The 72,089-nt window shown below is 40.1% G+C and overlaps 1 protein-coding gene, 1 long non-coding RNA gene and 1 pseudogene across 4 annotated transcripts; 1 reads left to right on the top strand and 2 right to left on the bottom strand.

Moving 5' to 3' along the window:
- Nucleotides 1-16,840: 16,840 nt before the first annotated feature.
- LOC103696923 (ADP-ribosylation factor 2) lies at nucleotides 16,841-23,006 on the bottom strand. 3 transcript variants are annotated; one of them, XM_008778646.6, is made up of 8 exons: nucleotides 22,749-22,885; nucleotides 22,476-22,580; nucleotides 22,005-22,165; nucleotides 19,878-19,948; nucleotides 19,382-19,501; nucleotides 18,111-18,229; nucleotides 17,417-17,498; nucleotides 16,841-17,172 (listed from the first exon to the last, which is right to left on the bottom strand). In XM_008778646.6, exons 3-8 carry the CDS (start codon nucleotides 22,150-22,152, stop codon nucleotides 17,167-17,169), a joined length of 546 nt encoding a protein of 181 aa, XP_008776868.1. In that variant the 5' UTR covers nucleotides 22,153-22,165; nucleotides 22,476-22,580; nucleotides 22,749-22,885; the 3' UTR covers nucleotides 16,841-17,166. The 3 variants fall into 3 exon arrangements, with proteins under 3 accessions (XP_008776868.1, XP_008776867.1, XP_088569302.1); XM_008778645.5 differs by lacking the exon at nucleotides 22,476-22,580 and having other exon boundaries at nucleotides 22,749-23,006; XM_088713176.2 differs by lacking the exons at nucleotides 16,841-17,172; nucleotides 17,417-17,498; nucleotides 22,476-22,580 and having other exon boundaries at nucleotides 18,107-18,229; nucleotides 22,749-23,006.
- Nucleotides 23,007-27,212: 4,206 nt separating this feature from the next.
- On the bottom strand, nucleotides 27,213-30,557 carry LOC120108968 (transcription initiation factor TFIID subunit 1-like; annotated as a pseudogene).
- A 13,012-nt stretch (nucleotides 30,558-43,569) lies between these two features.
- On the top strand, nucleotides 43,570-48,775 carry LOC149751008 (uncharacterized). The gene is made up of 2 exons (XR_016398917.1): nucleotides 43,570-44,582; nucleotides 48,588-48,775. It is a non-coding gene; the product is annotated as an uncharacterized LOC149751008 (long non-coding RNA).
- Nucleotides 48,776-72,089: the final 23,314 nt, after the last annotated feature.

Raw genomic sequence — 72,089 nt, 5'->3', positions numbered from 1 at the left:
AAAGCCTCGATACTATGGCTATCTGCTTTTGAGAAGGTGTTTTGAACACTCGAGTGAGGTCTCTCATGTTGGGTTTAGCGGTAGTTTACTTTAGTAAGAAAGTAAACAATGCTAAATTCCATTATTCCACTTAGTTGAGTTATATATTGTGTCCAAACTCTAAACCGCTAGAGGCACTACCTCATTCGTAAGGCATTTGTTCTTCACTCTGATTAAGCTTCGCTTCAATATTTAACTCATAAAGGAAGCTAAAACCTAGACATGCCAAGTAGAGAATTTTTTGCAACAATGCACCTTTAACTTGAATTATAAGGCAGGAATAAAGAACAAGATCACCAATGCCCTTATTCGACGAGCTTGTATCATGGCTAAGGTCACAAGATTTGACCAACTCAAAGAATTATATGAAAGCAATCCTAACTTTAGCAAGATCTACAAAGATCTAAAGAATGAGAAATCTAAGAGGTAGTTTATGAGGTGCATGATTTGTAGTTGTAACTATTCCAAAGGAAAAAGAGACAAGAACTCAGAGCCATCCATAATGATGACATCTTACCAACCTAAAGTTGCTAGGCAACTTGAAAGATAGGCCTAAGTTTGACTAATCCTAAATAACAACTGAATCGCAGTTTCTGAATCTAGATATCTACAATGTGTTTAAGTGCATAGTTCATTGAAGTTGAACTCTTCCAAACTAAGGGAGTTGATGTATGTTGAAACTGCACCTCTCGTAGTCATAAGATCCTAGGACAACCTGCAAACCATCCCTATTCTAACCAAGAAAAGAACAAAAGATAACATTTGACTTACAAGTATTCGGAGAGCTTAACTATTTTGTTTGTTAGGTCAAGTTGTAGAGATAGATGCAATCTAATATATATAGTTTAAAGTATGACTTCATCTTGGTCACCATAGACTAAATTTGAAGCTTAGACTACTTCAATTACATTTATCATCGAGTAATATTTCTAAGACCACTTTGATTGCTTAAATTGGAGTTTAGATGAGGAATCATGATGAAAAAATCAAAGCAGTGTCAATGTAGTTCAGGACTAGAGATTTAATGGCAAGGTTTATGTTGTGAGATATTTGATGATAGCAATAATACCATCAAACCTATTTTGGATATCGGGAACCATGATATCAAATCCAAATTGAATCCCAATCTCCTCGAAGTCATCGCAGTTTGAGTACAAGTCAAAAAAGAAGGTATCTGATGACAATTGATGTTCTATCTAACCATGTGGATAGTGTGAAGTGTACACCAGACTAGTTTTTACATCCAAAATGTCCTTAGGTATGAGGATTTGTTTTAAATTACTTAATTCATAAGTTATTTGAGTCCTAGTAGAACTCTATGGGCACCCACTTGTCCCTATCAATTTAAGGGACCCTAGATCCTCTAAATATCCACTATGTACTCAATTTTTAAGATCAATGAAAGACCTTATTTCTCTTGAGTAAATGTTAACTCTTGGTTGCTCTTAAATTTCTTTACATGGTAGATTCTGCACAAGCTTTTGTTTGTTCAGAAGCAACCTTGGTGGATTTTAGTAGTTGCAATCTTCTTCAAAGGAGTTTTAGTTAATTATGGTCGAGGATGAGAGCTTTTAATAGCAACTCAAGCTACCACTTATCTTAGTCAATTTTAGTTTCGTTAAGTTATCTTTCTAGTATAGCTTGATTCCTGCTTAGAATAGTTTAATCTTCTGTTATGCTGCTTTGAAGCTTGCATTAGGCCACCAAGCCTATGCCATAATATAGTTGGCATTTATCTACTTTTTTTATCAGATGATTTTATTTTTTTATTTGGTTAACATTAATTTTATGGGAACCTTTTGTGATTTGAAGTGCTTAATGTTATTTCTATGATCTGATTTTGAGGCCAAGGTGGATGGAGAGAAAGTTTTATTTGGAAAGAGATAGAAGTAATTTGCAGATGGCTATGAACTCATTAAATGTTGAAGAAAAAGAGAGAGAGAGAGAGAGAGAGAGAGAGAGAGATAGGCAAAGGACTGGATGGCATGTCATTGCACTTTTGATTTGAGGAAGGGGGCATCGTTTTCATTTATAAGAAATTGGAAACCAATTTGGATCATATATATAATGAAAGTTTTTCCAAGTACATGATAGGAGGAAATATTTGATGGATGGCAATGATCCAATAGAAAGATAAAAGAATTAAAATGAAAAGAAGAAAAAATATGAAACTGTACTTATTTCAAGAAGGGAAAGCATTTGAGGGTGTAAAAGCTATAATATTGGCACAAATTTTATGTTGTTATCTTTGCTATGCTATGAGAGATTTGGAGATAAACATATCATGAGAGCCTTCACATTTTGAGTTATACAATAGAATATGTATATTGGTGCAAATCTAATTTTGCTTATGAAATGCAAGTCAAAAATCAAAATGATTATTCATCTATGACTAACTGCTTTTTGCGACTATATGGTGCATGGCATTCTAGCCAAGGTGTGGCTCATTGAGCCAACTTTAGTCTCCTACAAACTAACTCTTATGAAGTACGCTTATCTTGTAAAATGAGCAACTTTTATTTGTGATCGTTTCTATTTGTTAAAAAAATATGCTATATAATATAAAAGAACTATAATAAGTGAGTGATCACTATAATGATGAATCAAGGAAGTAACTCTTTTGAGGTTTATCAATAACAAAATATTTTAAACTTTCCAAACCTTTATATGTATTCATCTTAATTATTTGATGAGACATAAAAGGATATAAAAATTAAATATACTAGGTCTTTATCAATCTCCAGTATATCAATTTAACCAAAGTTTCCAATTTTATGATATTAATCTAATCATATTTCTTCCTCTCATTATATATTAAATGGAAGCAATTAGTGAATGAATCAAGAGAAGTTTGTAATGCACATTTGAAGATGGATCATAAATAATATTTGTATATACTCACTTGCATCAAGTGTAAGTTAAATTTGCCCCTCCGTAATTTTTCTATAAAAACAATAAATGATATAAGATGTCCACCAATTTATCACCCTTAAATTTGTAATGATACAAACTGATTTAATAAATATTTTGCCTATCTTATAATGATCATAATTTGGATAGTTAAATAGTTTAATACAATATCACCTGAAAAAGTTATAAGTCAAGACAAAATTCTTGTCGCATAGTATAAGAATAGTTTATATAAAACTCACCAACGAGTAAGTATATCAAATTCAAGTCCATAAATGAATCCCATCTCTTTCTTTCACACAAGGGAAAGTGGTATCGGAAGTTTACAAGAAGAGTGCCTCCCTAATACTTGAGCGATCGATGGCCGATGAAAATTCTAGTTCAGGCTCCAACTACATTTCAAGCGATGATGATAATATTGAAAGTGAAGGTAACTTTGAAGATGAAGAAGCAATTTCAATTGAGATTCGAGAGGTAGGTCAATTATCAAAATAAGTAAGTCGGAGTTTGGATTTTGAAAATTTCTTTTATGATATTTTTCTATTTCCATAAATCATGAATGTTCATAGCATTTTACTCATCCATAAGCATTATATTATTGCTTTTGTTTGTGATCTGGTTTCTTTCCATTATTTACATATCAATATAGTTATTTACTTTTTCATTATAATTATTCTATAGGAGGTGAAAAATCTTCTCTTTAAATTTGTGGTCAGGTGTTGGAAAGTTTACATTTCAAGGAGGTTAATAGGAATCATATAATGTTTCCACTTGAAACATATTTTGTCTATCATATTTGAATTGAAATTATTTATTATGTGCTAGGGTTTAATTTGGTAAAGTCATTGTGTGTCAGACACCTCTGATCTAGATTAACATCTTGCCCTCATCGTTATTTTGGTTGGATTTCTTCAATCCTATTTCTCAAGAAATTATTTTTTTAATTGCTAATGATGCTAATTATTAAATCATATATGATCCTACAAAGTTTGAGTGGATCATGCATCCTTAGATTGCAAAGGCATGTGCACCATCTCATTATGGAAAGGCAAAATTATAAGATGTTATATATATGGTCTCTCTTTCATTATAGATCTTAACAATTTTTACTTTACTCCCTAAGTAATATTGAACCGATATCATATATAGTAAATATGTTCACTATAGGCATATCATTATATAAATTCAATATAACTTACCTTGTTGTCATGATACTATGATGAAATTTTATGAATCTGTGTAATATTCTGAAGTCTTATTTTATCACCTTAGTCAATGTGCAACTTCCATTGTATGTTTCTATATATTCTTGATTTAAGATGCCTCATGTACAATCTAAGAGAAATCAAACTTATAGATTTTCTCATTTTTTTAATCATAACTAATGTATTAATTTGTCCTACCAACCCCTACGCAAACATTAATTTACAAGCATATGCAAAGGCACAGATAAATGAGATACAATTATAATATATAATGGGCTAGTAGTATTGGCACATACTAATGCCACAATTATTTCTTTGTTTCATTGTAATAGGTAAATTGAAGGGTTATTGATCATTTTTTTTAGTATGCAGAAATCTTTTTATAGACCCTTTATATGCATCTATAAGACAACCTGATCCTATTCTATCTAGTGACCTGTACTTATATGTTTATGAAATTGTTATAACTTAATTATAGTTTATTTTTCTCTTTTATAGATTCTTGAAGATCTAATATGGGAGATGAGTCTAGATTTCGGTGAAGATGTGAATGCTAATATGCTTGACCTTTTGCTGGAAGACATTAATATTGAGGAAGATGATGATGCAGAGTCTTTCACTGAAGACCTATTTATTTCAATGGATGATATCAATGTTAGCAATGAGTAAGTTGACTAATAATAGACAACATAATTTTATGTTTACTATTAATTTTTCTCTCAGTTCACAATGTAACTTAATGTTTTCTTTCTTTCATGTATATGTCAACTATTATTGGTTGTACATCAAGTCTCTTTATTTTGCCAGATTCCTTTTATGATTTAAAGTACATATTCATTCATTTAATTTTTTTTGCAAGAGAAGTCTTTACAATCCTCTAAGCCATTAAGAAAAGAAGAAGAAATGGAATATCTCTATGTTGAGTTCTTAAGGAAACTATTAATATCTTGAATATCAGATGCATTCAAGCAAAATTTTCTCTTTTCTTCTTTTAGATAAATTAGTTGGTGAAAATGCTTGAGTTTTATGCTATATACAAGTCATATGTTTCTTTAAATCAATTTACCCCGTAACATATTTTACTTCGAAAAAGTATAAGGGTTGTTTGAAAGTACACAAGACATGTTTGTGCTCTCTCCCTCTCAAAAACAAAGCATCCTTTTGATATCAAGTGATAGCTAGAGGGGAAATTTCTCTATTGATAAGTATGGAAAAGAAGGTTAAAGCATGCAAGGAGTTCAGAGCTAACCTAATCCACATTATTTAGGGTTCATAAAACTACTTTTTGAATGGCCTCACTTATCCTTGAAAAATCAGTATTAGGAGCCAATGGCTCGGCAATATTTAGACTTCTCTCTCACTCATCTTGAAGAAGCAACCCCACTTCTATTATCATGCCTCCAAACATACCCTTAAACAACTCCTTTTCTAAATAATGATTTTATTATATGCATGGATGAAAGTAGCATTAATGATGCATGTTGTTATTCTAAGTTAAAGCATAAATAATCAATCTACTGTCTCCTAAGTTTGGTGTCCTGGAAATATGAAAAGAGGTAAGATATTTTTCAATAAAGAGAAGAACACATGGTTCTAGTGGAACATCCTAAAGTATACAATATTCTAAAATGATCTAAGGATATTGTAGAATGAATACAGGTAACCTGAGAGTATTAAATGCTTTTTTATTTTTGTGAAGTAGAGTTTCAATTAGAGAATCCAAAAATAGAACACAGAATTGAGTAAAAAACAATCCAAGGAACAAAGTAAATATGAGAAAGAAAGCAATTATGATATGCTAAAATCATAAACATATACCTTGAGATCAGAACTTCCTGATGAGGTGAACTTGAGTGGTTTAATCTTGGGACCTATCATAATGTCAAAAATCCTTGAAGTTAGAATGCTACATTTCACAACAGCATTCCTAATTACTTCTTGAGTGAAAAAATGAGCTGATTGGAAGATACAATACTTAGTGCTTAAGCTTGAGGGCCCATGTGGTTGAACAAGTAAACCATGATAATACATGAGTTTACAAGATTTTCAAAATTACAACATGTTTAGCTGGGGAATGAGAAGTTCCAAAATTATAAGATTTAATATTTTGACTAGTGCTATGAAAAATTATTATTTTGATTGGAGTTATCCAAATTCATGTTGTTCTCTCTTTATGGTCCAACTGCTTTTTTCTATATTTAACCTTCACTTTTCAACAACCAAACCCTTTGCCTTTACTGGATAGTTCTTAAGTTACTAATCTAGTTTTGACAACATTGAAAGAAAATTTGACTGGTTCATGTGAGCTAAAGGTGACATTCATAACTAAGGAACAGGACCAAATATCTATGATTGTGTTGTTAGTTATATTACTGTTCAATAAGCTATGAATACTTTTCGAGAGAAGAAGAAACTAGTGTTACTAAACAAACAAATTTAAATATGTAATGAATAGAAATTTTTAAACGACACATGCAGCATCTACAATGCATGTAGTTGTTCTCTGGCTGAAAATAACTACATTGGACTTTAAATTATCTTCAAGCACATCAGAGTTAACTACAGGTCAGTAAAATCTTTGATATTATGAATCGTATGTAAATTTCCTCTAACTCCTGAAATCAAAGTATCTAAGCGTACTGTGGGTTGCTATCATTTTAAATATGGGCAAGGAAGCAAAATCTGCCATTATTTTTTTAAGAGAATTATGTAATCTTATAATCCCCAGAAATCAATCACACTTCTGGCTGGATCTTATCAGTTTTATACACCAGTTTTGTTTCAGAAAGAAGTTCGCCCAATGGAACTATGTAAAAAATCACACTTGGACTAGAAAAGATGTATCAACTTAAAATTCAAAAAAACACTTCAGACCTTATTCTCAGTGTTGTATAAGATCCTAATGGATCATTTCTACCTTTCAGATCTGGTTCTGATTCAAACTCAGATGAGGAAAGTCACAGGTCAAGCAAATAAAGCAAGGGTGAAGAGGACAAGGGGGCCAAGTCTTGAGATATACATGTGTTGATCATCATACATAGGCATGCTTGATTCTCTATTTTATAGTATTCAATAAATTGTGTCCATGTTGGACCTTTATGTGTGACCTGAACTGAACTAGTTGTGGTTTCATTATGTTTTATTTTCTGCTGTAATGTTTAGTAGAAGAGGAAGTATGCTGTTATCCTTGAAGATGTCTTATATTGCCACTGTTTTGCTTTGTTACTCAGTTGTTATGTGAAATGACTTTGGCCCCGCTAGAATTTTCAATGGTACATGTTTGCTTTGTTTTATCTAAACAGTGATAGAGACTTTCAATTATCTCCATGGCACTGGATTAATTTTCATTCAGCTACAAAATAAGTGAGACAAACTATATGTTGTCACAATGGTTTTGATTAGTTCTAATAGCTTTCCTTGTTCTGTTAAAGGAAGAAATCAGCACCTGTTATCGGCATTTCTACGAGTGTGTTGATCTATGTTATCGTCCTTTTTGAAACGACCTCACAAATTCAAATAGTGGCACGCTTATGCCATGAAACAATATCCAAACCAACAGAACATTTATCATGATCATTTCACCCAACTGGGTCTATGGGTAAAACTTTGAGAATATTTACTATGTTTTGAGAATAAATATGGGAAAAACTTTGAGACTCCTAATTTGGCTTAAAAAGGAGAAAACAACAACAACAACAGCCATGATGTGCTCCCCCTTTTAGCAGTTGTGATTCTCTTGCCTCTCCTTTAAAATAAAAAAGAATGCATGAATTAAATCAACTTGCCACTCCTTAAAAATAAAAAGAAAGCATGAATTTAATCAAAAAGATGACTTAAAATTGAGAGTAAGCAATAGCGAAAGATCTATTTTATCTTAAGATGTAATGATTTATATGGGGCGATTTCATGGTTGGGAGAGGATGAAAGATTATACCGAAAAAAAGAAAAATAAAATAAAATGAGTGCAATCCATGGTGGAGTTTCTCAAGGGCGGAGTAGCATTCTGGAGCATTCCTGATCTAAGAAGATTACCAAACTCGATGTAAACCACTTTGTCTACTATAAAGAGGGCTAGATAGGGTTCATGAGTGCCAGGTCCACTAAATCGAGAAACCAATTTTTAAGTCAAATTTTTGGAGATCATAATTTATCTATAAGACGTCTAATTGAGGTGCACTTTTTCTGAAATTGCGTATTTTTTGAGCTCTATGGCAAGGTGTACCCCTTAAAAGTGTGATGTGCCGAGTGATCAGGGCCAAATTTTATCTTTTGTGCTTCGAAATAGACCAATCCAAGTAATTTTTTTTTTGGAAAAGATTTTGACCATGCATATCTTCTAATCTAAGCAGAATTAGATGAGGCAATTGTAGGTAAAGCCGATGTATTAGTCGAATTCTACCTTTTACATGATTATTTTCACACATATTATATATATATATATATATATATATATATATGTATGTATGTATGTATGTATGTATATGTATAAGTCCACTATTGGTAGAATGTTAAGGAGGTCTTAAATATTCAAGTACACATATCTCATTTTAACTAATCATCTAAACCTAACATTAGGTTACTACTTCAACAATCTTATCTTCTTCATTATAGAAAGCAAAATGCATCTAATCCCAACTTTGGGTTACTACATCCAACAATCTTAGCTTCTTCATCACAGATACCAAAACCTCCCCCACCCAAACAATATGGTCTAAAAGGACCTTCAAAGTTGCAATAAATGACTGCTTACCGCAAACACTACTTATCTAATGCATTTTAGGCTTACAAGGAGGAACAACCCTTCTAAATCACAAGAGAAGGAGATTCGGGTGACTTGTGTATTGCCTACTACACCAGAGATCTCTTAAAACCTGTGCAGTCAATGTCACCACTTCCTAGCTGCTTTAACTGCAAAAGCCCATCCTGAAACAAATTAGCATCATAAAACTGGATAAATATGACCACTATCTTCATAACGATACTTTCATCAAGGGCACTCAGTGCTATAGAAAGCTTTTCGCCAATGCATTTTGTAGGCCATAGGATTTTTACAAACACAAAACCATCAAGGATCTTTAGCTCTATTCCTATTAACCACACCAATAATCATCCTATCTTTTGTGTGAAGCCACCAAGTTGAATCCTCACAATCTGATAGCCTTGGAAGATTAAAGTAATAAGCTCAATAAGATTTTAACCTGTAGGGCTAAACAAAAATAGGCTGGATAGTATTTCCCAGGAAAAAATCACCTAATCAACAAAATCACAAGCTTGGTTGTGTATAGCACTTGTTCTTCTTTTGATACTTACAAAGCAACATAAATCTATATTATTTTGCATAAGAATTGTCTGAAAGTCATGTATAATCTCTAATTCATAACATAAACCATGCATCTTGCTCGAATAGAATCACCCCTTACTACTTAGACAGGGGGTTTGACTTTGGTTGGTGTTGGTCCTCGAGGGGTGGGATGGCGTTGGCGGTTTGACTTTGGTTGGTGTTGGTCCTCGAGGGGTGGGATGAAGTTGGCGCCTTGTGAAAGTTTGTCCCACAACTCCGCGCTCTTTATATATAGCATAGCATGAGCTAGATCCCATTCTGAAATAAACATCCTTCAGTCTGTGTCTCCACAATCTATCTTGATCTTTAGCCTCGTTCATATGGCACCTATTCCAGGCCACCATCTAAATTGTTGAGATATGGTGCAAAAAGATGGATGTAGAACAGAAGGTGGGGGATTAGCCTCTCATAAACTAAAAAGAATTATTATATTTTTTAAAAGAAAAATAAATTTCATAAATTTGAGAAGGTTGTCAATGTATGATGTAGTAGTTTTCAGTTGGCGTGGGTTCACACTAGAGTACTTGGCGAATGGTGAGCCAAATCTAATCCTTGAAGCAAATCTTATTTTTTAGTCCAGGCATGATCAAGATAATTTTATCTTGAACTTGATAAGGTCACTTTTAGATCAATTCTGGCTTAGGAGCATACCACTCTGCTCTACTTGTAGTGCGTAGACAAATATAAAGCTTCTTTGCAGCAGACATAACCCAATTCTTTGAATCCAGGAGACTTCGTGCCCCGCCCCCAGCTCCCTAGGCAATATCTCTGGTGATATTTTCCTTTCTCATGGTGCCTCTCTGCTTGCCGATAGCAATCTCAAAGTTGATTAGCCTTGGATTACCTCGTGCCAAACTCCTCCTTCCAACTGGATCCAGGGGTTGATGGCAATGGTGAGGCCTGATGGCATTTTTTCCCTTTGATTGACCCGAGGTAAGCTCCGGCTACCATGATTCGTGTTCTAGGTTTTGTGGATATTGTTTTTTGGTTTTTTGGCTAGCTCACTATATCTAGTGAGGGATCCTTGGATCCATGGATTATACCTATGATGAATGTAGGGTTTCTCCCTAGGATCCATACTTGTGAAATCCAGCCCAATTAAGCCTATTTTGGACTGAAGTCGATGGGCCCAGTCGATTTCTGTCTGTAATTCGAAAAAAATGGGCAGAAGCAGTGGACATGATCGTGATCCTATGTTCCCCCTTTCGTTGAGTCGAAAAGGCCATGATAATTGTGGCTTGTGGAGACTCTAGGAGTCCGGCATAGAGCAGTTGCCCGGCCATTCGGGCCGCTCCAACAACACCAGATTCACGGTGCATCGTGCTTATCTTCCCATTAAGTCGAGTTTATCTTTCCAAAAGCCCACCTTTAAATTTCCTCTTTTTCAGTGATTGATCACTGTCGAGCCTCCCTCCCTTCTTCTCCCTAGTCTCCGACGGTCGCCATGCCACCGCGATCGACTGTCGCCGCTCAAGATCTCCTCTTTCTCTCTAGCTTCCCCGGCTGCCTGCTTTTCTTTCCTTGTTTCGAGAATCGCCGCCGCAAAGCTGTCGAAACCAACTATCTTCGGCCGAGCTCCAATAGTTGCCACCACCCTTGGTAAACCCCTTGCCTCCTCCATGTGGCTATCCGGCAGAAAAACCTGAAATTGAGCACAATTCCTCTATTTTTGGGCCAAACCGAGACTTTCTTCTTGGTCTTGCCACCTCCACCAGCCAATATAGCAGTCGTCGCTATCACCACTGCCGACTCCACCGTGACTGGCCGGCACCCACCGCCAGACCTTCTTCTCTCCTCTCTTCCTTCTTTTTCTGCTCATCCTTCTCATCTTCTTCTTCTTCTTAGTTCTCATTCTTCTTCTCATTTTTACTTTTCTTTATTTATTCACTAATTATTATATATATATATATATATATTGTTGTTCTTTTCTAGTTGTTAATTTCTCTTCCTGACCCAAAGGCCAGATGTAGTGATGATTTATACCACTACGACAAACCAAACCTAGACCCCTGATTGAACCTGGACTGAGCTTCTTTCTTCTTCCTCTATCTTTCTCTAAGCTAGACCTAGGAATCTTAGTTCAAAGTTCTGACTCTCTTTGCTCAAATTTAAGTTGACCTAGTGAGGAGGCCCTAAATTGCCCCAGTATCCGGATGATAGACTGGCCCATTACCTCAACTTTTATTGGATCTTTTTGAAATTCTGCATTGAGTTACCTAAATCATGTCTAAACTTGTCCAATTGAGTTCACCTTGCTCGGACTCACCCGAGCAGTCGAGCATTGTCTCCTGATAGACCTTGCTTCTTTTTCATTCGGATTTGGGTATTAGGTCGTATCCCCAATAGCATTTTAATTTTTTACTTTGCTTGGCTTTTAAGATATTGAAAAAAAATTATTATAATTTAATGATATTAAAATAGGTGAATCTGACTGGTCTAGTTGAAGTGATATTTTGAAGCAAGAAGAAGTAATCTAATACTTCAAAGTATGTTTTTCAAATTTTGGTAAAATAATAATTAGTTTATTAAATGTGATTATTATATCTATTTTATACTTGGTCGTACATGTCAGGCATATTATTGTTACAGTAGTATTTTTTTAAAATATGTTATGTTATATTATGAAATTTAAAAAATATGACTAAGTAAATTATGAATTTTTTTCATATGTATGTATTCTTAGCATAGCTATGATCTGGCCCCACCAATGGAGATTATTTATTGGTCCTGTCTATTTATAATCTGAGAAACTGTTTTTGACACCGAACCACCTGTGGTTAGAATAGTGATATTTGGACACCGAACCACTGGTGGTTAAGAATAATAGTATTTGACACTTTGTGCATTCTGTCTTATACCACTAGGTTACATGGCCATAGTCTAATGTTGGGATTCTAATACCAGTTATGAAAATAATAGTAAACTTCAAAAGAGATATATGTATTATTCAAAAATTAATTTATTTTTAGTCAATATCTTGCTCTTTAACTAATTATTTATATAGCATGCTTAGACCTCACATTGGGGTATTATGTTGCTTATTGGGCTAGTGTACCTCATTATCTTCTCTTTCTCTATTTTTTAGATCTAGATTCATTATTGTTCGGGACTTGGGATAGTTGTTAAATTTTCTAAAGATATTCTCAGTTTTTTTTTTAAGTTCTAGTTAGACTATTTAGACTAATTAGAATATATTATTTAATTTGAATAAATAATTAAGCATATATTGACTTAAGTTATTGTGGAACAATTGATTGTTAAAATTAGAGATCTTGATTAAATTAGTATTTAAAAATTATTGCTTTGATATGATTTGTAGCGTTGCAGGTTTGTGTGGTCCACCATGTAAGTATGAGGCGTCTGTTATGCTCCGGATTCGGCACATAATAATACTAGTGTTTGTACCCAAATGAGATTTTTTTTTTGGTCGGCTACCATTGAATCTGGGGTTCCTTCCTAAAATCAATGCTAGGATTCACCATCAGCAGATTATTTGCAGGTTTTCTCTATTATTCTCTTTGTTATGCTTGGCTATTACCAAATCTAGGTTCGCCACTAGAATCCATGCTAGGGTTCATCTGATGTTCGATTTTTATGGGGTTTTTGTTGTTTGATTCGCTCTTATGGTGGCAGGCTATCTCTGAATCTAGGGTTCATCCCTCATGTCCATGATGGATTTTGTTGGTTTCTTTATGTGATTCACTCCCATTTTCATGGCCGAAAAATCATCGAATCTAGGATTCATCCCTCGAATCCATGCTAGGGTTGAACCTCATCTGGACTTATGTGGATTTATCTCTCTTATTCTGTCCTATTATGATCGGCTTTCGGTAAGTATAGGTTTTGCCCCAGAATCCATGGTAGGATTCATCACAGATTGGATTTCTATTTGGATTGCCCTTGTATGAACCCTTTCTGGTTGGTTGTAACCTAGTCTAGGGTTTATCCATATTGTCCATGATAGGGTTCATCCCAGGGTGGATCTTTTCTTGAATCTGGGGTCTATGTGCATTATTTCCTGCTATAATCTTGCATGATATGTTTCTTTGACATATGTTTGTAATGCTCAATCAGTAATTATGTCATCTTCCAGTTAACCCTACTTTGCAATTGCTTTGTTCTCATTTTAGTGAGTGTCTTTATAATGAATCGTTGGTACTTGTGGATCCAAGGGTTCTCTATGCATTACTGTCTATTGTAGTTTTCCATGATATATTTCTAATGATCCATTATTACTTTTTCCTTGGAATGTATTGTTCCTTGTCTAATTTTTGAGTTGAACTTTGAGTTGCTTCTGATTTCTTTACAATGATTGATACCATGCATAGATTTTGCTCTCATTTTAGTGCACATTTGTCCAACAAGTCGTGTACTTATAATTGAGAGTTGAGATTTATTATGGGTTTATGAAAAATGTATCATTGTAGATTTATCCTACCATCCTAAGAAGATCCATAGGGTTGTCATCATCATCATTCTTGTGTCTGTGTAAGCCTACCTCTACTTGACCCATAGGAAAGGTAGAAACATACCTAGAGAGCCATCTAGGATTAGGGAACTGTATAGGAATACACACATGCTTAGAATACTGCACATCGATGTTCATGCATTCCTTAATTTAGCTAGTTCCTTTAGGGATATGGCCCATATGAATGCTGAGGAGCAATGGCCATGTTCTTGCATGTTATTGGTCATAATACAAAGAATGGTCTTATGGATTGAATGTGAGGTCTGGTGAGATGGTCAGCCGATATTCAACCAAGTACTATATGTGATTTGTTGTATTCATGACATGTATGATGGTAAGCTAGCCCCAGATTCATCCGCAAATATTCCAACCATCATTGGACCCCATACTTCAAGGTATAGTTACTGATCTATCGATTTCCTTTATTAATTCCTTTGTTAGATGATTGGTTATGATAACCTATTGCCCCATTTTTCTGACTACATCCTTGGTATTGGACTACCAGATGGGACACATGTGGAGGCTATAGTGATTACAAATATCATTGCTCAATTTCATGTAGGAAATTAAGGTCGCACCCAAGATGTCATTGGCAGTCATCAATCCCAACTTAAGATTGACCGATGTCAGTGCTGGATGGGGGGCTCTGCAAATGATTTCCATGTTCTAAAACATGCACTATGTCTCCCATACCCGAGGCTCTTTGTCCTTCTATGTAGCAAATACCTACAGGCTCCAATATTCTTGCACATTTGTGTGTACCCTAAAGCATCTTATTTATTGATTGCAAGGAAGATTTTCCTAGTGGATGCTGGGTAAACACACCAATGCCTGGCTTTATTTCCCTGTATTGTTTCCACCCACTACCACCTGAATGAGCATAAGTGACGTCCACCCAAGGATAGGAAGGAATTGTTCAACCTTTGGCATCACCACTTCTTAAAAAGGTAAATGGCCCTTCAAGATGCTAAGAAACCACTTCAAGATTTTGGCAAATCATCCATTCTTCCCCTATCACACTCAAGTATGTTCATGCTTGCGCGTTATATTCCATATAATTTCCTTCGTGTTGTGACACCCGATGACTGTTTCTTCAATCTATCTGATGATGTTGTATTGGTAGATGGAGGACTTAGCGAATGAGAGTAGTCCGTACATGCATCCCTAAGATGATGGGATGAATTGATTATTCTTAGTCAGATTTCTGTGATTGATGTACTAATCCTCACGATACTTATAATTTGCAATGACGCATGTATTATTTCAGGGCTATGACTTGGTGTTTGGAAGACTGTGTTTTCTATGTTCCTAAATGTTATTCATGGTATATTCCTTTTCTCCATGAATTGCATGCATGATGTTATAGGTTACCCAGGTCATGGATGGTTCGAATCCTATGGGTTGCCCGTTCCATTCTAATCAATAACGTTGAAAAATTTCCTGGCAAAGGTGTGGTTATTCATGGTATATTCTCTTCCTCCATGAATTGCATGCATGATGTTATAGCCTTATAGGTTACCCATGTCATGGATGGTTCGAATCGCAAGGGTTGTCCCATCCATTCCAACCAACAATGGTAAAAGGGTTCCTTGGCAAAGGCGTGGGGAAAGGGTCTTGAAGTAGGTGGCGGAGCGAAGCTTGCGCAGTTTTCCTTCGAGTAGCTCATTGTCATTTGAGGAAAAGCTCAATGGAAAGGCAACCCGGACACGATCATTAAAAACAAAACCTGAAAAATGTTGTCAATGTTGTGAATGAGCATTCTAAGACATCACATGGGCGGAGAACTATCTCAGATGGATGCCATGTTCTTATAGGGACATCAAGATTTCTAGGTCGCAGAGTGGGGCAAGGTGGGAAGATGAGAACAAAATTGTCATAATTGAACTAGAGATGGGTATGACTACCATATCTATTTACTACCATCTACAGGTTTATATATTCATATAGTATTTACCTGTTTGAATTCAGGTACACCGAAAGATGAAAGACCGCATCAAGCCAATCAAAAACTTTGATGTCTTTTGAACCATATGCAACAATGACCAAGTTGATGGGGAGTTTTCCATGCCGATCTTCAGCCAGTTTGTGGACCAACCAGGGAGTGTGTCAAAGTGCTGGCACAGGCCCCACGAGATACACCATTGAGAGATACCCACTGAACTGAAACTTCTACTGGGGAAGATCTCCGAGATTGAGGGTTACAATGACAACACGAAGGAGATGGTATTTGATGAGATGGCAATGCATGAGGCATCTAGAAGGACATGGATGAGCAAAGCTTTGACTTTGGCCACCAAATGGATGAAAAACTTTGCAGAGACCAGACAAGATCGCACGCTCTATTTGGGGTTGTACTTATATATGTCATCTTGATACTTCTTGTGCGGTTTTCTTGTTAAACACTGAGCTGAGGTTTAACCACATATTCGATGCCCCTTATGGAATGTTCTATTGCAATGATAAATATTCTCATGCAACAGGCTAGTATTGCAAAAAGAAAGCATGCAGCTCATCAGTCATTGGTTTACCTGAGCCAAATTTTGTCCAAGCTACCCAACAGTAATAACCAAAGGGATTGTAAAAATTCACCACAGGTTGGTCAAACTGGAAGTAGAAATTCATCCAGGTGGGGCTACAAACGACGCAAGCTACACATGAACAGTTCAGCCTTGCCATATTAACAGGCTGATGATCGGGCTCAGTTGAGACCATATAGCCTCATGTAAAGCCCTATAAATATAACTCTAGCTTGAAAATTCACTTGGATAAAGAATGGCAAAAAAAGAGGAACAATGCTTTGAGGCCCAGCCATGTAATCAAAAACATTGATCCAGCCAACAAAGTAGTAAATGCATGATCACCATAAAACCAGACTACTAAGCTCACAATAACCTTTATGGATGAATCATCTGCAGCCCAATTAAATACAGGCAAAACCAACATCAGGACATCAAATTGGAGGACAAATGGCAAAGGCTTAATGAGCGATAAAACAGAGTACAGAATCACAAATTTGACGGTGCAACATTCTATCAATAATTGAAACAGAGTTTTTCAAACGTGAAAACTGAGGAAAAAGAGTAAACCACGTGAATAACAAGCTGGAAGTTCCGAAGATCTAAAAATCCCAAAAGAATTCATATGTTATCTATGGAGGAATGTTCCAATAAAGATTCTCTAGTTCTGGCAAGCACCTTGAAATTTCAAGCCTGCAAATGATAAGAAAGACATCACGTTAATGCAAAAGCATCTTGCAGTGCATGCTTCAGATTGAAAGTACCAAGTAGTAGCAAAACATGAATAAGAAATGTCAATCAAATAAAATCAAATTAAAAGCTCTCAAAACTATATGGATGCACAGATGAACAAGTGCAAGTACTAATAGAATTGAATTCTCAAGCTTAATCTGAAAGATTCAAGAGGAAGGTGAAAAATAAGATAGGGAGATGGCACCTTGTTGGCGATGTTGTTGGACAGCCAGTCAAGCCCCTCATACAAACCTTCACCAGATGTAGCACAGGTGCTCTGAATGTACCTGAGATCAATAGTAGTTCTCGTCAATCTCATTATCTAGCACATCTCTAAGGTAGTAACTTATAAAATGCACACAAATGGACCAACATGCATGTTTTTTTTTTTGTGTGTGTGTGTGTGTGTGTGTGTGTGTGTGAGAGAGAGAGAGAGAGAGCAACAAGATGCAATAATTTGTGTTCAAAAAAGAAGTAAAAGAAATCCTTAAGTTTCTAGGTCAGAATGTAACTCATCTAATGGAGTGAAGTTTGGGCATGACAAGCGACAAATGGACACTAATGTAAAAAGGATGATAAAAGGAGGATGGTGGTTGGTTAAAGGTAGAGGGAGAGATTTCAACCCTGTGAATTGCACATCGAATTAAAATTTAAACATATAACACAAAGGCCTTCTTCCTTGATCTTTTTCAAAATTCAAAACATGCAAAGACACTAAAGTTAAGACTTGCATAAAGCTAGATTTCAATGTATATTAGATGATGTATCATTAACTATCATTAACATACTCCTTACTAGGACTTCAACCAAATGATCAAGCACATTCCTAATCTGAAGACCACTCACAAAAAAATCAATATCTATAAATTATTCCCTATACTGAAAAGTAAGTGCTTTACCAGTGTCGCTGACGCAGGGAATGCAGGCCAAGCTTATCTGTTATTTCAGCAGCATTCATTGCATTTGGCAGATCTTGTTTGTTTGCAAAGACAAGCAAGACAGCATCCCGTAATTCATCCTGCATATCAACATAAGTGAAGTCAATCACAGAAATTCAAATCAGTCTTGGACAAAAGGTGAACCAGTAACATCTTTAATTGTCAATAGGCAAAAAAGAAACGATACAGGCGGCTGACATACCTTTCATGTTTTGTAGATCTTTTAAAAAATCATCTGTACATTATATTGGTGCAACTTGCAAAACCATGCAAGTATACCTAGTAAAATTTTCGACATAAACTTCTGATTTTATGCATGTGACTTTACCTATGCACATCAACTTTCAGGAGTCTATAAATAATTATATTTGGGCATTTTCTGTGCCCACTATGGATCAATTTATGATTCAGTTTCCCATGCCATTACAACATCATTAACTTCATGTATCAGTAGTTAAACACATTATATATTAATAAAAGTGAAATGTTCATAATTGAAGTCCTTGAATAATAAAAAAAATGTTTTGCAGTTGCATTACAGTAGAGTATATTAATTCAAGTAAAACCACAAATTTCTGATATTATCTTGTTTAAAAATTGGCGACAAGATTATCGTCTTTAACCATTTATTTTAAGTTACCAAGGAAAGCCTAAGAAACACTGATTACTCATCACCATACAATTTACTCAAACAGCTTCATTTAATTAACCAAGGGTTGTCAACAGATACAACACATAAATCTGTCTGATGTCCATAACAGGATAGCCTGTAAGATAAATCTGACACATCAAGTTGTATCATAATCACCTTTACTCACTTTTTCTTTTTCAACTACTTGAGTTCCTCTTCCATTTATTTCAGCTTAGGATAAAAACACTGTCGCATCCATTTATGACCGATTTGATCAAGTGTAATCACAATAATCTCTACTCACCCAGAAAATTCAATTAATTAAACATGAATCTTTGAACTAGACACATAAAACAATTACAAGAAACAGAGAGATTGCCTTTTGTTATAAAATATACGAAATATTTTGCCTAGAAATATTTAACATGCTGCAACATCATTTATGGTCGTGATAGTTAACTTTCTTTAGGTGCTGATGTTAAATTCTAAAGCACACACAACATACTTACCTGTGCATGTCTATATTTATGTTAGTGTACAAGAATATAGCCCTGTTGGGTTTTTGGGTACCATGAAGTGTTTTCACAATAAAATAGGTTACCTCATTGAGCATCCTGTGAAGCTCATCTCTTGCCTCAACAACACGATCTCTGTCATTGCTGTCGACAACAAAAATAAGGCCCTGTGTGTTCTGGAAGTAATGCCTCCACAAAGGTCTGATCTGTTTTCCATAATATCCACATCGGCATAACATCAGTCAGATATTAATAGAATAACTGATATTCATCCAACCATCATCATGATAATGAAATATCCAGAGAAACAATCAACTAACATTTACAGTAGATCAATCATATTAACAAATGATGATAGCTTCTTCTTACTTTCCATGATACCAATGGGATACTATTGGACATATATTGTGAAACACATGAAATAACTAATGCCAGAAAGTTCCCCTATGTAATGGTACACATGAAACAATTACACTGAAAACAGAATATTTAGGAAAAGTCATAATTTTTTTATCACCTATTTGAATATTTATTGCTAACCATGCTACAAAAGTCATAAAAACAATGCTCATACTGCAATACCTTGTCCTGACCACCAACATCCCACACAGTGAAGCTAATATTCTTGTATTCCACAGTCTCCACATTAAATCCTGCATTAAAGGCCAAGACAATAATTGTTAGTAACATGTATTTTATAAGCATATACAGTTGAATTTACAGCTTATAACAATAAATATCAAGAGAGCAAAAGCTTATGACAACAAGTACAGAAATACCCACCCTTGCCCCACCCCCCACCCTCCCACTTCAGTATATGACCACATTCTTAAGCCACACTGCACCTCACAAAGCTACAGCAACATGAGCATCCCCAATTATTTTCATGTTTTCCTTACAGAGAGCTATACCAAAACAATTTTGAGAACAATCCAAGTAGAATTACATAGTTTGGATGCCAGACTGAGAAACTAAAAATGTGTTTTTGGGGCTAGCAAATCAAACATTGAAAATATGGAATTAAAAAGAAAATCAAGGCTATCTGTCCAGTCCCATTCGACTGCTTGGCACATCCTCTATAGGAAAAAGGACAGCAATTTGAAGATCTGGTTCCTGATCAGTGCAAACTAAAGCTTAGAGGGGAAATAAAAGATTTAAGGATACAAAAATCAGATTTATACAAGACAGTTCCAATCCACTATTTAAATCCTGCAGCAGTAAAAGAAATAATGAAGAAGATGAGGTATGAAGGAGAGCTGCAGGGGTGGATGGGGGATGAGAAGTGAAAACAGAATGGTCAAACCCGGCCTCTTTCATTTCCTTCACTTTCAAAGAGTCAACAAAACATCACCTTATTACACCAAGGGTAAGTGGCAAAAAGATTTTTCAAAAAGATGTTGATGTAATAGCAAATAATAGGCCTACAAAATAGGATTCCAAAGCCCTTCTTGAAGATCCAAGCAAAGACACTTCTCCAAGACTAAAGGTCCAACCTTTTAAGCAAACTGGACCATAGCCCAGTGGTCGTACCCTCCTCCATATGGGAGGAAGTTCAAGGTTCAAATCCTTGTGGTACCGCTTCCAAAAAATTCAAGTAATTGCAATTGGTGGTGCTTCCACAATTTATTCTGAAAATGAAAAAGTAGGATAAAGGGCCAATCTCTTGGTTGCACCAGAGATCATCTCTAAACAAATGATTTACCCATATCCCATAAAGCAATGCCACTAAAAGAGATGAATTTACACACCAGATGACCCAAACCTAGGAAAAAGATTTACCATCGCTCACAAGGTTCTGAGACAAACATTGAACTATCACATTGTTTGATGCATGGAAGCTATATATAACCAATACTTGGAAATTATTGTTCACAATGCAAAGTTGGGACTTAAAGGTAACCCCATTGCCAACTTGCTTCTCATGTTTCTCATCGCCGCAAGAAAAAGCTTTCAAGGTCATCTAAATCATGCATCAGTTTTAAAATTTAAACATATATGCGAGCCCAACTAATATAATGAACATTTAGTATATAGTTATCAGGAGTAAGCCTCCACATGCTCCCTAATGGGAACACCAAGATCACCATAAAAGTGACTTATAACCTTACATGGTGACCCTTCTGTAGACCAATTCCTATTTGTTAAAATAAATACTCATGCACAATTTCAAAATATTGTATTTGAGACATAACAGCCTCAAAATTCATTGAAGTTTGTTTTAGTCTGATCTCCATATGTTCCCTATACTAAATCTAATATCTTTGCTTGACAAAATAATACCAGGACAAGTTTTTTCAAGAAATCCAAGAACATGATAAAAAGGTGCTTAAACAAAAGTTCAATCATCAGAAAACTAGAAAATTGCAGAGTTCCCTAGAACCTAAGTTTAGCAAATCCTCTAAAGTGGAAGGCTCACTAATAAACACAACTTAGAGCTCATCCAAATAAGCATCATCAGAGAAGTGTGGTCACAATTCAAACATAAAAGGAGACAGTGAATGTGCTTAAAACCTGTCATTTAATCAATAACCAACGTTGGAATGATCATAAGGGACCATTTACCGTCAACAAACTAATAAAATCTTAAGCCTATATTTTTTTCCTCACACTTTGCATAATGAAAACTCCCAAGGAAGGTTATCAAGGTTAAAAGAACAATTAAGCAATGTCAAAAAGGAGAAATTTTACACTAAGAGATAGAATTCTCACCAATAGTGGGGATGGTGGTGACGATCTCTCCAAGCTTGAGCTTGTAGAGTATGGTGGTCTTACCAGCGGCATCAAGCCCCACCATCAAGATCCTCATCTCCTTCTTCGCAAAGAGGCGGCTGAAGAGCTTCGTGAAGGTAAGCCCCATCTTTCTTCTTCAGCTGTTAAACACATGACGGTATACATGATTTTAATGTCAACCATCCCAGTGAATTAAAACTGGAGCGGAAAAAAACTGGATCTAAGGTGCACGGATCTAAAACTCAACAACAGGAACCAACGATCTGCCACACAAGTAGACTATTACGAATCACAGATCGGCAAAAATGCCAGGTAAAACCAAGATCTGAAACGGAGAAGAGGAGGCAATTTGGAGGAAAAAGCTTAGTAGTAACGAGATCCACACAATAACATATTTAATCATAAAAAGGAAAGAGATGTAAAAAACAGCGGTCGATCCAATGCCTTCACCTTCGAAACAAAGGACAGATCCAATATCAACAACAACAAGGAGGAGAATCAAATCATCCAAGATGTAAACGATCTAAGGTCTTCGCCTTCAACAACGAGAAAGATCTATAAAATTCAAGGATCCAATATCAACAATCAAAGATCTATAAAACAAATTCAACGTGAATCCAAAATCCGTGGTGAAGCGATTCAAATATCTGAGACAAAGTAATGGATCGAGCAACGATCTTTGAGCTGGAGATCGAGATAGGGAGGAGGAAACATCGGCATTACCAGGAGATCGATCTCTGGAAGCTTTGGATGGGGGACGAGGAGAACCGGAGTCTCCTCTTCTTCTTCTGCTCGAGAGAAAGAGAGACGGAGAGGAAGACGAATTGGGGGAATTGGAAAGTGGGGCGACGCGGTTATATAGAAGGGAGTGGGAGAATAGGAGGGGAAAGGCATCCTCCCACCGTCGTTGAAGTCGCCACGCGCACATGCTAGCCAGCCAATGTCACGTGACTTACAGGAAGGAGAAATATGGACGCGGTCATCTATTTGGTGGACCCAAAGAGAGTTGCAGGGAAGCTTCCCGTGGTTGGTCTGACAGCTATACATAGACCCCACTGACGGACGTACTCAAGATGTTTCTTTATTTATGTTTTACAAAAATTCTGTCATAGATTTCATCCATCTAGATGAGTTCCGGGCCATGTCCAAATCTGATAATATAAATTAAATTTGGATTTATCACAATAAAAAAATCCGAACTCGGATGCAATCATGATTAAATTCAAGTTTTGTAAGATTTTACTAAGCATATAATTTTAGTGAATCAACTAGTTAAGAATTAATATTTTTTATAATTAAAAACATAACAATAGTCTTCCGCCCGCACATAAACCATGCAATATATGGGGCATTGTTTTTTCTGTCTATTTTTAAATTATAAAATTAAAATATAATAAATTGTAATAAATAGAAGACTTTAATATCTATATTTCTATTCTACATGAAGCAATACATTTGTATTAACCAACGTTTTAATATAGATATCATTAATGCTGGCGTCTACATAATAAATAAAAATTTCTGCACAAATTAAGCATCCATTTTATTTATATATATAAACTTATATATAATATATATAAATAAAAGTTTGTGATAGATTATGGGGAGAAAGAAGTATGATATAGGAAGTAAATGTTGATTTTGCCAAAAATGATTCATTTTTGAAAACCAATTTAAATTTCTATTGATGTTATTTTGTTGACATTAATTGAAATCTAAGTGTTAGCTATGACTTGGAAATTGAAATAGCCATGGATGAGAATTATAAAGAGCATGCATGAGAAAATGCATAAATCCAACGGTGGTGAAAAGGAATTAATGCAAGTCATGTAACCAATCTTTTTTATATTTTTAAATAAATACGTACATACATACACACACATATATATAGTGTGTGTATATTCGGGTTATCGATCTTTTAGATTTGAATATAGCTACATTTGTCAGATAAAAAATCAGATCCTAAAAGGAGAACCTAGTTTTGATACAATAAAGTTATTGAAATCTTTTGGATCCATTCCTCATTATTGTACACCAAATTTGTTAGATAATTGAGTTTTGGGATTTCATTTACACCCATAACTAAAACACGGTAGCACCCAAAGAAAAAACTTAAAAAGAGCTGAGGTATACTAATATTTTGGTTGAAAGCAAGATATAGAAAAATACATCTCTGTAGTAAAACCTAGATAAATAAATAGTTTAAATCATTGATTTTAATATTAGTAATTAAAATTTTACTTAAGATCGGAAAAAAGGAAAAATTTAAATGTGTCGATATCATATATATTGTAACACAAACTACATCTATCCACCAATTAGATTATAATAGCTTTCTCTATAATGGAGAAGGTCAGTAGTGCCATAGTTGGCAGCCACGAACTCTTGCCAACAGTCATTAGAGGGTGGATGGATTAGGCCTAGTATCCTTTTTGTGTACTTAGAAATAGTGCAATACATAGGGAGCATTGGATCTAATGTATACCTCTTTAATCACTATGGCTAACCCCCAAACCACTTTGCATAGAATTGGACACGATGCAACCTAATCAGAACATTTAAATGATACCATATGATGTGGTGAATATTTGTCAACCAGACCTCGGGGTAAACCAAAGTTCCTGACCTTGATATTGTTCAAAGTACTTTATCTTGATTCTAGCTGAAGTGCCATTCTAGCTTGATCAAGCAATAAGAAAGTGCCACGTGTCTCATTAAAGACTATTTGAAGGCAGTTAATCCCTATCAAGAATGTAGCCACAATCTCGGTGATGGTTATGCCAACTCGTCCATAATTGTATAATTAAAAAGATTATCGCCGACATGGAGAGCTGTTACCATGTAGTTATTGCACATCTTGGGGAACTATTATCATGCAGTTATTGCATGCTCTATTAATCTCAATAATGGACACCAACCCCATCCTTTATATAAGGAGAACTAGAGGATCCTCGAGTAAGTTATTTTGACGACTCTATTCTCTCTCTCTAGAAATTCCCTCTTGCACTATTTTCTTAGAATTTGATTGATTTGAGCATTGGAGGGTCCTCCGTCAAAAAATTCTAGCAAGCGGACTTTATTTTGAGGTTGGTTTGGCATCTTGGGAGACCGGTTAGCCGCATCACCAACATCTCTTTTATTCGTTAACATTGGATATTCCAGCTCAGAGTATAGCCGACCTCACCTTTACCACGGGTTCCTACCAACCTCAACATTCACCTCAGAATCTAGTGGTACGAGGTCCTTCAATGATGAAATATCTGAAAAAGATAAAAAAGATATCTCTTCGACTTTTTCAAAATTTGATATCCAACAAATCCTCAGATTGGAGAATATCAAAGCATATCTATTTTTCAAGTTAGCAACTTTAGATTGTATCGATCTAAAGAAGACATCCTATTTTGAAGTACCGGAAAAAACAAGCATTGAAGAATATGCATACTGATTTGAAATTGAATTGGATGGACCCTCTTATTGAATATTTTAAATATGGGAGGTTGCATGATGATCGAAGTGAAGTCGATGATTCGAAGAATCATGCATGATGATCGAAGTGAAGCTTTGAACCAAGTCCACACCATGGTTCCCCCAACCTGTTCCTTCTTCACATTCCTCTTTCTTCACTGTTCACAATAATGTTAATGGGATGAGGCTGGGGACGGATGACAATGAAATCAGGTCTTCAATATTTAAAACCTACGGCCTTCACCTCAAGATTCATGGTTGATGATGGCGTTCTGTGGTCTAGCACAGCAAAGGCTTCCACAAAACTTTCTCTCCATCTCTCACATCCATCCCTAGAAGCATATTGGGTTTTTCGTGATTTTTCCTGGCCAAAAAGAAGGGTGGTTTTGAGCTACATGAGTCAAGCTCGAGCTAGCTCAAAATTAAATAAGTCAAGCTTGACCATGCAGCTTAACTCGAAATTGAGCTATGCCTCCCTCGGTCATGTTTGAAGGATGTTGTGGGCAATCTAGTGAAATAGAATAATCAAAGCATGAAACCTGATTTTTTTTTTTGATAAATCATCATGAATATATAGATTACATGCAAATTGAGGCCACAGAAGCACACAAATCGCTAAGAATTACTAGTTTTAGCCACTTCTTCCATTTGTCTATCTAGAGCTCTACGTATTAAGAGGATGCTCTGCCAAAAAAAATAAAAATAAAAAGCTTGTTTCACCAGTTCTCTTTTGCTCTCACACTCAATCTTATAAATAAGAAAAAGATCCTAGCCTGCATCTCTCTCTCTCTCTCTCTCTTCTCTCTATGTATAGTGAGTGGGATCTTAGGATATCTAGGAAATAAGGATTAGGATATGTTATCCATGCTTATCCATAAGTAATATCGATAATTTCAGTCTGATACTTCCAAGGAATCCTAGTTCCTAATCTTAGCACCCTTCCTAGAGACCAAAGTCTGAGAAACCGCCTAGGTTTGGGAGGGAAGTAAACACAAGACTCTTCAATGTATATTCACATGAATGAGAAGGGAAACCACACACATGGAGCATATAAAGATAAGATAAATATACTCTCTTTCAAGATGAAGGGATTTCATCCTACTCTCTGATTAGTATTAAATAGTTTCTAATCAGATCAAAGGGTAAAATTTCCATGTTCTTCCTCTCATATGCATTGCACATGTGAAGATATTGTTAGCGTTAATCCTCCTGGTAGTTTTATAATCAATAACATTGGAGTGGTTTGGACTGTTAACATGCACAAATCCACTCGATTCATGCATCTAAGAACCTCTGTTAGGATTTTCTTGCACAATTAACAACAAAACAGAGATTAAGGGCTCAAATTCAGCTCTTCTCACTCGTATGAAGATACCAGTTAAGAAAACCATAACAAGACTTTTGGAACCAAGGTAAGAAGTGAGTAGGCTAGAAAGAATCTTGATCCTACAAGCCAAAATTTATTTGGACACAACATTTGCTTTCACCAGAGTAGCCAGTCAAAATAGTGGTATTCCACCTTCCTGTGATATTGGGTTACTAAAGTTCTACCAAAGGATACGTAGGCAATTCTGATACAAAGTATTGAATACAAAGTGCCCTGGGGCCCTACACTGGTACCAAAAATATGTACAATGCCATGCGTCATGTCTACTTTGGTGCCTTAACACGGCCAAAAATGACATTTCCAATTACACAATTCAGAAACCCCTCTGTGTACAAGGGAACAGGAAAAAATTACGCCCCTCAATCCATCATGGACCAGATCAAATGTTTGCACCGAAGACCACATAATAGAGAAGAACTGAATTTTGTTCCACATTTGATCACATACCAATTGCTTCCGACCAGAGTGGATCACAGTTGCTTCAGATTAGATGATCACAATGAATTATTTCTAAATATCCCTGAACTCAATTCCACCCTCAACATCGCTCAACATGTGATGCTTCTCTTCCAAGTAGTAATCACAGAGTTCCAAGAGCTGGTCAGCAAGCAGGGGAATGCCAGGGTTTCGACCATCATTGTACTTATGGGCATTATAAGTGATCTGCCAAACATCATGCCTGAAGTCTTCTCGGCTCTTATACCATGTTTCTTACCTTCTCTCTGATCATGGAAAGGTCCATCGGGCGCTTTATGATGTCAAGGTAGTCAGGGGCTTCTTTCTTTGTCACAGGTTTAAGGAAAAGATATGATATTTCGATATTTTCCCTCAAGCTATCGAGTATGCTCTCCAATATGTTGGACAACTCAACCTGTGAAAGAATCCATCCATCATACAGAAGATTCCATAAAAAGCCTGGAAACAAATGAAGAGAATTATAACACTAAACATCAATCATAGCACCAATGAAGGGGCAGCATTATGAATCCTTATTCAGCAAGTGCTAGTGCTTCTGCAAGCTTTTCCAAACCTTTTCTCACAACAAATAAGAGAAACAAATGCATAATCATAAATTAAGAGTCCAATATACAAGCCAAGACTATAGGGATTGTAAACCCAATTTTCAGTGAAATTGTTTGATAGAAACAAGAAGAAAATGTACATACTATTTTTCAGGAAATTATAGATCAGACGAAGATAAGCACTTGAGCTTTTCTTTTTTTGGCTAGATAAGCACTAAAGCTTTTTTTTTACTTAATTAATTCACATGAATGGTTGCAACCACTATGTTAACCTCAAGATCAGATTCTGATGATAAGCACACACATAAAAGGAACTGATTTTCAGATGAAGTGGCATGAGTGCACTTGTTCTTTTGAGGGTTTTAGCAGATCGTAAGGTTTTAGGAGATCATTAAAAATCATACTTGATGGATCATTAACGTATTTTTTCATCGAAAAATATCACATTTTTAAATAATTATCTAAAATTAACAAGATGGAGGATGTGACTGACTACTGACTTTACCTTGGAAGCTTATGTCCAAACTCAAGAACGACTTGCTAATGAGTGTATCAAGAGATTCAAGACCTAGGCTTTCAAGTTGGTCATTCATTCAGAAGAAACCACTGAATTCTTCCTCCAAACCTTCCCTAGTATACTAGATAATATATCTTAAGTAAAAAGTATCTGACTTACAAATTTTGGAGTGAAATCTTTTTAAGTCAAAAAATGGTTCATGCTGTTGCATGATATTTGTTTTGCAAGTCAATTTCAATTATTCAGAGTTCAGATGCTAATAAAAAAACATTGCTTCTTTGTAACTCAATAGGTTCTACCATCCTAAATCTGTGAATTCTTAAATGGGCGGGATTCTAAAATGGGCCAATCAATCTATTTACCAATGTAGCCAAGTTATAGATGACTACATGAGCAAATTAATCAAAGTGAAATTGAATAGATCAAAGCTACTTCGAATTGCATGGAAATATAGAACATTGTATGTCTGGGTAGTCACTTAAACCTGTAAATTAATGTAAAACCTTGTCAGATATAATACTATACCCAGATTTAGGAACTTGATTAAAACCAGAGTAAATTAGTAAAGTATTACTACTGCTACTACCACTACAGGTTAACTTTTTTCTTTTTGTGCTTTCGGTCGTATGTAGTGTCTGTGAATTGCTAGCAGATTCCACAAAAGCATGCAAATGTTTATTGAAAGCAATTCTAGTTAAGCCGGCACGGGTTAGGCAGAAGAGGCCCTTTAAATGACACTGCAATCAAGAATGTGATAACTAGTAATTTGGATCCATTTAATCGTAGTGTTACCTCTCCTCCTCTACGGCGCTTTGTTAATGGTGTGTATTCTGTCTGTCCTGCATCAGCCAGAGACTGCCTCTTTGCAGCTCGATCCCTTTCAGGTATCCTTCTGTCGTTTCTGTATGGCCTATGATCCAGTTAAGTATTCATCTCTGAAATCAGGTTTTTTCTTTTTCTTCTTCTTCTTCTTTGCCTTTTCCTCCCTCCTGAATGATTCTTCATACCTTCTAGCCTCAAACAATCTTTGATGCTCTTCTTGCATCCTTCTTTCCTCCTGCAGCATCCTCCTAGTTTTCTCTTCTGCTATCCTCTCCTTGCTTCTCCTTTTCTCTTCCTCATCCCATAATCTCCTGTCATAGATGGGATTTGTTTTGCTTGTCTCTTCAGGGAACTGCCGGCTCTCCTGCTTTTTCTGTTTCTCAAAACTTGATAATTCAGTAATTTTCTTTATTTTTCTGAAATCATGATCCATTCCAGTGTCGATGGCAGAATTAACTTGCTCCACATTAGTATTAACTTTAGGCTGTTTGATGATAATTTTATTGCGTGGTTGTTCTCTCTCTGGGTCAACAGGAGGATGTATAACAACAGAGGGTTTCTGAATTTCATGCTGAACATCATCAGACTTCATCTTATTAGATATTATTATTTTATTGATCTTTCCTGTCGATTTATTCTCTGCCTCTGGATCTACAATCTGTTTATCAGGAGCATGAATCCCTGACAAGTTTTTCTCACAAGGCTTGTCAGCTGGACCACATTTAAACTTCACTGGAAGAATCTTTTTCTGCAAATTCAGTCCTACCTTTTCAACACTTTCTGTTACATCTGCCTCTGCCACTTTTGCAAACATCTTAGGCACCAATTTCTTGCTCGGAGTTTTCACTTGAAGCTGAGTTGCAGCATCAGGAAGATTGGATTTACCTGAGACACTTTCTAGTTCTGAAGTTTCCGCATCTTCTCCATATTTAGGGCAGTTCTTGTTGGTCCTCATGTGTCCAAGCTGGTCAATCACAACATCTTTAGTCACTACGAAGAAAGACAATCCATTTCCAAATGCAAACTCGCATACAATATATTACCCACCTGACCACAGGCTCCACAGACAAAACTTTCTCTCACTGGCTTATCACTCTGTTTCTTTTCCTTGAAAACCTGATTAGCACAAAGAGAAGGTTGAAATATTATGGAGACAATTTTATACACAACTGAAAACTGCACCAAGTGGTAATCCATAACTATAAAAAAGTTACTTGATCATTGCTCTGACCAATTATTCAAAATGTAAAGAATTAGTGCAATCGTACTTTAGATTAAAAAATTGGCTATCATTAGGTGAACTTCTACAATGTATTTAGTATGTAGGATCCAAAACACGAATAAATGATTAGTGAGCCCTATATTAGATAAAGGCATATCTTTGCTGGAATATAACTGAAAATGGCTATTCCTTTCAATACTGTCACTGAAGCTAATAAACTTAAGCCTTTGTCATTGCTCTTACCTTTCTGGTTATGTTATTCTGTGAGGACTATAGTGCTGGTTTTGTATGATATGTATATTGCTTGAAGATTATCAACACGCTAGCCCTCTATACCATCAATGCCACCATGTATCTTTTTCTGCAGCCTGAACCATTTCATATCATTTCAACTTCCGATATATTTTCAGTGCTCTTGTTTTCGTGCTCTGCTCTTTTATGAGGCAAGCTCTGAAATGGCCCGGCTTCCCTTATGAGATTAGCCCAAACCAACCACCATTATGTCGATCCCAAGCAGAATTGAGCGCCCAGACCATTTGCTTCCCTATGTACAGGACGACACCGAATGGTACAGGCCTATGTCCTGCTTCCTGTTTTAATGCTTGTCCATCCGCATTCCATTGGAATAGCTTGAAGCTTCTTCCTATTCCTATTTTGGTCCTTTAAGGTCAGAGTAGAAGTTATAGTAATTATCATTTCGCATTGGATTAAAACTACAAATTGAACTAGTCCATAGTGCACAAGCTTGATATAGAACCACAAATATACGACCCTCCCAAAATACTGGAAAATAGTATACATCCATGAGTTGTCAGCATAGTTATAAGAATTTTTGTAGTTTTATCTTATATTTTTCAGCTTTGTTTTTACTATGTAAACATAGTTACGTACCACAAATCTGTACCATGAATTATTTGACAACTAATGTTGTTAAAGGCATGCCTAAGGCGCCTTCACTTGAGCGCTGAAAATGTGCACCTTTTCTGTGCCTTGCAGAAAAGCCCAGGCACAAATTCCAGCCATTCATTATAATAATGCCAATTGAGATTTTGGGGCTTAAGTAACCAGAAGAGAGAGGGGTAAAAACCTATCACCAAAATGAGATAGAGGGGGACAGATCTAGGGTCCTGAGCAGGGCAACAAGCATTCTTCTTCCATTTGATAAGTACCTCATTCTTCCTCCTCTTAATCAATTTTTCCCCTAGGGGATCTTAATTACCACTGCTTAGCTTTCAGTTCGCCTCTAACCATCAAATTAAATGTGAATAACTATCCTCCTCTCTTTGAAATAAGGGGTGCTTCTGGTTCTATGCATGCCTCAAAAAATTGTCTTCTTCATATTACCACTTCTTTAGAGTCAATAATTTTCTGAGGAACTATTGAACTCAATCTTTTGCTGCCATTAAAACTGTTGGGGTCTATCACCTAGAAGTAATCAAATTGGATCAATGATTGATCACTAGGTTCCATCGTAAACCTAATTGGTTACTTCCAATTACATAAATTAATAGTTCAAAACACACTCAAAGGCAAGACATTCCCATTGATAATAGGAACTTCTGTCCTAGAAACAATGGTATCTCCAGTTATTGCCCCTCGGATTCTTCACTTTCTTCTCTCCTTTTTTCTGGGGATATGGACTGGCTTTTGTCCAACAGAAACTGGGGATGGAACGGGCCTCTTAGGTTTTCCTAATGTTTGCTACTTCTTAATTAGGTTGACATGTTTTCTATTGGAAATATGAATTATAACGCTTTTTATATTTTTACTTCTATCATTAAATTGATAATTCCTTGGTAAATATGTCAGTATCATTAACAATGCGTTAGTACCATACATGTATGTTTATGTAGAGGATTTTACATCCTATGGATTTTAATTTGATGTTGGGGGTTGAAAATGCAAATGTAAACCAATTTTGTGATTAAAGGCCAAAAATGGTAATGTATAAAAAAAGTTATATATTTTGGAGGCCCCTTGCTTGTGCATCAAATTATCCCAAAATCCATAGAATATCCTATCACTAGAACTAACATGAATGGGAGGTTCTAATCATAAGCAAGATGTCTCCAGAGCACATCTATATTTATATGTAGACAGTAGACATTTTAGGCCTTGTAGAATATACAAAAATTTGGGCCTTGTAGAATATATTTTAGGGGAATTTACTTTCCCATCCCTCTAAAGACTCCACTGTAACAAAAAGTCCTTGTTAATTAAATCTAAAACAACCGGTCCAGAAACTTTCCAAACTGTAATTCCCGGTCCCTGAGCCCCTTTTATTTTGAAATAAGATACCGAAAATGCCCCTTCCCTCATGATCTCCCATCCTTCCGAAGAAGAAAAATTTCAGAGACTTTCCGAACTGTAATCTCCGAGCCGCGGCTGCTGCCGACCGCGGCCTGCCCCCTCCCGCGGCCACCGCCGGCCCGGCTCGCCTCCTCCCAAGCCCCCTCCCGCGGCCGCGCCGCCGGGAATGCCTCCGCCCCCGCCCCCATGGTGGGAAGGTGCCGAAGAAGAGGAAGAAGGGCGCCGTCCCGCATCCTGCGGCTGTCGCCGGCCACGGCCCACCCTCCTCCAGCGTCCGCCGTGGCCCAGCCCCTTTCCGGCGCCGCCGGCCTCGCAGAAAGAGAAGAAAGAAGAAGAAGGGAAGAAGAGAAGAAAAAAAAGAAAAAGAAAAGAAAAAGTTTGAACTGGGGTCGACTCCTGCTCTGCTGGGGTCGACTCGTGAGAATCTTGGGTCGACTCGCTCACTTCTACAACAATTTTCTAAGAACACTTAACTGTGTGCACAGTCCTGTTAACTGTGTTCGCAGACAACTTAACTGTGTGCCGCCAGCTCGCGGAAGGAGAAAAAAGAAGAAAGAAGAAGAAGGGAAGAAGAGAAGAAAAAAAAGAAAAAAAAAGAAAAAAAGGAAAAAATAAAAATAAAGTTAAATAAGCTTGGAATAATTAAATAAGTTTGGAATACACTTAATCTAACATGACACACATTTAAATAAGCTTGGAACATATTTAAATCATCCCGGAACACACTTATTCTACCCCAGAACACAGTTATTTCGACTGTGCACACAATTAAGTGTTATTAGAAAATTATTGTAGACTTATGCTGAGCTGGGGTCAAGCTGGGGTCGACCCCTGAAGAGCTGGGGTCGACCCCTAAAGATATGGAGTCGACCCCTGAAATCAGGCAGAAAAACAGCTCTCTGGAAAGCCTGAGAGAGTCGACTCCAGATGAGCAGGGGTCGACTCGTGCTATTAAGGGGTCGACTCCACGTGAGCAGGGGTCGACCCCAGGTCTATGAACACAGTTAAGTTGTATGTGAACACAGTTAACTTGTCTAGGAACACAGTTAAGTTGTCTGTGAACACAGTTAACTTGTCTAGGAACACAGTTGTTTAGGAACACAGTTAAGTTGTTTGGGAACACAGTTAACTTGTCTGGGAACACAGTTAAGTTGTCTAGGAACACAGTTAATTTGTCTAGGAACACAGTTAACTTGTCTAGGAACACAGTTGTTTAGGAACACAGTTAACTTGTCTAGGAACACAGTTAACTTGTCTAGGAACACAGTTGTCTAAGAACACAGTTAAGTTGTCTGTGAACACAGTTAAGTTGTTTAGGAACATAGTTATCTAAGAATACAGTTAACTTGTCTAGGAACACAGTTAAGTTGTCTGTGAACACAGTTAACTTGTCTAGGAACACAGTTGTTTAGGAACACAGTTAAGTTGTTTGGGAACACAGTTAACTTGTCTGGGAACACAGTTAAGTTGTCTAGGAACACAGTTAATTTGTCTAGGAACACAGTTAACTTGTCTAGGAACACAGTTGTTTAGGAACACAGTTAAATTTTTGGGAACACAGTTAACTTGTCTAGGAACACAGTTAACTTGTCTAGGAACACAGTCGTCTAGGAACACAGTTAAGTTGTCTGTGAACACAGTTAAGTTGTTTAGGAACACAGTTATCTAAGAATACAGTTAACTTGTCTAGGAACACAGTTAAGTTGTCTGTGAACACAGTTAACTTGTCTAGGAACACAGTTGTTTAGGAACACAGTTAAGTTGTTTGGGAACACAGTTAACTTGTTTGGGAACACAGTTAAGTTGTCTAGAAACACAGTTAATTTATCTAGGAACACAGTTAACTTATCTAGGAACACAGTTGTTTAGGAACACAGTTAAATTGTTTGGGAACACAGTTAACTTGTCTAGGAACACAGTTAACTTGTCTAGGAACACAGTTGTCTAGGAACACAGTTAAGTTGTCTGTGAACACAGTTAAGTTGTTTAGGAACACAGTTATCTAAGAATACAGTTAAGTTGTTTGGGAACACAGTTAACTTGTCTAGGAACATAATTAATTTGTCTAGGAACACAGTTGTCTAAGAACACAGTTAAGTTGTCTGTAAACACAGTTAACTTGTCTAGGAACACAGTTGTCTAGGAACACAGTTAAGTTGTTTGGGAACACAGTTAACTTATCTAGGAACACAGTTAACTTGTCTAGGAACACAGTTGTCTAGGAACACAGTTAAGTTGTCTGTGAACACAGTTGACTTGTCTAGGAACACAGTTGTTTGGGAACACAGTTAAGTTGTTTGGGAACACAGTTAACTTGTCTGGGAACACAGTTAAGTTGTCTAGGAACACAGTTAATTTGTCTAGGAACACAGTTAACTTGTTTAGGAACACAGTTGTTTAGGAACACAGTTAAATTGTTTGGGAACATAGTTAACTTGTCTGGGAACACAGTTAACTTGTCTAGGAACACAGTTGTCTAGAAACACAGTTAAGTTGTCTGTGAACACAGTTAAGTTGTTTGGGAACACAGTTATCTAAGAATACAGTTAACTTGTCTAGAAACACAGTTAAGTTATCTGTGAACACAGTTAACTTGTCTAGGAACACAGTTGTTTAGGAACACAGTTAAGTTGTTTGGGAACACAGTTAACTTGTCTGGAAACACAGTTAAGTTGTCTAGGAACACAGTTAATTTGTCTAGGAACACAGTTAACTTGTCTAGGAACACAGTTGTTTAGGAACATGGTTAAATTGTTTGGGAACACAGTTAACTTGTCTAGGAACACAGTTAACTTGTCTAGGAACACAGTTGTCTAGGAGCACAGTTAAGTTGTCTGTGAACACAGTTAAGTTATTTAGGAACACAGTTATCTAAGAATACAGTTAAGTTGTTTGGGAACACAGTTAACTTGTCTAGGAACACAGTTAATTTGTCTAGGAACACAGTTGTCTAGGAACACAGTTAAGTTGTCTGTAAACACAGTTAACTTGTCTAGGAACACAGTTGTCTAGGAACACAGTTAAGTTATTTGGGAACACAGTTAACTTGTCTAGGAACACAGTTGTCTAGGAACACAGTTAAGTTGTCTGTGAACACAGTTAACTTGTCTAGGAACACAGTTGTCTTGGAACACAGTTAAGTTGTTTGGGAACACAGTTAACTTATCTAGGAACACAGTTAATTTGTCTAGGAACACAGTTAACTTGTCTAGGAACACAGTTAATTTGTCTAGGAACACAGTTGTCTAGGAACACAGTTAACTTGTCTAGGAACACAGTTGTCTTGGAACACAGTTAAGTTGTTTGGGAACACAGTTAACTTGTCTAGGAACACAGTTGTCTAGGTACATAGGTAAGTTATCTAGGAACATAGTTAACTTGTTTGTGAACACAGTTAACTTGTCTAGGAACACAGTTAAGTTGTCTGTGAACACAGTTAACTTGTCTAGGAACACAGTTGTTTAGGAACACAGTTAAGTTGTTTGGGAACACAGTTAACTTGTCTGGGAACACAGTTAAGTTGTCTAGGAACACAGTTAATTTGTCTAGGAACACAGTTAACTTGTCTAGGAACACAGTTGTTTAGGAACACAGTTAAATTTTTGGGAACACAGTTAACTTGTCTAGGAACACAGTTAACTTGTCTAGGAACACAGTCGTCTAGGAACACAGTTAAGTTGTCTGTGAACACAGTTAAGTTGTTTAGGAACACAGTTATCTAAGAATACAGTTAACTTGTCTAGGAACACAGTTAAGTTGTCTGTGAACACAGTTAACTTGTCTAGGAACACAGTTGTTTAGGAACACAGTTAAGTTGTTTGGGAACACAGTTAACTTGTTTGGGAACACAGTTAAGTTGTCTAGAAACACAGTTAATTTATCTAGGAACACAGTTAACTTATCTAGGAACACAGTTGTTTAGGAACACAGTTAAATTGTTTGGGAACACAGTTAACTTGTCTAGGAACACAGTTAACTTGTCTAGGAACACAGTTGTCTAGGAACACAGTTAAGTTGTCTGTGAACACAGTTAAGTTGTTTAGGAACACAGTTATCTAAGAATACAGTTAAGTTGTTTGGGAACACAGTTAACTTGTCTAGGAACATAATTAATTTGTCTAGGAACACAGTTGTCTAAGAACACAGTTAAGTTGTCTGTAAACACAGTTAACTTGTCTAGGAACACAGTTGTCTAGGAACACAGTTAAGTTGTTTGGGAACACAGTTAACTTATCTAGGAACACAGTTAACTTGTCTAGGAACACAGTTGTCTAGGAACACAGTTAAGTTGTCTGTGAACACAGTTAACTTGTCTAGGAACACAGTTGTTTGGGAACACAGTTAAGTTGTTTGGGAACACAGTTAACTTGTCTGGGAACACAGTTAAGTTGTCTAGGAACACAGTTAATTTGTCTAGGAACACAGTTAACTTGTTTAGGAACACAGTTGTTTAGGAACACAGTTAAATTGTTTGGGAACATAGTTAACTTGTCTGGGAACACAGTTAACTTGTCTAGGAACACAGTTGTCTAGAAACACAGTTAAGTTGTCTGTGAACACAGTTAAGTTGTTTGGGAACACAGTTATCTAAGAATACAGTTAACTTGTCTAGAAACACAGTTAAGTTATCTGTGAACACAGTTAACTTGTCTAGGAACACAGTTGTTTAGGAACACAGTTAAGTTGTTTGGGAACACAGTTAACTTGTCTGGAAACACAGTTAAGTTGTCTAGGAACACAGTTAATTTGTCTAGGAACGCAGTTAACTTGTCTAGGAACACAGTTGTTTAGGAACATGGTTAAATTGTTTGGGAACACAGTTAACTTGTCTAGGAACACAGTTAACTTGTCTAGGAACACAGTTGTCTAGGAGCACAGTTAAGTTGTCTGTGAACACAGTTAAGTTATTTAGGAACACAGTTATCTAAGAATACAGTTAAGTTATTTGGGAACACAGTTAACTTGTCTAGGAACACAGTTAATTTGTCTAGGAACACAGTTGTCTAGGAACACAGTTAAGTTGTCTGTAAACACAGTTAACTTGTCTAGGAACACAGTTGTCTAGGAACACAGTTAAGTTATTTGGGAACACAGTTAACTTGTCTAGGAACACAGTTGTCTAGGAACACAGTTAAGTTGTCTGTGAACACAGTTAACTTGTCTAGGAACACAGTTGTCTTGGAACACAGTTAAGTTGTTTGGGAACACAGTTAACTTATCTAGGAACACAGTTAATTTGTCTAGGAACACAGTTAACTTGTCTAGGAACACAGTTAATTTGTCTAGGAACACAGTTGTCTAGGAACACAGTTAACTTGTCTAGGAACACAGTTGTCTTGGAACACAGTTAAGTTGTTTGGGAACACAGTTAACTTGTCTAGGAACACAGTTGTCTAGGTACATAGGTAAGTTATCTAGGAACACAGTTAACTTGTTTGTGAACACAGTTAACTTGTCTAGGAACACAGTTAATTTGTCTAGGAACACAGTTGTCTAGGAACACAGTTAAGTTGTCTGTGAACACAGTTAATTTGTCTAGGAACACAGTTGTCTAGGAACACAGTTCAGTTGTTTGGGAACACAGTTAACTTGTCTAGGAACACAGTTGTCTAGGTACATAGTTAAGTTATCTAGGAACACAGTTAAGTTGTTTGTGAACACAGTTAACTTGTCTAGGAAAGCCTGAGAGTCGACTCCAGGTGAGCAGGGGTCGACTCGTGCTGTTAAGGGGTCGACTCCAGATGAGCAGAGGTCGACTCCAGGTCTGTGAACACAGTTAAGTTGTCTGTAAACACAATTAACTTGTCTAGGAACACAGTTAACTTTATTTTTATTTTTATTTTATTTTCTTTTCTTCTTTTTCTTTCATTTTCTTTTATTTTCTTTCCTTTTTCTTTTTTTTTTTCTTCTCTTCTTCCCTTCTCCTTCTTTCTTCTTCCTTCTCCTCTCGCGAGGCCGGCAGCTACGGAAGGGGGTCGGACGGTGGCGGCCACAGGATGGGGCCACCGGGGGGGCAGCGGCTCCTCTTCTTTGGCACCTCCCCACCGTGGGGGCGGAGGTATTTCCGGCGGCGCGGAAGGGGGCAGCGGGTGCGGGAGGGGGCGGGCTGTGGCCGGCGGCAGGCGCGGGAGGGGGTGGGCCGTGGCTGGCGGCTGCCTTTTTCTTCTCCTTCTTCGGTGGGAATGGGAGAGGCGGGGGCATTTTGGTCCCATAAAGCAATGTTGAAATATATATGGACCGGTTGTTAAACAACCGGTCAACAGGGATTTAATGTTAAAGTTCGGTCAATAAATGGACCGCTGAGCAAGTTCCCCTATATTTTAAGCTGTAAGGAACCAACTGCATCATAATATTAGAATTTGCCACCCAAAATCTGCAAATTAGAAGTCAATGTCACATCCTCAATATAATTGAGTAGCGTTGGTGGAGTGTTTGAGATTTGGCTTGTTGATTATAGTCAGGCTTCGCAATAACATTTGAAGATATTATGAGGAAGTTGTATGGGTTTAGCATGCCAATATGTATGAATTCTAGACCAGAAAATAGCCAGAATTAAAGTATCATATACCATGCCTATGAGACCTAGAGGTCAGCAGGGTATGTATGCTATGCCATAATATGCTAACTCTTTGAATGTGCAGGAATGAAAGAAATGCAGGTGTGTAAAAAGCATGGTTTTAAGTACCAAACCATACCAGTCCATACCTGGCAATACTGTGCAGTAGGGAAAAAAGAAACCAGTACAGAACAAAGGCTCCATACAGTACCACACCAACACATGGTATGGGTGCAATCTTGACTTAGCAGCTTTATGATATGTTGGTATGGGGGCATGCTATGCTGTGCTACGTTATACTGGTAAGGCACCAGTAAAGGATTTGATACTGAGACATAAAACCTTGGTAAGAAGATTCACAGCTAGCATTACTGAATTATTCTACTTCATTAAAATTTATTGCAGACCAATTACTACTGTATGTTAATGTATTTGATTTGTCTTAAACATACAAATATATTTTTTACTGATAAACAAAGATTTAACATCGTATATCATACTAAATTTCTGTTTATAATTTATATGTTATTTCAAAAGTTATCAAAGGCTCAAGGCCCTCTAAGGCACCAACATCTCTTGGAGCCGGGGCGCAAAGTGAGGGGTGCTTGTCAGCAAAGTGAGGCACAAATAGCACACAAATATACATAAATATATATACATGTGTACATATACATATATATACAAGTGTGTATAGGTTAGCGAAACCGTTCCGAACCGGACGGTTCCAGCCGTTCCGAGCCATACCGGCGACCCACCGGTATGGTTACGGCAACAGAAACGAAATTCATTGCTAGAGGTAGAGAAGGCGACCCACCGCTGCCCGCCTCCCTAGTCCCGCGGCTGGGATGCCGCGGACCCGCGGCTGGCGGAGGCCACGGGCGTGTCCCGAGCCACTCCACGGCCGGCCGCAGGCCGTGGGGTGTCGCGGCAACCCCGGGGCTCGGGCACTCCACGGCCGGCGGCGCGCCTCGTGGCTTCAAAAAAAAAAAGGAACAGGGGCGGCGACGTTGAGAGGAAGAGGAAGATGGAGAGGGAGAGGGAAGGGTTTTCCTACCTAATGGGCTTTTGGATTGGGCCAGTGAAGCCCAATCCAAATGATCTGAGTCTTCTACACAGCGGGTCTTCGGGTTGGGATTGCGAGGCCCGGTCCGAATTTCCTCATGCATTGATGCAGAATGGCTCTTTCATATAACCAGCCCATGTTTGTTTAATGGACCAGAATGGGCTTTGGGTCTGGGGCTAAAAAGTAGTAACCTTTGCACTTGTTATTTAAATATTAAATAATTTGAATTAAGGCCCAATTAGTGTGACTAATATACCCATAGTGTATGCATTCGAATTTGACCTGGGTTTGACCCAATTTGATCATTTATTATTATAATAATATTTTCAGAAAATATTATTTAATTAATTATTATTATTTAATTCAAAAAATAAAAAAATATATAATTGCTAAATAGGGTTATTTCACAACACCAATGGCCCTCCATTGTTGGTAGATTGGAACACTTTTAATTAATCTTGGTTGAAACTAAAATAGTTAATGCCATTATTAAATCTTGGGGTTCTGGTTTACTTTTTGGAAAAATAAATGTGTGTGTATTAGCAGTAGGAGTGTTATTAAAATAGTAGCACAATCTTGCTAAAGATACATGCCATTTAAATAATGGTCAGCATTTAACCAAATAAACATATATGCTAAAATAGCAAAGGATTGTGTTTGATTTGGTAGCCAAAAAAAAATCAGGAGTCATAAAAATTCGCATATAAGATTTGTGACATGTGACGTGATCATGATGAATAGTATCTATTTGCTTTTACAAGTTGTACCATAATTACCAAAATGGAATTATTATTGTACATAGGGTAAAAGTTCTTGATACCCACTTAGACAGTAAATATAATTGTTATATTCTAGTTTATAATTGTTGCATGAAATTGAATTATAAAATATTGAATAAAGTATGATATTAATCACTTGAGTATGAATCGTACTTTATTGCATCGATAAGTATGATATTTTTATATGCTTGCTTTTTATTTCTTTGTGAAATCTGGCCGCCATTGGATCCCGTCTACCAAGGCATCCATTCATGAGCAAGGTTATGATCACCTACAGATTAAAACCCTAGATGGGTTGGACAGTGGCCATGTTTTTACATGTTTTTACTTGCCTTTGTAACTTCTTTCAAAACCCTACGCCTTTTCTTATGTTATAAATCAACTGGTCTGATGAGCAATGATTCTAACCTTAACTCTTTCCAAGTAGAAATTATTATATACAGCAAGAGGCTCAAGGGAGATGTGCAGATAGGGCTGTTAATGAGCCGAGCTGTTCGGGCTCGGCTCGATAAAAGCCCGACTCGGGCTCAGCTCGTTAGTCAAACGAGCCCAAGCCTGAGCCCAATTTGAGGCTCGTTTATATCCGAGCCCGAGCAACTCACGAGCCCAAACGAGCTCTAGTCTCCCAGCCCAAATAAAAGACTCTCAGCCCAAACGAGCTCTAGTCTTCCAGCCCAAACGAGCTCTAGTCTCACGAGCCCGAGCTCGGGCTCGCTCTGGAGCTCGTAATTGAAACGAGCTTTACGAGCTCAAGCTCGAGGTCGGGCTCGTTCTGGAGCTCGTAATTGAAACGAGCTTTACGAGCTCAAGCTCGAGGTCGGGCTCGTTCTGGAGCTCGTAATTGAAACGAGCTTTACGAGCTCAAGTCCGAGCCTTTGCTTTGCCAAGCAAGCCCTAGCTCGAGCCCAATACAGAGCTCGTTACTGAGCCCGAACCCGAGCTTCTGTGAAACGAGACGAGCCGAGCTCTCCCAGGCTCGGGCTCGGCTCGGCTTGTTAACAGCCCTACGTGCAGAAGTAGCAACCAAAAGAAAGAGAAGGAGATGGAGAGCAACAAGGTTACTTTGCTCCAGTTGGCGACCATGGTGCTTGTCGCCACCATTGCTCCTTCCGCCTTCGCCACCTGTGCGAATAATGGACTCCCCTCTGATGCCAATGGAGTTACTAGTAACCGGACTCCCCTCTCAAGGTGGAGTCCGCACGAATGATGGTTGTCCTGGTTCCTCATGCAATCTCTTCAATGTCCATTGTTGTAGTGGGTGTTTTTGCCTTCCGGTTGCAATTTTGGTTGGGGTGTGTGTTGGGTCGTGTTGTTAGAGAATGGCGATCTGGTACGGACACCAGTGCCAGATCAGCCATCACTTGAGTCTACGGTCGCTACATGGTCCAACCAGTTTAGTCAGCTTGATTTTATTTTAGATTGATTTTATGTTATGGGTTTGTTTGCAAATTGTCATTTTAGGGCTTTATGAAATTGTTTTTTTTTTTATAGAGGTCTTTTTATTATTTCTTAACCCTATATATATGGGTCCATGCACTTGTTTAGGGTTAATGAATGATTGAATGAAATTAGCCTCCTTTTTTCTGAGATTTTGATGTGAAGCCATGGCTAGAGCCAGGTTAGAAGCCTGGTTCTTTTTCTTCCTGTAAGAACCCATCTTTTTTTTTTTATTTGGGCTGGGGCCGACCCCTAGGCCACCGCGTGCCTAAGGGCCTCGGCTGTTTAGCCACGGGAGTCTTCCTCTCCTCCTTCACCGAACTCCCCCAAATCCACCGGAAAGGGAAAAAAAAAAAATCAATCGAGAGCTCTTTCAAAGAGAGAGAGAGAGAGAGAGAGAGAGAGAGAGAGAGAGAGAGAGATCCGTGAGAAGCTTGGGTTGTTCGCCGTCGGGCCGGCCGGAGGAGTTCGCCGGAGGCGAGGTAAGGTCCTCCTCCTTCTCCTTGTCTTTAGGCCACTATTTTTCTTGGGAATCCGGCCGGCAAGCCACCGGATCGATGTGAACCGTGTTTCCCTGTTTCGATCTGCTTTTCTCTTCCATTCCGGCCGGCCATCGCCGGTCGTGGCGCACTGCCCGCACCGCCGGCACCGCCAGTCATGGGGCAGTGTCGACCATGGGCCGCCGCCATCAAGTTTCTCTGTCAGACGGGAAGAAGGAAGAAGAGAGGAAGAGAGAGGGTCTTTCCCCTCTCTTTCTCTTATTATATAACCCTTTTATTATATTATTTGTTTATTTGTTGTTTGGTTTCCTTTTTACTCTTGAATCCGGGAAGATCATGGCCTTGAGGACTCTAGATAGTCTTGGGATGCTAGATTTTAGAGGACCCTTTAGAGGATTAAACAGGGGTCCTAGATCATCTTATATCTTTGATAAATTTTAATAATGACTTGGTTCTGTAGGGGAACAATCTATTGAACGAGAGGACGCTGAGCAAAGTCCTGTGCATTCCGGTTCATAGATCACCGTGAGGGCGGATGATTACTTGTCGGAGTTTTCAATAAAGAGTAAGAACCCTTGTACGCCAATCCTACATGATATAGATATTTTTGCACTATATATATTTGATATGCTATGATCCAGACAAAGCAAAATAGTTTTATATTAATTATGTTTTGATCGTGTTAGCTTGTGATTGGTGTTGTGATGGATGCATATATGTGTATAACCTACACCTGTATAATTGGATTTATGGATGTGGTGGTATGGACTAACCATGTTTTATTGATTGCCCTGTCACGGGCCGGAAACGTGACCATGGTTAGTCTAGGCCGGAAATAAAGTGGCAAAGGGAATGGATGTGTTTGTGAATTGATTAAATGATCAGGGACTTTGGGCTTATCTCGTTATTATTGATTGCCCCATCACAGGCTGGAAATGTGATATTATCGATTGCCCTATCACAAGCTGGAAATGTGATACTATCGATTGCCCCATCACAGGCTGGAAATGTGATACCATCGATTGCCTCGTCACAGGCTGGAAATGTGATACTATCGATTGCCCCGTCACGGGCCGGAAACGTGACCGGGATGTAGCCCAAAGTCGGAAAGATAATTGATCCGGATCAAGTTAATATAGAATGGAAAGAAAAAGCATTGAAAACATTAATGAAGATTTATGAGCTATCGTATGCTATATCATTTTTGTGTGGTTGAACTTTCATTGATATTTGATGTACATACTTATGTTGATTATTTGAGCCTTTTTGATAGCCGGTTTATGATTTCATGAAATGTGAATCGATTTGTCGTGGCTTTCAAATTCATATTATTATTGTGTTGGTTTGGATGTGTAGGAATTCTTACTGGGCTGTAAAGCTCACCCCCTCTTCTTCTTTTTCTTTACCAGAGTTACATGATGCATTGATTTGGACAGGATGGGCGCAGAGTGCGAGTACCCGAGTCATTAGTTAGTTGGTTTGTTTATCTTTCTTTGATGTTGATGAACATTTGAAGATCTTGTAATTGAACTAATTTGTTTATCTAGTGTGGACATGTTGGATTTTTCTATTTGAATTACTAAATTAATTGTGGATTTATTGGAATTTTTGATAATCATAGGCCTTGCATGATCTTTAGGGCACTGCTCTAGGGCTCATGCGGCCGGTCGCGTGCCGGACCCGGGTGCTGGGTTCGGAGCGTGACAGAGTGGTATCAGAGCTTGGTTAAGGTATCCTAGGGTTTATGTTCAGGTGAGTGTGAGTGGGGATATGATAGGAAAACTATTAGAGCCTTGGTTTATAATCACTTGAGATTGTAATAGGAATAATATTGTAATCTAAGCTTTAAGACCACTAGGGACTATGGCCTTAGTGGCATTAGAGTTTGAGGTTTAAGATCATTGGGGATAGTGACAAAATTGGAATTCGAGCATATGTTTAAGATCACTAGGAATTGTGATAGAAATATATCATAGCTTAAGGTTATGATCACTTGGGACATGATAATTAAATTCAGTGCTTAAGGTGTAAGATAACAGGGCATTGTGATAAAATGCATGCATCGGATTTGGTTTTTGATGAGTGTGGAAGAAAAGTATAAATTGTCTTTGATCATGATAAGAGAGGTTTGACCTAAGATAACTGTAGGAAGGTCAACAATGGCATATCGGTTATACCATGTTCAGATATTATTTAAATGATCTGGAAGTTCAAACTTGATATAGGTTTTGATGTGATCGTACTTTTGGTATTGCTGCTAATTATTAGAGTGGGATTTGTACGTAGATCTTCTATAGTATTGGAGTGAGCTAAGGAGATTTCATAATATTGAAAAGAAATGTTCTTCGAAGTTGAAAATGTATGTGGATTATATCTGGTATTGGCATGTTGGAGATTGCAAATAGGTCTATTTTCTATTAATGTATTTGATTATTTTGAGGCCATAGAGTATGCATTATTGATGGGGGAATTCTAATTATTTGAATTCTCATGTTTGGATTGGGCTACTGGATTTTACTTGTAATTGTAGAAGATTATTTGATGTGTTGATGTAAAACTCAAGCCTAGGTTTAAGATTTGAGCAGGGATCTTTTGTCATTATTGATGAAGCCACTAATAAATGTCATATTGAGTAAAGACTTCGATCATGAGATGCTTACATGAATTATCATATATAGCATTGCTGATGAATGTTAAGAATTTTGGTGGAGAAAGATCTGGAGATTGATAGAGTTAATTTCTAATCATAGTGTATTGGCTCAATGGCTTTTAACCCATTGAATTGAAGTAAATCTTTTTGGAAAGAAAATCAATATAGATTGTCTAATTGAATTGCTGAGAAAATCTAAGGTTAACTTATTTTAAATTAAACCTAGATATTTTGGATCCTAAAATGGTTGTGAAGATCATGTAGTGACGTTAAACTTGATTAATGCCTTGAAGGTTAGTTATGGTTAGTATACTCTACATAAATTGAGGACAGAGAGATCTGGAGGTTCTGCTCAATTAAAGTTTTGAAATTTGAATTTTCCTACTCCTAGTGCAAAGTGATATTTTGGTCCTAAATCTTTAGAGGCTTTAGAGTATTTAATGAATTAAATCAGAGTGCGCAGCGAAAGTGTGGTGGTTTGAGTTATTTTGAAACTGGTTAAGGACAATATTTGATCTAAAAGACATTATGATGGAACACTTGAGTTAGATTCTAATAGAGGAGAATATTGTTTATTCTATGGATGATCGAGAGGTAGCTATGTAATTTTACCAGTGGGCTCTTCTATTGCTGAGAACTTTTGGGAGAATCTTGGGCATCTTAAATTTAGCATTAACGGTTGATGATTCCTTGGTTGGTCTTAGACCTGAAATGTTTTAACATGAATCTCGTACTCCTAGATTGGTATTGTCAATCTAGCTATTTGAAAGGGGTTTGAGGTTTTCCTAGGATAGAGGTTGATCATTAAATTATGGGCAAAGTTAAGAAAAGAAAGAGGATTAAAGATTATGAAGACCATTTGACGATAAAGCCTTCTCCTATCCTTGTTAAGCCAATTATGATCTTTATGCGAAATTAATCAAGAGTAATTAAATTCTCGGAAAAAGAATTATGACATTGGGAGGTGGGCCTTCTTTTGAAGGAGATCAAAATAACCTGCTATGTGTTATAGATGGAAAAGATCAAGTTTTGTGATGTCATGATTTTGTATGTCAAATCTTGTGAGCTTGCATTTTGAGAGGGAGATTGTTTAGGAGTTCGAGGAGTATGTGACGGTTGCAACCTCTCAAAGTCTGAAACTTAAGTATGGTAATTTCGAGGACAAAATTTTTTTTTAGGGGAGGAGAATGTAAGAACCCATCTTTTTTTTTTATTTGGGCTGGGGCCGACCCCTAGGCCACCGCGCGCCTAAGGGCCTCGGCTGTTTAGCCACGGGAGTCTTCCTCTCCTCCTTCACCGAACTCCCCCAAATCCATCGGAAAGGGAAAAAAAAAAATCAATCGAGAGCTCTTTCAAAGAGAGAGAGAGAGAGAGAGAGAGATCCGTGAGAAGCTTGGGTTGTTCGCCGTCGGGCCGGCCGGAGGAGTTCGTCGGAGGCGAGGTAAGGTCCTCCTCCTTCTCCTTGTCTTTAGGCCACTATTTTTCTTGGGAATCCGGCCGGCAAGCCGCCGGATCGATGTGAACCGTGTTTCCCTGTTTCGGTCTGCTTTTCTCTTCTATTCCGGCCGGCCGTCGCCGGTCGTGGCGCACTGCCCGCACCGCCGGCACCGCCAGTCATGGGGCAGTGTCGACCATGGGCTGCCGCCATCAAGTTTCTCTGTCAGACGGGAAGAAGGAAGAAGAGAGGAAGAGAGAGGGTCTTTCCCCTCTCTTTCTCTTATTATATAACCCTTTTATTATATTATTTGTTTATTTGTTGTTTGGTTTCCTTTTTACTCTTGAATCCGGGAAGATCATGGCCTTGAGGACTCTAGATAGTCTTGGGATGCTAGATTTTAGAGGACCCTTTAGAGGATTAAACAGGGGTCCTAGATCATCTTATATCTTTGATAAATTTTAATAATGACTTGGTTCTGTAGGGGAACAATCTATTGGACGAGAGGACGCTGAGCAAAGTCCTGTGCATTCCGGTTCATAGATCACCGTGAGGGCGGATGATTACTTGTCGGAGTTTTCAATAAAGAGTAAGAACCCTTGTACGCCAATCCTACATGATATAGATATTTTTGCACTATATATATTTGATATGCTATGATCCAGACAAAGCAAAATAGTTTTATATTAATTATGTTTTGATCGTGTTAGCTTGTGATTGGTGTTGTGATGGATGCATATATGTGTATAACCTACACCTGTATAATTGGATTTATGGATGTGGTGGTATGGACTAACCATGTTTTATTGATTGCCCTGTCACGGGCCGGAAACGTGACCATGGTTAGTCTAGGCCGGAAATAAAGTGGCAAAGGGAATGGATGTGTTTGTGAATTGATTAAATGATCAGGGACTTTGGGCTTATCTCGTTATTATTGATTGCCCCATCACAGGCTGGAAATGTGATACTATCGATTGCCCCATCACAGGTTGGAAATGTGATACCATCGATTGCCCCGTCACAGGCTGAAAATGTGATACTATCGATTGCCCCGTTACGGGCCGGAAACGTGACCGGGATGTAGCCCAAAGTCGGAAAGATAATTGATCCGGATCAAGTTAATATAGAATGGAAAGAAAAAGCATTGAAAACATTAATGAAGATTTATGAGCTATCGTATGCTATATTATTTTTGTGTGGTTGAACTTTCATTGATATTTGATGTACATACTTATGTTGATTATTTGAGCCTTTTTGATAGCCGATTTATGATTTCATGAAATGTGAATCGATTTGTCGTGGCTTTCAAATTCATATTATTATTGTGTTGGTTTGGATGTGTAGGAATTCTTACTGGGCTGTAAAGCTCACCCCCTCTTCTTCTTTTTCTTTACCAGAGTTACATGATGCATTGATTTGGACAGGATGGGCGCAGAGTGCGAGTACCCGAGTCATTAGTTAGTTGGTTTGTTTATCTTTCTTTGATGTTGATGAACATTTGAAGATCTTGTAATTGAACTAATTTGTTTATCTGGTGTGGACATGTTGGATTTGTCTATTTGAATTACTAAATTAATTGTGGATTTATTAAAATTTTTGATAATCATAGGCCTTGCATGATCTTTAAGGCACTGCTCTAGGGCTCATGCGGCCGGTCGCGTGCCGGACCCGGGTGCTGGGTTCGGGGCGTGACACTTCCCCTCCTCTTTTCTTTTTCTTCTTTCTTCCCTCTCCTCCCTACCGATGCTTTATCATGGCAAATGATGTCGATCAAGTGTGCATTGTGTTGTTGGGTAATGGAAGCTATGTAAGGCTTCATGTCCTACTTCGAATGGTGTTCGATGCTTTAGCATTAAATAATGTCGACTGAGTCTCTGTGTTGCTGTTTAAATGGAAGCTATATAAAGCATGTCTGCTTCGATGTTTTCTATGTGTGTCTGTGTTTTATGTAGCTGTATCTTCTATGCTTGCGTGGATCTTGCCTATTTGCGAGTCCGTAGAGGAGTGCCATTGCATTCCGGTTAGCAGGACTAACTTTCCTATAAACATGTTTCTCATCTTCCCCAAAAAAGAAAAAAAAAAGAAAGCTTTCTTATAAGCATCACTATTTGCGACGTACCCTTTTCTAAAACAATACTAGAGCACTACCAAAAGTGTTATATGGAGAGGAGAGCGTTTGTGTTTGTTTCGGGTGAATCATCAACGTTTTTTTTTTTTTTTTTTGAGGTGAGGCGAGCTTGCACATAGGTTGCATATGATTAGCAGTTAAACATCGAGCATAACTCCTACCAATTCCATTATTTTTCCCAATGAAATAGCAGTTGAATAACTTTTAATCCTCATAATTGCACCTACGAGTTGATTAAATTCAAAATTAGATGCTAGAGGCTGCATCTGGACCATTAGATCAAACATTATACCTAGGGCAATTCTCAAACTCACTTGATTTACATTGGTCTTTCAACCAAAGACTTGAAGAACCAAGTTCAGTCCCTTGTGATGTAATTAACATAAATAGAAAAGAAGTACGGCTGCGTTTCGCAGCTGTTAGCAGTAGAGCTTTCTAAAGTAAAGCTTTTTGAAATAATTTTTTTGTAAATTGCTATTTGTTGTTTGGTAACTACATTTCTAGAGTGATGTAGAACTTTAATATGTATTTGGTAAATAAATCGAGAAAATACTTTTGGTATGATAAAATGACCATAAAGGATATTACATAGTATTATACAATAGAGCATAATTAAATATAACATGTATTAATACATAAATATATAATATAATATTATATTATTGTAATGCAATATAATTTTATTATAATATAGCAATATAATATTGTATACTATAGCATAATAATATAACATAATTTGATATTATATAACATAACATATCAATGTATTATGATATGATATTATATTTATAGTATAATAAAATAATAAAGATATAAAATATTATAATTATTATCATTATATATTAATATTGTATTAATATAATATTTTTAGGAACTAATTTTTGTAATTATAATATTTTTATCGTGGGTATTTTAGTCCAAAAAAATTATAAATCAAAATAGCTTTCCGACGTATGCTAAAAGTGCTTTTTCGAAGAAGCTCTATTTTAGAGCTTCTCTCAAAAAGCCATTTTAGCTTTCCAGCAAAGTTAAAACAGCTTTCTGATTTTTTTACCAAATAACTCTATTCCATCCAAAAGTATTTTTGGAGGATTAAAAACTACTTTCTGACCCATTAAAAGTTCTTCTAAATGGGGCAGTAGTAATAAAATATAGGTAAGACAAAGCCCTTTTATTAAAATATAGACAAAGCCCTTTTATTAAATATTATATTTATAGTACTTTTAGGTGGTACGACACTTAGAAATTGCTATATTTCCAATGAGAGTCTGTCCAACTCCATTTTGCTAGCAGGGCTTGCTTGAAAAGTCTAAGATCTATTCGGGAGAGATCTTTGGAAAAGTTATGTAGCTGTTCCTTTTCCTCTTCGCTATCTCCTTTCTTCTGACTCTCTTGGTTGTACTCATACAAGAGTTGTGTGAGCAGTCGTTGTACTAAAAAAAAAAAAAATCTAAGATCTTTAACTCCCACTTTTTCCATTCGACCTTGCTTGCTAGCCTAGAAATAGTATCCGATCCCTTTCATAGAAATGCTCTTCTAAATTTATCTATCTTCTTAAAGACCCAAGCGGCAACTTGTAGAGTAACATCTGAGGTGTTTGGGCCCTCTTTTCCAGCATCAAGCAGCCTCCTTTCCCTTTTTTTTTTTTTGGGTACAACGGCGCCTCATACACAACGGGCGTGGGTGCAGTCCATAAGATAAAAAAGGATAAGAAAATACAAGAACGACGGGATCAAAGAAGCAGTCTCCTCTTTGATAGCAAACAATCGTTAGCTTCCGGTTGCATGCCTCCTCTTCAATATCGAGCAGTCGTTGATTGGGCCACCTATACTTGGGGGTGTTAGGCGGTAGTGGTCATACATTAGTTAGATGGAAAAAAAGTTATAATCAACAAAAGATGATGGGAATGCGCATGAATCATGCTTTTTTTTCAGGAAAGAAAAATAAGAATAGAGTTGTTATTTGATACAAGATATATTTACATTTGATTTGTTTATTTAAAGCATATAAAAAAATAGAATTATTTTAGGTGCACTTTACATAATTTCAAAGAAAAAATTGGTTAGGTTAGTTCCTATAAAATTAGTTTATATTTTTGAAATTCTGGAAAAAAATTCACATGTAAATATGAGATACAATAATACTTTTAGGGTATTTTCTTTTAGGATTTTTGTCATCAAGTATTTTTTTGGTATTTGTTGACTCATACTGGTTGGACGATTTTTTTTCTAAACAAATATTTTCTCCTTCTAATTTTTATAAATTAAAATTAAAATTTTCTATTTCAAATTGTGTATAAATGAATTATTCTTATTTTCAAGTTTTGTTTTTTCCTCTCTTCGCTGAAGGCTAAAGTAAAATATGGCTTTTACAAAGTATTGTATAAATTAAGCTGCCCTTTAACTTATTTATTCATTATCTTATGCTTTTTTCCTCTCCTCTCTCTTTATTTCTTTTATTTCATCTTTGTTTTGTAGTCATTATATTGTTCTATTATTTAATTTGGTACATGGACGTTTTAGGATTGTTATATGTGCTTTAGTTGTTCTTTAGTAATATTATGTTTCTATTAGATAAACTATCCAATATATAGAATAATAATAAATAAATAACTAGATAACATAATATGATTATAGTTTTATTATATCCAATCAACATAATTATGTACTCTACTATTATTTGTACAATGTTATGAATATACCGGGTGGATGACCACTTAACTTTCACCTCTTGAGTTTTCCCACCTCTTGGATTTTTCACCTTTTGTAACTTCTAAATGTGCCATTTATCCCTTGGGGATGTCTACATTTATCAACCTTTTCATCTTCTCTTGTCTTTTAGGTGTTTTATCATTATGACTATCATACCTCATCATTATAATCCTTGGTCTTTTAAAAGGATACCTTAAGGAGGATGAAATGTACACAAGTGAAAAGAGAAAGAAAGATATAAGAAAGAAATGAGAAATACTATCAGTTCCTGAAGAACTAATTTTCTATTATTTTTTTTGTCTTATTTATTTTCTTATCTCCAATCTCTGTACCTTTTATTTTATAATACGTTATTAGCATGAAGGCTCTACTAATTGTGAAAGTACGTGGTGTTCTTTTCACATGAAAAATATTTTCTGTGCCATTCTTTAATCTGTAAGTTTCTTTCTCAAATTAGTATTCTCAATATCTAATTTGTGCTTTTTATGATTGACATAGAATAGTCATATTATTCACTTGCAATTTGTATCATGCTTTTATTCTTGAAGAAAGTGTAGAACAATATTATTGTTTATATGAATATTACATGATACAAATTCTTAATCCTATGATTCTTGTTTGTAGAGAATGTCGAATCTTACCAAACTTGAATTCGTTGCTCTTAATATTTCTGGCAAGATTACTTATCTTAGAACCTTGATGCTGAGATCCATCTTGATACGATGAACCTTGAAAATACTATAAAAAAAGAAAATCAAGCATCCCAGCAGGACCGTGCTAAAGCAATGATTTTTCTTCGGCACCATCTTCATCAGAAATTGAAAACCGAGTATCTAATGGTAAAATATCTCCTCATTTTATGGAATAGTTTAAAAGAGATATATGAGCACCAGAAGTGTATAATCCTCCCAAAAGCTCAATATAATTGGATGCACCTAAGGTTGCAAGATTTCAAGAGTGTTAGTGAATATAATTCTGCACTCTTTAAAATCAGCTCACTTTTAAAATTATGTGGTGAAAAAGTCACCGATGAGGATATGTTAGAGAAGACATTTACTACTTTTCATGCTTCGAACATGTTCCTGCAGCAGCAATATCATGAGTGGAAGTTCACGAAGTATTATGAACTTATATCTTGTCTTCTAGTGGCTAAGCAAAATAATGAGCTTTTGTTAAAAAATCACCAGTCTCATCTCACTAGTTCCACACCATTCCCTGAAGCGAATGATACATCATTCCCTGAAGCAAATGAAACTTCATTCCAGAAGAATCATGGACGTAGGAGAGGATGTGGTAAAAAGAACTATCATGGTGGCACCAGAAGTGAAACCACCAAAAGGAAAAATAACAAGCGGGATGCACCGTACCACCAGAAGTGGAATAATTCAAATAAGAGAGAAGGCTCTTAGAGTAAAAAGAAATCCAAAGATGCGTGTTATAGATGTGGTATGAACAGACATTGGTCGCGTACCTGTCGTACACCTAAGCATTTGGCAGACCTCTATCAAGCCTCTTTGAAAGAAAAAGACAAAAGAATTGAAACAAATTTGCTGAACCATTAACACATTTCGAAAACTCTGATGGGGTTGATATTACTCATCTTGATATTTCTGATTTCTTTGAGAATCCTAGTGGTAGAATTGACCATTTGATTGGTGATGGAAGTGTTCCTTTTAATTAGTGCATTTTTCTTTATCATGTTGTAAGACTTTATGTTATGTTTTAAGTAAAAAAGTTTTACATATGTTTTGCATGTTTGTAGAGGCATAGGTCTTACTGATGAATTGAATGGTCTGGTAGACAGTGCTACAACTCATGCAATTCTTACAAATAAGAAGTATTTTTAATGCTTGAAATTAAGCAATGCCTATGTCAATACCATATTAGGTTCATTGAATTTAATTGAAGGTTTTGGAAGAGCGTATATCATGTTGCCAAAAGGCACAACATTTTGAATTGACGATGCTCTATTTTCTTCAAAGTCTAGAAGAAATTTATTGAATTTTAATAATATACGTCGTAATGGTTATCATATTGAAACCACTGACGAAGGCAACAAAGAGCTTCTTCTTATTACTCAAATGAGTTCGGGCCAAAAGCTTATTTTAGAAAAGTTGCCTGCTTTCTCATCTGGATTGTATTATACACCGATGAGAATGATTGAATCAAATATTGTGATGCACCAAAAGTGCACCGATCCAAAGGTCTTTATGATTTGGCATGATCGCCTTGGACATTCGGATTCTATAATGATAAGGCGAATTATTGAAAATTCATTTGGGCATCCATTAAAGAACCAGAAGATTCTTTTACCAAGTGATTATCCATGCTCTGTCTGTTCTCAAGGTAAATTAATTGCTAGGCCATCCCCCTCAAAAGTTGTTGTTGAATCTCCTTCATTTTTACAAAGAATTTATGGAGATATTTGCAGGCCTATACATCCATCATGTGGACCATTTAGATATTTTATGGTTTTGATTGATGCATCAACTAGATGGTTACATGTTTGTCTTCTTTCTACTAGAAATATTGCATTTGCTAAACTTCTTGCTCAAATAATCAGATTGAGAGCACAATTTCCTGATTATCCAATTAAGACAATCTGGTTAGATAATGCAGGTGAATTTACATCTCAAGCTTTTAATAGCTATTGCATGTCAATTGGAATTAATATTGAACATTCTATGGCTCATACACATACTCAAAATGGTTTAGTCGAATCATTTATCAAAAGACTTCAGTTGATTGCTAAACCTTTGCTTATGAAATCAAAATTACCTGTTTCTGCATGGGGACATGCTATATTGCATGCAGCATCATTAGTTTGGGTTAGACCATCTGCTTATCATAAATATTCTCCCTCGCAACTTACATTTGGTCAAACACCAAATATTGCTCATCTTCGTACTTTTGGTTCTATTGTATATGTTCCAATTGCACCCTCACAATGCACTAAGATGGGTCCTCAACATAGACTTGGTATATAAGTTGGTTTTGATTCTCCATCTATTATTAAATACCTTGAGCCCCTCATAGGGGATTTGTTTAAGGCATGTTTTGAGGATTGTTATTTTAATGAAACAATCTTTTCATCATTAGGGGGAGAAAAGTCGGTACCTGAAGCACGATATGAAATCACTTGGAATAATTTTTTCTTATCTCAATTTGATCCTCGTGCAAATCAATGTGAATTGGAAGTTCAGAGGATTATACATTTGCAAAGTGTTGCAAATCAATTACTGGATGTATTTACTAACACCAGAAGTGTAGTAAAATCTCATATTTTTACTATTAATGCACCAGCAAATATTGAGGTTCCTGAAAGATAACTTACAAATAAAGCAGTGAATGAGTCTGAGGCACGCCTGAAGCATGGAAGACCTATTGGATCGAAAGATAAGAATTTCCGAAAGAGAAAAGTACGAAGAAAAGAAGCTGGCGCTCCTGAAGAGGCCGTACCCACAAAACAAACCATAAACTTTGGTACTTCTGAAGAGACCATAACTCCCATTCTAAAATCTCCAGGAATACAGCCTCCTGAAGAGGAACCTCCTAAAGAGTTATTCTTTGAAGAGGAAGATATACCTAAAAATAATGAGATCTCAATACATTATATAAGTACAGGAGAAATATGGGATAGAAATAAAATCGAAGTCGACAACATATTTTCATTTAAAGTGGCTCTTGACATTACCAGAAGAAATGTTAGCATTACCAAAAGTAATGAGGAAAGTGAGCCAAAAACCGTCGAAGAATGCCAACATAGAAATGATTGGCCAAAATGGAAAGAAGCAATTGAGGCTGAATTAAGCTCATTAGCAAAAAGAAAAGTTTTTGGACCTGTAGTCCAAACACCTGAAGGTGTAGTGCCAATTGGATATAAGTGGATATTTGTATTGAAGCGTAATAAAAATAATGAAATTTTGCGATATAAAGCACGACTTGTTGCACAAGGTTTTTTGCAGAAGCCTGGGGTTGATTATGAAGAAACTTATGTTGAGATCCCTCACACACGGTAGAAAAATCAGATTGGAAAGGAAGAGGCATGCGCGAGATTCCGTTTATTGCATGAACGTTGTTACGGGGGAACTTAGCCACCATGCCCCACGTGACCGGCACGCGCGCCCAGGAAGACTACGGCAGCCCCTTGATCCAGCAATCCGACCCCGAGTCGGACATCTTCAGCTCCGCAACCCGACCCCGAGTCGGCTGCCCCTTGATCCAGCAATCCGACCCCGAGTCGGACATCTTCGGCTCCGCAGCCCGACCCCGAGTCGGCTGCCCCTTGATCCAGCAATCCGACCCCGAGTCGGACATCTTCGTCTCCGCAGCCCGACCCCGAGTCGGACATCTCTCGACAACGACAGGCTATTTTCCAGAGGCACGCCGCGGCCCTCTGCTCCACTACTCCCTGCAACGGTCGTATCCGGCGCTGCTCCACGATCCCCTGTAACAGCCGTACAAAGCGGAGCTCCACTACGCCCTGTAACGGCCATGTCAGTGGCAGCTCCATCGTGCTACACGATGACCAACCCCCCAAAAGGGCCCCCCAGCCTGGTATATATGCGGCTGGGGGGAGAAGGGGGAGGGTAAGCAAGAACTTTCAGAGCATTCTCCTACTTGCTACTATTATCTTTCCTTCTCCTCCAATCTCCTCTGACTTGATCGTCGGAGGGCCCCCACTACCCCAGTGGTGGTGCGAGGCTTGCTTGCAGGTTTTCCGGTGGAAAGTGGAGCGCAATCAACACCAACCAAGGCAACCCAAACGGAACCCCGTTCACACCGCTGTGCCAATCGTTCTCGGTTTGGACCACCAGCAACAGTTGGCGCTAGAGGAAGGGACCGAATCTCAGAGCGATCGTAATGGCACGGCGAGGTGGTCGTGGAGCTTCCAATGCCTCCGGTCGCGGGGCCTCTCGCGCCTCCGGCCGGGAGGCCGCTGCGTCTCCAACACATTCTCAGCAACACTCCACCGTTCCACCCCCCATTCAGATGGTCGAAGCCGCTCAGTTCGACCAGTTAGCCCAGCAGGTTCGCACCCTCGCGGAGGCAGTGCAGAACCTGCAGGGCGTGATGTCTCGGGCGCCGCAGCGGGCCCAGGAGCCGCTGCTCCCTGAGCGCTCACCTGTCCTCCTCAACCCGCGCTCCTTCCTCTCCCATGGGGAGGAGCGCCGGCGCGAGGAAGATTCTCGAGCACGGTCCATTCTGCCGGGACCTTCCCATCGGAGCTGCGCGGGGTACGAGAGGCGGGCCCGGGCGCGTTCCCAGACCCCCCAGTCCTCAAGGAACCCGCGCTCCAGTCGGTCCCCCTCTCGGTGCACCTTGTCCCCCACCCATCGGTCGCGCTCCCTGGACCGGCGGGTGGACGATCTCCACCGACAACTCCAGGTCCTAAAGGGCCACTCCAAAGATCCCTTCGCCGACTTGGAGATCTCCTCCCAGCCGGCGCTTGCCTCGAGGATCCTGCGGACCCCGAATCCGCCGGAGTTTAAAATGCCGGCGATCGAGCCCTATGACGGGGCGGCGGACCCGTGGGATCACATCGAGAGTTTCAGGACCCTTATGCTCCTCCACGGAGCATCAGATCCTCTCCTCTGCAAGGCCTTCCCGGCGACCCTCCGTGGCCCGGCAAGGGCGTGGTTCGCCGGCTTGGAGGCTAACTCAATCCAGTCCTTCGACCAGTTTACTCGCCTCTTCATCACCCATTTCGCCGTCAGTAGCCGGCGGCGACTGGTCTCCGACTCCCTCTTTGATGTCCGGCAAAACGAGGGAGAAAGCTTGCGGGATTATCTTACCCGCTTCAACAAGGCTACGCTGGAAGTCTGGAACCTGAGCCAGGAAGTGGCTCTTTCAGCCCTGAAGCGTGGCTTCCGAAAGGGCAGACTCACCTTCTCCCTGGACAAACGCCTGCCGCGGAGCTTCCCGGAGCTGTTGTCCCGGGAGAACCAGTATGCGGACGCCGAGGAGGCGGCCGCCCACCGGAGCAAGGAGGCCGCCGAGATTCCTCCAAAGCTCGGAAAGAAAAGGCGAAAAGAGGCACGCCAGAGGAGGAGCCCGACGCCTCAACGTCGGCGCAGGAGCCTGTCGCCGGCGAGGAACCACGGCGCCCTACGCCCTCGTTCTCCGCCCCGACGTTTCAACCGGTACACTCCTCTCCTGACTCCCCGGGCCCAGATCCTCATGGAAATCCAGGGGCGGGAGGACCTCCCGGTCCCGAGACAGATGAAGAAGATTCCTGGGAGGAGGCCCTCTCGGGCGTACTGTGAGTACCACCGGGACCACGGCCACGACACCGAAGACTGCTTCCAGCTTCGGGACGAGATCGAGGCTCTCATCCGTCGAGGGCGTCTCGGTCGATATGTGAACGACCGACGTCCCCCCGCAGACCCGCGTCCGGCCGATCCGGCCCCTCAGGAGCCTCGGGAGCAGAATCGACCCGTCGCGGGCGTGATCCACACTATCACTGGGGGCTGCCCCCGGCCCGAGAGGAACGCAGGGGGCTCGACTGAAGCGTCAGGGGCAGCCGTCGCAAAGAGGCAGAGGGTCGGTAATGTAATCACTTTTTGTGATGAAGATGTAAAGGGGGTTCAGACCCCCCACGATGACGCCATGGTGATCTCCCTCACTATGGCAAACTATGATGTAAGGCGTGTTCTTGTGGATAGTGGAAGCTCAGCTGATATTTTGTTTTACGAGGCCTTCCAAAAGATGAGCTTGTCCAGACAATTGTTGCACAAAACATCCACCCCCCTCATAGGATTCACTGGTGACGCTATCTCGGCCGAAGGTGTCGTTGAGCTTCCTGTGACTGCGGGCGTTGCACCCGCAGAAGCCACGGTGCGGCTCGGGTTCTTGGTCGTCCGTGTTCCCTCGGCCTACAACGCTATCCTCGGACGACCCGGACTGAACGCCCTTCGCGCGGTGGTCTCTACGTACCACTTGCTCATGCGGTTCCCCACGGCGGCCGGGATTGGAGAGGTCCGAGGTGACCAACCGACCGCAAGGCAATGTTTCCTAGCAACTCTCAAAGGGAAGAAGCCCGTAGAAGCCTTAAGCGTCAAGTCCCTCGACGCCAGAGACGAGGTGGCCTTGCGGCACGGGGAGCCGGCCGAGGGTGTGATCGCAGTTCCCCTCGAGGAAGGTCGCCCGGACAGGACGATCCGGGTCGGCGCCAATCTCGACCTGGGAGCTCGGGCCCGGTTGGTGGAATTCCTCCGAGCCAATGTCGATGTGTTTGCCTGGTCGGCGGCCGATGTACCTGGGATCGACCCGGAGGTCATTTCTCACGCCCTCAACGTCGACCCGACCCACCGACCGGTAAAACAGAAGAAGAGACACTGTGCCCCGGATCGGATCCGAGTGGTCGGCCAGGAGGTAGACAAACTCTTGGAGGCAGGATTCATAAGGGAGGTCAGCTACCCCGAATGGCTGGCAAATGTCGTACTTGTCCGGAAGGCGAGCGGAAAGTGGAGGATGTGCGTCGACTACACCGACCTGAACAAGGCATGCCCCAAGGATAGCTTTCCGCTTCCGCGGATAGACCAACTGGTCGACGCGACTTCCGGATATCAGCTGCTGTCTTTCATGGACGCCTTCTCCGGCTACAACCAGATAATGATGGCTCCACAGGACGAGGAGAAAACTGCCTTTATAACAGACTGGGGGCTGTACTGTTATAAGGTAATGCCTTTCGGTCTGAAGAATGCTGGCGCCACTTACCAACGCCTCGTCAACAAAATCTTCAAAGAGCAAATCGGCCGGAACATGGAGGTGTACGTGGACGATATGCTGGTGAAGAGCCGCCATGCAGACCAGCACATCGCGGATCTGGAGGAGACTTTCGCCACCTTGCGGAAGTTTCACATGAAGCTGAACCCAGCGAAGTGCGCCTTTGGCGCTTCGGCCGGGAGGTTCCTCGGTTTCATTATCAACCAGCGGGGGATCGAAGCCAACCCGGACAAAATCAAGGCCATCCAAGATATGTCCCCTCCGACCAAAGTGAAGGAGGTTCAGGAGCTCGCTGGGAGGGTCGCCGCGCTCGGACGATTTGTGGCAAAATCGGCCGAACGCTGCCAACCTTTCTTCAAGGTGTTGAAACGCCCGAAAGACTTCTTCTGGACGGCCGAATGTCAAGCAGCATTCGACCAGCTCAAGGAATACTTGGCGTCTCCTCCTCTGCTGTCCAAGCCGCAAGAAGGGGAGATGCTCTACCTCTATCTGGCGGTCTCCCCAACTGCAGTCAGTGCGGTACTGGTTCGGGAAGAGGCAAAGCTCCAGAAGCCTGTGTACTACATCAGCCGGGTCCTACGGGATGCCGAGACGCGGTATACGAAGGCTGAAAAGATCGCCTTCGCGCTGCTGACCGCGACCAGGAGGCTTCGCCCCTATTTCCAGGCCCATTCTGTCACCCTCTTGACCGATCAACCGCTGCGGCAGATCCTCAGCAATCCAGAGAATGCGGGACGGCTGGTGAAGTGGGCAATAGAACTTGGTGAGTTCGACATCCGCTACCAGCCCCGACCCGCCATCAAGGCCCAGGCGCTCGCGGATTTCCTCGCTGAGTGCACAGTGCAGGAGGCGGAACCTAGGTCGCCGGAAACACCCAGCCTCGACCTCCCGATTTGGACGCTTCACATCGATGGGTCGTCGAACCCCGAAGGTGGAGGGGCCGGGCTGGTCCTTACCAGTCCAGATGGAGTGATAGCCGAGTATGCCTTGAGGTTCGAATTTCCAGTGACCAACAACGAGGCGGAGTACGAGGCCCTAGTCACGGGACTCAAACTCACCAAGGAGCTCGGCATCCGGCGCCTGAAGGTCTTCACCGACTCCCAGCTGGTGGTCGGGCAGGTCCGTGGGGAGTTCGAAGCCCGGAACCCGACCATGCAGAATTACGTCCGGAAGGTGCAAGCACTCATTCCCGACCTCGGCAGTGTCGACATCCAGCAGGTCCCAAGAAGTGAAAATGCCAGGGCCGACAGGTTGTCCCGCTTAGTGAGCGCAGACGCGCACAACTTGTCGAGGGCGATCTACCTGGAGACCCTGGATGCCCCGAGCATCGGCGAGGCTGGAGCGGTGATGGCGATTGATCCGGAGCCGTCTTGGATGGACCCGCTTGTCGCCTACCTCGCCGAAGGGATCCTCCCTGAAGACGAAGATCAAGCTCGGCGACTTGTTATGAAGTCCGCCCACTACGTACTCTATGAAGGGAGGCTGTATCGGACCTCGTTCATCGCCCCCCTCTTAAAGTGCCTCCGCCCCTCGGAAGCGACCTACGTCCTCGGCGAAGTCCACGAAGGCGTTTGCGGATCACACTTGGGGGCTAGGTCCTTGGCGCACAAGATCATGAGGCAAGGCTATTATTGGCCTACCTTGTTGGAGGACTCAAAGGATCGTACGGAAATGCGATGCCTGCCAGCGCCACGCCAACGTCCAGAGAGTCCCTTCTGTCCCCTTGGCACCAATCACTGCACCCTGGCCCTTCGCCCAGTGGGGAATGGATATCCTCGGACCATTCCCCGTCGCTTCAGCTCAGCGGAAATTTTTGATTGTTGCAATCGACTACTTCACCAAGTGGGTGGAGGCAGAGCCGCTGGCCACTATCACGGAGGCGCAAGTCCGGAAGTTCGTGAAGAAGAACATCATTGTCCGATTTGGGGTACCTCGGGTCCTCATCTCGGATAATGGTCGACAGTTCGACAACAAGCATTTCCGTGACTTCTGCGAGGAGTTTGGGATCGAGCATCGGTTCACATCTGTGTCGCATCCCCAAACCAACGGCGAGGCCGAGGTCACAAATCGGACAATCCTCCAAGGAATCAAAGCGCGAATCGGTCGGACGGGGCAAGCTTGGGTCGAAGAACTCGAGAATGTCCTTTGGGCGTATCGGACCACGCATCGGACCCCTACCGGGGAGACGCCTTTCAGCCTAACCTATGGCACGGAAGCCGTTGTCCCCGTGGAGCTCGGACTCCCCTCACCTTGGGTGGCCGCGCACCGACCCGAGGCCAATTCGGAGCAACTCCGAGGGAACCTGGATCTCTTGGAAGAAGCAAGGGAAACGGCGCAGGTTCGGATGGCGATGTATCAGCGGAGGGTGGCCCGATATTACAACTCCAAGGTCCGACCAAAGCTTTTCAGAATCGGAGATCTGGTGCTAAGGCGAGCTAAAGCATCTCAACCTGCGGAAGGTGGGAAGCTAGCGCCAAATTGAGAAGGCCCGTATAGGGTTCGCTGGGTAAACCGACCTGGCTCCTACCAGTTGGAGGCCCTAGATGGTCGAGAAATTCTAAGGAGCTGGAATTCCGCTAACCTGCGGATGTATTACCAGTAGAACGACAATGCCAGAAAGACAGTTCAAAAATGTATAACACTTTTCATTTCAATAATTTCTGGTTACAATGGCGTGCTCGTGTGATTACAAGGAATTCCCAGAGGGAAATTAGGGCGTAAAGAAGGTAAAGAAGAGGTGGAGACTCCGAGGAGCTGAAGATCTGGGATCCCGAAACCTCCATCCGAAGCGGCTGCAATCCCGCCGGAAGTGGGTGCTTCCAACCGGAGGCGCCATCGGCGTCTCACGAAGAAGACGAAGAGCCGGCGCGGATGAAGAAGAACTGGACGAAGGAGAAGTCCACACTGCTCCTGCCCAGAGGCGCCATCCACGCCTCACGAAAAAGACGAGGAGCCGCCGCAGACGAAGCTCCCGCTGCCTCCAGGGGAACGCCACCTCCAAGGGATATTCCGGTCCTCCCCAGTGTTAGGGGAGAGAAGGAATACATGGGAGAAGAGCATATGGAGGCGCGGTCCCGGATCAAGCGCCTGGTGCGGAGCTCAATCGGGAGGCCGAACTTCAAGGAGGGGAGACGTGATCCCGGATGAAACGCCTAGAGCGGAGTTCCGCCGGGGAGAACCTCCTTGTTGATCTCAGATGAAACGGCTAGTTGGCGGAAGTCGCGAAGGGCGCGTCTCCCGTTCCTTCGGTAGGGGTCTCTCAACCATACGCCGGAGAGGAGGCCCACGATCCATGGCAACCTGAACAGCTCCGGCTTGGCAGGCTCCATCGCACCTGCACCTATATTTATAGCCAAACTGCGGCCCCCCGGTCGTTCCGCTGCGGGTGGCTCCAATAAATGCGGGCGCATTGAATCCGGAGCCGATCCGGCTCTCGAGGCGTATCTTCCCGCGATTTCCTAAGCGTTATTCTCCTTAATCGCATTCTTTGTGCAGGACACTCCGGGTGGCCTGTACCCCTAGGTCCACATATCTCCGCTCGCGCCCAGGCCGCATCCGCCTCGAAGAACGCGCGTATCGCGGCCGCTTAACTGACACTCCTCGCAAGCAGCAACTGGCGATCCGATTTCCCAGGTAACCCCTCAATTAGCATTTAATGCCCATCTGGTGTTCCCCAGGCGACGCTTGGAGAGGAGGAGAAACACGATCGCAGCTGGCCATGGAGAAATCCCGTCGGGCGGCAAGCGACAGGCGCACGACCAGCGAGCGGAATTTCCTGAGGCCTGACAACCCTCGGATGCCAGGCTAACCCGATGGTCATCCCGGGAGCAGACTAGCCTAAAGCCCCGACCGGTCGCCTCGGCTTGCGCCAGCCTTGGCCGACCAACGAGCGGAATCTCCCGAGGCTCGGCCCTCGGATGCCAGGCTAACCCGATGATCATCCCGGAAGCAGACTAGCCTGAAGCCCCGACCGGTCGCCTCGGCTTGCGCCAGCCTTGGCCGACCAACGAGCGAAATCTCCCGAGGCTCGGCCCTCGGATGCCAGGCTAACCCGATGATCATCCCGGGAGCAGACTAGCCTGAAGCCCCGACCGGTCGCCTCGGCTTGCGCCAGCCTTGGCCGACCAACGAGCGGAATCTCCCGAGGCTCGGCCCTCGGATGCCAGGCTAACCCGATGATCATCCCGGGAGCAGACTAGCCTGAAGCCCCGACCGGTCGCCTCGGCTTGCGCCAGCCTTGGCCGACCAACGAGCGGAATTTTCTGAGGCCTAACCCTCGGATGCCTGGCTTAGCGCCGGAAGAAGTTCCTGAGGCCTAACCCTCGGATGACTGGCTTGGAGCCGGAAGAAGTTCCTGAGGCCTAACCCTCGGATGTCTGGCTTAGCGCCGGAAGAAGTTCCTGAGGCCTAACCCTCGGATGCCTGGCTTAGCGCTGGAAGAAGTTCCTGAGGCCTAACACTCGGATGCCTGGCTTAGCGCCAGAAGAAGTTCCTGAGGCCTAACCCTCGGATGCCTGGCTTAGCGCCGAAAGAAGTTCCTGAGGCCTAACCCTCGGATGCCTGGCTTAGCGCCGGAAGAAGTTCCTGAGGCCTAACCCTCGGATGCCTGGCTTAGCGCCGGAAGAAGTTCCTGAGGCCTAACCCTCGGATGCCTGGCTTAGCGCCGGAAGAAGTTCCTGAGGCCTAACCCTCGGATGCCTGGCTTAGCGCCGGAAGAAGTTCCTGAGGCCTAACCCTCGGATGCCTGGCTTAGCGCCGGAAGAAGTTCCTGAGGCCAAACCCTTGGATGCCTGGCTTAGCGCCGGAAGAAGTTCCTGAGGCCTAACCCTCGGATGCCTGGCTTAGCGCCAGAAGAATTTCAAGAGTCGGGAGTCAGCGAGACGCTACCAAGAGTTAAAAAGAAGAAGGACGAAAGTGAAATGAAGAAACTCTATTTGCATTAACTTTCATTGTTTCAGGGCCGAGACCCATACAACTTGGCAAAACGCCAACACACAAAGAAAAGAACGAAAATACAGAAGGTCAGCTTGGAGGAACCCCCGGGTCGGGAACGCCGGCCACGTCCGCAGGGGGTAGGGAGACGGTTGGAGAAGCAGCAGGCAATGGCGCCGGAGGGGAGTCGAGAAGGGAGATCCCACTCAGGTCAATTTCGGGGTACTTAGCCGACACCCTTGCCAGGCCTTCCTCGAAGCCTAAGACAAAGGAGTCGGACCCCGCGTCCGACATGTCACGGACGAACTCGTCAGACTGACGATAGGCCTGTACCGCCTCCGACATATCACGGGTGAACTCGGCGGACTGACGATAAGCCTGTACCGCCTGACGCCCGACCTCCGCACTCTTCTCGGCCAGCGCCGCCTCTGCCCGCTCCATAATCTGAGCCTTCGCCTCCAAGACCTTCGCCACAATCCGGTCGTCCGCCTCGGAGGAGATCCTCAGCAGATCAGCCTGAGCCTCCTTGTGCTTCGCCTCGGCAGCAATGCGAGCAGCCTCAGCCTCCTCCAGGCGCGACTGAAGCTCCTGGTCGCTCGCGCGGGACTTCTCCAAGGCCGACTCCAATTCGCCCAGCTTGGCTTCAAGAGACCAGGTTCGGTTGCGGGCGTTATCAGCTGACCGCTGGGCCTTCTCCCACCTCTCCCGGTAGTCGGCAGCCTTCCGGGACTGCTTCTCGGCCCGCTCCTCCGCCTTCTTGATCTCGCCCTCGAGACCCGAGTGTGGAGTGATTGATTAAAACCCCATTTGATTTTGATGAGCTCAAAGCAATTGAGTATATCTTGTGATTACTAATGAATTCAATTGAGTGTTTCAGTGAAAATCCTGTCCAAGTGTTTCTAGACTTGGTTCATAGTATTTTGGATAAGTTAAGAAGTCTGCGTGAACCAATGTCTGAGACTCGAGTCGACTCCCGAGTATCACGAGTCGACTCCAAGCGTATCAAGGTCACTGGCACGAGCTCGAGTCGACTCCTGATCAGTACGAGTCGACTCCGACAGACAGAAGGACAGAAGAGCAGTTTTTCAGGTCTGAGATTCGAGTCGACTCCAGTGGAATGCGAGTCGACTCCCAGCGGTACACACAGAAAAAGTCAGAGAGCGTTTTATGGACTCTGAGATTCGAGTCGACTCCAGTGGAACGCGAGTCGACTCCCAGCGGTACACAAAGAAAAAGTCAGAGAGCGTTTTATGGACTCTGAGATTCGAGTCGACTCCCGCAGTACGCGAGTCGACTCCGAGACTGTGCGACCATCGACAGACAGAAGACCATGTTACTGCCTCTGAGATTCGAGTCGACTCACAGACAGCTCGAGTCGACTCCAAGACAAGCTTCACGTCAAAAGGCAGAAGACCAACTTTCGGAAACTGAGAGCCGAGTCGACTCCAAGGAAGTTCGAGTCGACTCCAAGACTGGATGAGCCAAAAGACAGAGAATCGGGAGTTCGGGCTCTGAGATTCGAGTCGACTCCCAGGACAGTCGAGTCGACTCGAGTGGACAAAATTCAAATTTGGATCCACGGACTACAGAGGATGAGCCGACTCCAAAATTGCCAGGTCAGCGCCAGAAGTTGGCGAGTCGACTCCGGGTCAAGACGAGTCGACTCCCAGTCAAGACGGCAACTTTAATTCAAACTGGGAACAGTTGCCGAGTCGACTCCGGAAAAGCTCGAGTCGACTCCTGCTACAGCCGAGTCGACTCCTGATCGCGCGAGTCGACTCCAACCCACCAACGGTCACATTGTCAGGCTGCGCAGAGTGTGCAGAACGGCCAGAAAAAGCAGAGTAACGGCTAGTTTCCGTGGGGGTTGGCTTAAATAGCCACAGAAGACTGTAGCAAGGCAGAGAACACATATTCCACTCCTAGCATTCAAGTCTTCAAGCTCTCTAAGTGCTCTTCAACGAGAAAAAGGGAAGATCTGCATTTACTGCTCCACCAACATCTTCCCAGCATTCAAAGCTTCCTCCTCCTGCTTTCAAGTCGATCACTCTTTCAAGAGGAGACCGGAGTTCCAGAAGCCACACCTCTTCACCATCTTAAAAGCGTTTGAGGGCTTCTAACTCCTTTACGATTATATTGTTTTAAATCTGCTTTTTGAGAAGCTATCTTCTGTTTTCTTCTATCTCGTGTATTTACTTGATTCAATCGGGGGATTGAATCAAGGGGATTAAGGTTGGTTGGTGAGCCGGTTTAAAACCAACGAGTGTAAGGGTTTGATTGTGAGCCCGGGAAAACAATCGGGGTTGGTTCTAGTCGGTGAGCCTGGGAAAACCGACCGAGTTCGTTGTGAGCTCGTAAAACAACAAGTTCGGTTGTGAGTTTGCAAAACAACCGGCTGTAATCCAAGGGGGTTATAGTGAAATTCCCAAGTGAGACTTGGGGAGTGGACGTAGGAGCAAGGGTTAGCTCCGAACCACTATAAAACTTTGTGTTTGTAGTGCATTGTCTCTCATCTTCTTCCCCACACATTACTCACAGCACTTAGCTTTAATTAAATAACTGGATATAGTATTTAGTTAATCATCCACAAAGTTTTAATTAGCTAAGTTAATTTAAAAACCCAATTCACCCCCCCCCCCTCTTGGGTTGTCTATCTGGGCAACAAGTGGTATCAGAGCCAAAAACTCTTCCACTCAAGAGTTAAAAGATCAAAATGACAACCCCATTTGGATCTTCTCACATTGAGGGTCAGTCCACCCAAAGACCCCCTTTCTTCAATAGATCTGACTACTCATACTGGAAGGCTAGGATGAGAATATTCATCCAAGCCCAAGACTATGAGATGTGGTCCATTGTAGTAAATGGGCCATACATCCCATCCATATACGTAGATGGTGTTAAGGTACCTAAACTTGAAATGGACTGGGATGAACATGACATGAGGAAGGCACAATTAAACTCTAAAGCAATGAATGTCTTCTATTGTGCCTTAGACCGTAATGAATTCAATAGGGTCTCTACTTGCAATTCTGCAAAAGAGATTTGGGACAGACTTGAAGTGACCCATGAGGGCACGAATCAAGTGAAAGAGTCCAAAATAAATATTTTGGTTCATAAATATGAACTATTTAAAATGGACTCTAACGAAACAATTACATGCATGTTCACTAGGTTTACTGATATTGTCAATGGCCTAAAAAGCCTTGGCAAGAACTATACTAACAGTGAACTTGTCAGGAAAATCCTTCGGTGTCTACCAAGGTCGTGGGAAGCTAAAGTGACGGCAATCCAAGAAGCTAAAGACTTGAACAAGCTTCCACTTGAAGAGCTCCTTGGATCCCTTATGACGCATGAGCTTACCATGAAACAACACAACGAGGAAGAGTCCTCCCATAAGAAAAAGGTAATAGCTTTAAAATCTACTTCTTCTAACAAGGACTTGTCTTGCAGCAGCAGCAGTGAAGAAGAAGAAGATGAGGAAGATGGTGGTGAGGCTCTTCTTGTGCGCAAGTTCAAGAAATTCATCAACCACAAGAAGTCCTATCATCAAAGGAGAGGCCCCTCAAATTCCTACCGCAAGGACAAAGGTAAGGAAAGGGAAAGTGAGGGGACCGGCTGCTATGAGTGCAAAAAGCCGGGACACATCCGAGCTGAGTGTCCCTTACTAAAGAAGAGCAGCAAGTACAAGAAGAAGAAGAAAGCCCTTGTCACCACCCTATCGGACTCCGACGCATCATCTTCATCATCGGATGAAGAACAAGAAGAGAAGGCCAATTTTTGTTTCATGGCCAACGAAAATGAGGTAACTTCCGATACGCACTATGATTTTTCATTTGATGAACTTTATGATGCATTTAATGAATTAATGGTAGAATATAAGGCTATAAATCTTAAGAATAAAGAACTGAAAATAACTAATCAATCATACCTACATAAATACGATAAATTAGTTAAGGATAAGGATTTAATCACCAAAGAAAATATAGAACTTAAAACAAGCAACCAACTTTTAACTCAAAAGACCAACACCTTAACTAAAGAAAATGAAAAACTAACTAAGGAATTTTCAGAACTTAAAAAATATAAACAAACCTTAGATAAGGATCTTACTAAAGAACTTAATGATCTAAAAGCCGAAAATCAGACACTAACTAAAGAACTTAACAAATACAAACCCTTAGTTGAAAGATTTACCTATAGTTCTAAAAAATTAAACATGATACTAAATAGTCAACGTGCAGTGTTTAATAAAGCCGGTTTAGGATATAAACCAAGGAATAAGCAAAAACTTCTTAGTAACTTCTTTGTTAAAGCTGGGGAAACAAAAACTAAGAAAATAACCTGCTTTTGTTGTGGTACAGTAGGCCATAAAGCAAATGTATGTAATTTTAGGAAAAGTAAAACTAAAAAAAAAATTAAAAGGGTATGGGTTCCAAAAGGAACCAACTTGACTAACCATGAAGGACCCAAGAAAACTTGGGTACCTAAGATGACATGATTTGCTTGTGTAGGAGTGTCTTGCAGCCAAGGTCAACAAAAATTGCTGGTATTTGGATAGTGGCTGCTCAAGGCACATGACGGGTGATAAAGACCAATTTTTCACCCTTGAAGCTAAGAAGGGAGGTGCTGTGACGTTTGGAGACAACAACCAAGGTCACATCATTGGTATTGGTAAAGTTCAAATCACTCCTTCTACTTTTATAGATAATGTTAGATATGTTGATGGTCTTAAGCATAACTTGTTAAGCATTAGTCAATTATGTGACAAAGGATATGATGTTATGTTTAAACCATCACTGTGCATTATAACAAATACTAATGATAATAGTTTAGTTTTTAAAGGGATGAGACGTGGAAATGTATATGTGGTAGATCTAGAAGACCTTACAAAACATAACCAATGTTTAGTTGTTAATAAAACTAAAGAAAATGATGCTAGTTGGTTATGGCACCGTAAGTTAGGTCATGCAAGCATGGACACAATAACTAAACTAGTTAAAAGAGACTCCGTGATAGGTTTGCCAAAATTAAAATTTGAAAAGAACAAAATATGTGAAGCATGTCAATTTGGCAAACAATCTAGAAACTCTTTTAAATCCATAAAATGTGTCTCTACTTCTAGGCCTCTAGAATTACTACACATGGACCTATTTGGTCCAACTAGAACAACAAGCCTAGGTGGAAATAAATATGGTCTAGTTATAGTAGATGATTACTCTAGGTACACATGGGTCATGTTTCTAGCGCATAAGGATCAAGCATTTTCTATGTTTAAGAAGTTCCATAAGGAAGTAACAAATGCTAGAGAGTCCTCAGTTATAGCTATTAGAAGTGACCATGGTACCGAATTCGAAAATCAATTATTTGATGAATTTTGTAGTAAAAAGGGGATAACCCATAATTTCTCAGCACCTAGGACACCACAACAAAATGGAGTTGTGGAAAGGAAAAATAGAACCCTAGAGGAAATGGCTAGAACGATGTTATGTGAAAGTAACCTCCCTAAGTACTTTTGGGGAGAAGCCATTAATACTTCTTGCCATGTATTAAATAGAGTTCTATTAAGACCCATCATAAAGAAAACACCATATGAACTGTGGAAAAACAGAAAACCAAAGGTTAACTATTTTCATGTTTTCGGATGTAGGTGTTTTGTACATAATAATGGGAAAGATAATCTAGGGAAATTTGATCCAAAATCTGATGAAGGAATATTCCTAGGTTATTCTACAACTAGTAAAGCCTATAGAATCTTTAATAAAAGAACCCTAGTTATAGAAGAATCTATACATGTTGTTTTTGATGACTCTAGTGACATCTCATCTAGTAAGAAGGTTAATTTTGATGATGATATTGAAATACTTGAAGAAAAGATAGATGAGATGGGATTACAAGATGATAATCAAAAGTTGATTGAAGGAGAATCATCAAACCAAGAGCCTATAGTGGATCATGGGCTAACTAAAGCTTGGAGGTATGCTCATGGGCATCCTAAGGAACTAATTCTAGATGATCCATCCCAACCCGTTAGGACTAGAGCATCCCTTAGAAATTTGAATAACCATCTAGCTTTTGTTTCACACTTTGAGCCCAAACATATAGAAGAAGCCGAAAATGATGTAAATTGGATAAATGCAATGCAAGAAGAACTAAACCAATTTACTAGAAATAAAGTGTGGGATCTAGTAGAGAGACCTTCTGAATATCCAATTATAGGTACAAAATGGATATATAAAAATAAGCTAGATGAAAATGGAATTGTTATAAGGAATAAGGCTAGACTAGTAGCAAAGGGTTATAATCAAGAAGAAGGTATAGACTTTGATGAAACCTTTGCTCCCGTAGCTAGACTTGAGGCTATTAGACTATTATTAGCATATGCATGCTCTAAGGACTTCAAGCTATATCAAATGGATGTAAAAAGTGCTTTTCTAAATGAGTTTATTAATGAGGAGGTATATGTGGAACAACCTCCTGGTTTTGAAAATCATCAATACCCCAATCATGTGTATAAACTGAACAAAGCACTTTATGGTCTAAAACAAGCACCTAGAGCATGGTATGAGAGACTTAGTAAATTTCTATTAGAACATGGATTCTCTAGGAGAAATGTAGATACAACATTATTTCTGAAAAAGAAAAATAAGGATATGTTATTAGTACAGATTTATGTTGATGATATCATTTTCGGTGCTACTAACAATCGCCTCTGCGAGGAATTTGCTGATTTGATGCAGAGTGAGTTTGAGATGAGCATGATGGGAGAGCTGAACTACTTTCTCGGGCTTCAAATCAAACAATCTGAAGGAGGCATCTTCATCAATCAAGCCAAATATATCAAGGAGATGCTCAAGAAGTTCGATATGGAGGGAAACAAGTCAATCAGCACCCCCATGAGCTCATCATGTAAGTTAGACCAAGATGAATCAGGTAAATCTGTAGATCAAAAACTTTATAGAGGTATGATAGGTTCTTTACTGTATCTTACTGCAAGTAGGCCTGATATTATGTTTAGTGTGTGCATGTGTGCTAGATATCAGGCTAATCCTAAAGAATCACACCTAGCTGCAGTTAAGAGAATCTTTAAATACTTAATAGGAACTAAGAACATAGGGCTGTGGCACTCTAAAGAATCTAGCCTAAACTTAATAGGGTACACAGATTCAGACTTCGCTGGATGTAAGCTTGATAGAAAAAGTACCAGCGGGTCTTGTCAATTTCTAGGAGAAAACCTAATCTCATGGTTTAGCAAGAAACAAAACTCGGTTGCATTATCCACTGCAGAAGCTGAATATGTTGCAGCCGGGAGTTGTTGTGCTCAAATCTTGTGGATTAAACAACAATTAGAAGATTATGGCATTAAACAAGATAAAATCCCCATTAATTGTGATAATACAAGT

The sequence above is a fragment of the Phoenix dactylifera genome, chromosome 17 (genome assembly GCF_051530095.1).
Source record: "Phoenix dactylifera cultivar Ajwa chromosome 17, Ajwa_hap1_PhDact_Kaust_v1.1, whole genome shotgun sequence".
NCBI lineage: Eukaryota > Viridiplantae > Streptophyta > Magnoliopsida > Arecales > Arecaceae > Phoenix > Phoenix dactylifera.
Note: the sequence above shows the minus strand (reverse complement) of the source record. Positions and strands in the feature narration are given on the sequence as shown.

Coding starts and splice junctions, on each gene's coding strand:
- LOC103696923 (XM_008778645.5), bottom strand. CDS start 22,152: ATGGGGCTTACCTTCACGAAGCTCTTCAGCCGCCTCTTTGCGAAGAAG. Junction 19,949..22,004: donor CACCACCATCCCCACTATTG/GTGAGAATTCTA, acceptor CCTTTAATGCAG/GATTTAATGTGGAGACTGTG. Junction 18,230..19,381: donor TTCACAGGATGCTCAATGAG/GTAACCTATTTT, acceptor GTTGATATGCAG/GATGAATTACGGGATGCTGT.